At 41.2% G+C, this 72,089-nt stretch overlaps 6 protein-coding genes across 6 annotated transcripts; all 6 read right to left on the reverse strand.

The window, feature by feature from the left end:
• Positions 1 to 11,893: 11,893 nt before the first annotated feature.
• On the reverse strand, positions 11,894 to 12,944 carry LOC111634907. Its single transcript, XM_023379741.1, has 2 exons — positions 12,023 to 12,944; positions 11,894 to 11,958 (listed from the first exon to the last, which is right to left on the reverse strand). Exons 1-2 carry the CDS (start codon positions 12,942 to 12,944, stop codon positions 11,894 to 11,896), a joined length of 987 nt encoding a protein of 328 aa, XP_023235509.1.
• A 1,202-nt stretch (positions 12,945 to 14,146) lies between these two features.
• Positions 14,147 to 15,247, reverse strand: LOC111634908. Its single transcript, XM_023379742.1, has one exon. The coding sequence runs from the start codon at positions 15,245 to 15,247 to the stop codon at positions 14,147 to 14,149; it is 1,101 nt and encodes a 366-aa protein (XP_023235510.1).
• Positions 15,248 to 29,494: 14,247 nt separating this feature from the next.
• LOC111634910 lies at positions 29,495 to 30,739 on the reverse strand. Its single transcript, XM_023379743.1, has one exon. It carries the CDS (start codon positions 30,737 to 30,739, stop codon positions 29,495 to 29,497), a length of 1,245 nt encoding a protein of 414 aa, XP_023235511.1.
• Positions 30,740 to 43,927: 13,188 nt separating this feature from the next.
• On the reverse strand, positions 43,928 to 45,172 carry LOC111634911. Its single transcript, XM_023379745.1, has one exon. It carries the CDS (start codon positions 45,170 to 45,172, stop codon positions 43,928 to 43,930), a length of 1,245 nt encoding a protein of 414 aa, XP_023235513.1.
• Positions 45,173 to 54,061: 8,889 nt separating this feature from the next.
• LOC111634912 lies at positions 54,062 to 55,222 on the reverse strand. Its single transcript, XM_023379746.1, has one exon. It carries the CDS (start codon positions 55,220 to 55,222, stop codon positions 54,062 to 54,064), a length of 1,161 nt encoding a protein of 386 aa, XP_023235514.1.
• A 9,348-nt stretch (positions 55,223 to 64,570) lies between these two features.
• Positions 64,571 to 65,752, reverse strand: LOC111634914. Its single transcript, XM_023379749.1, has one exon. It carries the CDS (start codon positions 65,750 to 65,752, stop codon positions 64,571 to 64,573), a length of 1,182 nt encoding a protein of 393 aa, XP_023235517.1.
• Positions 65,753 to 72,089: the final 6,337 nt, after the last annotated feature.

A 72,089-nucleotide genomic window follows, 5' to 3' on the forward strand; every position in this document is an offset into this window, starting at 1 on the left:
GACGTTTGATGAGCCATTACTGCTCTCGAACGTGGGGAGATTCCCCGGCTCATTCAGAATGTATAGATCTTTCTCAGTGATGAAGGCATACAAGGTGTCGCCTCTATCATCGGGTTCCTCGTCATACCAGACGTATGAGTGGGCATTGAAATCGCCCCCAATGAGGATGTGGTGGGAATGGTTGTATTTATCAATAATCGCTTCAATATTTTTTAAAGCATCGTCAATGTCGTCATCCATTGGCACGTATATACTGCCAATAATCCAGCACTGGTCAGTGGTTTTGAGTTCTATGTAAGTCTGATAGGCGTTACTATATTTGGTGATCATCATACAGCTCAGGTTCTTATCAGGGATGCCAATCATAGCCCATGGGGCTTCCCCTTTGCTATGGTAGAGCTGTTTTACACTCAGCGGCCAGCCATGTGGCTTGCCGTTTCTTTGATATGGCTCTTGTATAATGAGGATAGCAGCATTCCTCGTGGAGGTGGCGGCCAATTGCGAGATCGCTGCCACCCCTCTGCCCAAGTTGACCTGCCTGATGTTAATGTTAATGCTATTGGGTTGTTGTTGGCTGTCATTGATAGCATTGTCATGATTATCCATAATTTGTTCTGTTTTGGATATTTTTTATAACTTTTATACGTTCAGTGCAGGTATTATGATTAGCTTGATGGGCAAAATTAGGGGCTTTGGATCTTATACAATTTATACAACTGGGTGATGTATTCTTATTCTTACATTCAGAGTATCTGTGGTCACCTCCACAGTGATTACAATATGCCCTTTCGCTGGAGCACTCCTTGGCAAAGTGCCCATATTTACAACATTTGTAACATTGTATTATGTTGTAATATTCTTCTACATTACATCTCGCCCAGTCTATGTATACTTTCTTATGTTTGGTTATTAATCTTTTGAGTTGTGGGGTGACCTCACACACCCAATGATTTACGTCTGGTCGCTTGCCCCATTTAAATTTCGTTTTAATTTGCTTTTTAAAATCCTCATACTCATTAAATTGCTCTGCTATCTTGCTATTCTGTTGGTAGATAGCTTCCACCAAATTCTCCTTGCTTATATTAGCAGGGACGTTGTAGATGGCTACTTTTGGTAATTGTTTTTTCGGCTCTCTGGCCGTTAGATTGTCTATTTTATGTATTTCTTCTATAATTTCTTTCTCGCTACCTTGTTTTTCCAGCTCAATCAGGAGAGTATTATTTTTAACTTTTCTAACTTTTGTAATGCCTATTTTTAGCCGTGTCGGATTTAGGTGTTGTTTTATTCGTTGTTTGATAGTCTCAGCGTTCTCATCGTTATCTTTGCTTTCTATTAGGATAACGGGACCACTGCCACCGGCCCTCGTGGCCGGAGGGCCTGCCTTCGCTACTGTTGCGTAGGTAGGCATGGTTGGCATGGATTTGTTTTTCTCTATCAGTAGGTCTAATTTTGAGGAAATTTCGGTCAGTTCAGTATTTCCAGGTTTATTAGTGTTTTTATATATATTAATCACTTTGTCGAAAAACTCCAGAATACTTCTGGAGTGAGTTTTCGTTCCAAATTTGGAATTAGGATTATCTTCCATGTAGAGCTCAAGCTCATCACGGATGGCGAATATTTCCACCAGCCCAGCATCTGGTGAGACATGAGAATGTCCGCTGGGTTTCTCTTCGGTGCACATAGCAAAGCTAGGTGAAGTAGAAGGGGAAGAATAAAGAGAAATGGCACTGAAAAGTGCCTTTTGTACTGCTGTTAGTACCCCCAAAGACGGGGAAACAGGGCCACCACGGGAAGGTCAGCAGTAAGAGACTGTGCAGGCAGTGTATTGCGATAAGGAACTAGCGTCTAGAAGACACTTGAGTGAAAAGCACTTGATAGTTTCGAAGAATCACTATGAAAGCTCGGAAGATCGCACACACAAAACGCATAGGGTCTCGGCCCCGGTAGATAGGGACATTAGAAGGTCATCACTTCCCTTTACAGGGATCAGTATCCTCCTTGTCCCACTACTGTATAACAAGGATTTGGGTCATTTATTAATACATACATTACAGCAGACAAACATTTTCCATACGGTATTAAACAATGAAAACAGAACGTTGTGTAACTATTTACATACTTCCGACGATTTGTCGGGAGGGAGGCTTGGGAGGAACTTACTCCCAGCCTTACATAAGAAGTTTCTTCACGTAGTTGCCGAGTTCTTGCTTTATTTCCCGGTTTCTAATAAGTGTATACAACTCTGGCTCTGCCGCAGAGTGCTGGTGGTGAAGTGTGAACAGTTGTTGTCTGTCAATTGCAAACTTGTTGCATTCCATTATTAGGTGGTCCAGTGTGTGGCTTCCCATGCCGCACTCGCAATGGGTCGTAGTGGTCCTTCCGATCTTGTTAAGGTACACCTTTGTGTTGTTGTGGCCAGTGTACATCTGGCTGGTGTAGTAAGTTACAGGTATCCATTTGAGATCCGTTAATCTTTCATTAATATTTGGTAGAAGCCAAAAGGTATGTCTACCCTTCCCAGAGGCTGACCATCGCTCCTGCCAGCAATCGATTGATACCTGTCTCAATTTGCTTTTAATTCCCGAGATTGGGATTTTATCGTAAGAGATTTCATCTAGTAGTGTTGCCTGCTTAGCCAGCTGATCTACTTGCTCATTTCTTACGTTTCCAGCATGGGCCTTAACCCATTTGAATTGAATGTCTATCTTGTAATCTTTGATTTTCTTTTTGATATACATGGAGATAGTGTTCGTGTCTCTGTGTTGTGCCAACGTGCACAACGCCGCCCTGCTGTCCGTGCACAAGCAGACGGGGGCCTTTATGTCTGAGTCTATTACCCAGTCAAGGGCACATTTAATGGCATACAGCTCGGCCTGGAAGACCGAGCACTCATTGCCGAGACGGTATTCTTCATGTGCCGTCACTTCATTGTCTCTTTCAGCCAGAAAGGCCGCTCCAACTTTGCCTTCCAGCTTTGATCCATCGGTGTAAATGTTAACAACACCACTGTATGTATCGTTGCAAAGTAAAATAGCCCTCCTATCATATGGTGCCGGGAGCATTTCCGGTGTCGGTCTCAGTTCATAATTGGCTCTTGTTATGACCTTGTTTTCAATCCTGATGTCCATACCTCTCCTACAGCGATACGACATTGCCCGCTCCACCAGGACCAGGTCCAGTGGTGGGATCCCCGCCACAACCAACAGTGCATCCGTAGATGTAGTCCTGTATGCATGGGTGATTCTTAAGAGTGCGCACCTTTGTGCACTGTATAATTTCTTTTGTATGGGGGCTTTGCTGGCCGCCTGATACCAAGCCGCCGCCCCGTAAGTCATTCTTGGTAGGAGAGCACCATTGTAGATGATGCCAAGGGCCTCTCTTCCTAGGCCCCATGAAGCCTTGGCTACCCTCGCAAGGGCGTTGAACATCCGCATGCAGCTGTCTTTTAGGGATGTTACGTGTGGCATCCATGTCATCCTATTGTCTAGGGTGATTCCGAGATACTTCAGTTGACTCACCACCTGAATACTCACTCCGTTCATCTTGATAACTGGTTTCCGTTTATTAAGAGTGGGGACTGTACCCCTAGTGAAGACGATAGCCTTAGTCTTCCCCGGATTGAAGGACAACTTAAATTGCCTGCCCAATTTGCTAAACATACTGAGCACCTGCTCTCCTTTCGTTTCGATGTATTTCCGTGAGTTGGCCCCAAACATGACCAAAGTGTCGTCTGCGTACGCTATTTCAAAGACATCCTGTCCCTTATCTGCTTTCAATATGTTGTTATATATCAAATTCCAGAGCAGTGGGCCCGAGTTAGAGCCCTGCGGGCATCCTCTCTCTATGGTCCTTTCTATTGTCGTCATGTCTGCCCTGTAAATTACTTTTCTTTCATGCAGAAAGTCTCTCACCAGGTAATAAAGATTGGCGGGAACAGAGGCTTCTCTGAGGGAGTGGAGCACCAGGGGCCACCACGCATGGTCGAAAGCGCCCCTGATGTCCAGGCTGATGCCGCAACAATACTTAAAGTTCGCTAATATCTCATCGACCCTATTGACTACCTTTGTTATAGCGTCTTCTGTGCTTTTCCCTGGCATAAAACCAAATTGCTTGTCACTTATATAGTTAGATTGAACCACCATTGCCATTATACGTTGACTGACCAAGAAGTCTAACACCTTCCCCATAATGGGCAACAGGCAGATGGGCCTGTAGCTCTTTGCGAGCGAGCTGTCATAGCCGTCCCCTTTGGGGAGGATCACCAGCTTAGCGACTTTCCATGCTGCCGGGAAGATACCATAGCGTAGACAAGTGTTGTAAAGTACTATTATAAACTTTGAGTTGATCATCCACAGCCTTTGTATAATCTCTGCCACCAGCCCGTCAGGGCCCGGCGCCTTGCCCGGCCTTAACCGGAAGATGGCGTCCCGCACTTCTTCACTTGTAAATTCAGGTGCATTGGTTTGGGTGTACTCCTGCACGCCCAATCTCCTCATTTCTCGCTGTTGTATAGTGTCCAGTTCTTTCTCATCCTGGGGAAAGAAAGAGTCAAGCAGTGTTTCTAATGTCTGTTCAACTCCAGATGTAAAGCTGTTACCTTCCTGTACCGCCATCAAGAAGGTTTGCTTCTTTAATTTACCCACGCATGCCTTGTACACAAAGCCCCAGGGCTTGCCATTGTTCTCAGTACAAAAGTCCTTCCAGGACTGGATTTTACTTGCCTTAATTTGTTCTTTATACCTTCTGCTCTTATCTAGGTATTCCTTCCTCTTTTCCCTTCTATCTTTCTCATCTTTGGCCCTCTGAAATCTCCTTCGTAGCCTGTTGTTCTCCTTCCTCATCTCCGTGAGCCCTTGATGGGTAGATAGGGACAAGCGTCCCAGATAGTCTCCAAACAAACAACTACCGCACATGTCATCGACTTCTCGGTAGGTAAAAGCTAAACTAACCTAATTTTAATTCTAATTAAAATACAATATAAATAACTTAAAATATAAACATAAATCAAGACAATAAAAGAAGATTAAATACCAACCCTATATACTATATCTCATTTTAACTCTACATAAAAACATTTCCTTTAAAACTTTAAAAACCTGTAAATATATACTTTCATCACTCACCAAACTACCTATATCACAAATAGTTTGAAGATACCTACTTTGCTCTCGAACCATTGCCAAGAGTGGACAGTCAAAAACAAAATGCATACATGTGTCTATAGCACCACATTCACAAAACTCATTTTCACATAATTTAAAACTATATAATTTTAATCTAAAATCCCCATGCCCCGTTAAAATTTGGGATACATGATAATCAGGAACAACCCACGGTACTCGCATCCTTGCTTCCACAGAAGAAAAAATCCCAAAGGTATGCCGACCCTTATTCGATTCTATCCATCGACTATTCCATTTCTGAAATAATTCCTTCTTGACCAATCTGACAATCTGGGCATTAGTAAGTCCACAACATCCATCAGGGAACATTAACGACCCAACAACAAAATGAATTTTTGATTTTAATAAATATTTATAATATGCTAACTCTACCTCTAAATCCAAAGGCATTTCGCCTACAATTAATTGCAAAGCTAACGTTAAAGCAGTCCGATATGACCTAGATAACAGTAACAAGGCAACACGTTGTGCTTTTATAAGCGTGTTCCTTTGAGAGGGCCCCAACGCGTCGCCCCACACACCAGCGGCGTAAGTTATTACAGGAACAAACAGGAGTCTGTAAAGGGTCCTCAGGGCAGGAAGCCTCAACCCCCACCCCGAGCCCCACAGCCCCTGCAGTTTACTAAACTGAGCAACAGCCCTATTAGTTACCTCATCAATATGACCCTTAATACTTAATCTTGTTCCAATTCGAACACCAAGATACCTCACAGAAGTAACTGTTTTAATAGCGACTGCACCCGTTCGCACGCTGGGGGGACGATCCGGGCTGAGAAACCCCCTCAACAGCATTGCCATCGACTTAGATGGTGCAAGCTGTAATTTATACTCTTCCAACCAATTCATCAATTCACGAACTGCCTCACTCGCCAAACTTTCAATTTGTATCCTACTATCCCCTTCTATCAGAATTACCAAATCATCTGCATATGCTAAGAACTTATACCCAAGACGTCTAAGATTGATCAAGATATTATTAAATACTATATTCCACAGCTCTGGGCCCAATACCGACCCCTGTGGGCAACCCTTGGTTAATTTCTTTTCAACATATTCTGACCCATGCTGATACCGAACAATACGGTTATCAAAATAATCAAACAAAACTCTATATAAATCCATAGGACATCCTCTCAGACGCAAGGCCTGGAACACCGCGGGCCACCAAATATTATCAAATGCCCCATTTATATCAACAAATATTCCCAAAACATATTTCCTAGTTGAAATCTCTGTCCATCTCTACAATAGCCGGATTGCATCACTAGTACAACGACCATGTCTAAAGCCAAATTGCCACTCATCCATATAATCTATAAACAATTTACGTAACCTTAACTTAATTAACCTCTCAAAAATCTTTCCCATAGTAGAAAGCAAACAGATGGGCCTATATGACTTAGCCATACTCCTATCTCTATTTTTATCCTTAAGTAATATTATCAATTTTGCTATTTTCCAACAATTTGGAAATACACCCATCATCATACAATAATTATATATTCTTAATAAATCATATTTAATTATCGGAAAAGCTTGTTTAATCATAATGTAAGAAACATTATCGAAACCCGGAGCCTTTCTACCTTTTAAATTATTTACAACCTGTTGTAACTCAGCCATTGAAAATAACTCTGAAATATTTTCATTATAATATTTATCATTGTCTAACCTAATTTTACTTTGCCACAGTGTATCCTCCTCCTTAATATCCTCGGGGAACAACTTCTTTAACAAATTCATAACTGAATCCTTCCAATTAATAGGAAAATTTATATCCTTAATAGAACACAAAATATTATCCATATTTATCTTTTCCCTTATAATTTTATAAGGTGTCCCCCAAATATCCCTATTAGACATTGATTCAACAAAATTTCGCCAGCAACTTTGTTTAGCATAAACAATTTGCTGTCTATACCTACAATAAGTAACTCTATACTCTTCTTTCTTCAAATCTCGAAGTATAATATCTCTTTCACATTGATATTCTTTCCGTAACTTATTAACTCTATTTCTTAATTTATCTAATGTTAATGACCACCATCTTGTCTTATAATAACAAACTCTCTTTCCTTTTGATACAATATTTGCTGCTCTACTCATAGCCGTATGAACTACACCACAACACATTACTAAATTGGTTTTATTCTCAATTAAAGTAACTCTATTTTTATCCATATATCTATTAATTATATTTCTATACTTTATCCAATTTATCCCATGTTTATCTAAATAAATACCAAAATTATCTTTATCTCTGTTACTAACAATTCCAAAACTAATATCATACGTAATAAGAGCATGATCCGAAGAAGTGTATTCATGTGAAACCCTACAATTATCTATATTTAAATCTAAGGAAGAGGCATACGCAACAACATCAACAAATGATGAACCCCTAGATGATTTAAAAGTAGGTACTATATCCTGCTTATTTAAGACACGATACCCAAATCTATCTAACACTGACATAAGTAATTCTCCTTTATCATCCAGCTTCTTGCTACCCCAAAGAGGTGATTTAGAATTCGAGTCCATCCCAATCAACACATAACACCCACTCAAGGCTAACATAATTCTTTCTAACTCTACCAATAACGCATTAATATCATCCCCTGGTGGAAAGTACATACTAATTACATATAAACTAATTCCCTCTCTTACTAACTGTGTAACAACACAGTAACTAGAGGAAAATTGACTTAACTCCATTATTGACCATCTATCATTAAATACCACTAGAGCTGCCCACGGTGTTTGTAACAAACACTGGGGTAGATAGGGACATTTCATTTCATTTCATTTTGTTGGAACATCGTCGTTCGAGGTCGGCTCAATTGTGGCCGCCTCGTTCGACTGTTCCTATTTAATGTTCTCTACACCGCTAGGCTTCGTAGAGATTGTATACAGAGTAAGATATGGTAAAGTACAAAATATATGAATTCAGTAGTGCGCGACAATGTTACTTCCGCATTTTGCGGAGTTTGTTATGTACAATATATACATGTGTACTAGAGCTAGTACATGGATCACCTGATGCCATTTTTCTTCTGTCTCGTGTTCGTTTTTATAATTTCCTGGACACCTTTATACAGCACCGTGTTGATCACCGCAGAGGATGGAGAGATGGGCCATTGGAATCCTTCGGAGACGCTGGTTAGTCTTAGTTCGTTTCGCTGCTTTTCTAGGCGGATGCAGTCGTATAGGAGATGGTGTGGATCTTCGGGGACCCCACAGGTAGCACAGTTGGGCGAGTCAGCATGTCCGTGCCTGAAGAGATATCCGTTGAAGTCGCCGTGGTTCGTCAGGAAGGCCGTGCCGTCGTGGTCAATTACGATGTGGTCACTATGTATTCTCTGGTTTACATCGGGTAGGAAGGAGTAGAGGTCTCTTCCCTTGTCTGAGGCGTCCCAGCGATGTTGCCATTGGGCGCGATAGTATAGTTTCATCTTGTGTTTAATGCTGGTTTTGGAGATGTAGTTATATGCATTTTTGGTGTCTTGGTTACTTGCAGCCTTTGCCAAATTATCCGCCCGTTCGTTCCCTTCGTGGCCGATATGGGCCTTAACCCAGCTAAAGTAGAAGATGTTCTTTTTGGAGTTGCTATTCCTTAGTATGTTCCAGACATCCTGGATCAGCTTCCCCTTGTTGTTGACGTCTTGTAGCGCGTCGATTGCTGATTTGCTATCCGTACAGATGTATATTCCAGTCTGGTAGAAGTGTTTCTTCGCCCACTTCAGAGCCTTGAGAATCGCTAGTAGTTCGGCTTGGTAATTGCTGCAGTCTTTATGTAACTTCCAAGATTGATTGTAGGTTGCTCGATGTTTGCTGTAGTAGACGAAAGCTGCACCGACACCGTTCTCGCTGCGGGAACCGTCCGTGTAGATGCGTTTGGTGTTCTTCTGGTTGTAGGGAGCCAGGTTGATGTCCGGTATGTCTCTGATGTTAATTCTGTTGTTTGCCGCAGCTGATGGTTCGACGTGGCCGTCCTTGATGGTGATGTAGCTGGGAGCGGTGTCTTCTGTACGTGGTTGGTAGTTGTCCTTCCTCAGTTTGACCTCGAGATCCAGTGGTAGGACTCCGGCGAGCACGTGCAGGGCGTCGTTTGAGACCGTGCGGTACGCTCTTGTAGTCCGTAGCAGGATTCTTCGTTGAATGGCTAGTAACTTCCTGCGAATGTGGGTATGTGATGAGCTATCACCCCACGCACAGGCACCGTACACGGCCATAGGGACAATGGCACCTTGATATATCTTCTTTAGCGCCATCCCAGAAAGTCCCCAGTCTCTTCTTGCGACTTTTGTGAACCATGCGAAGAGGTTGCTCGTCTTCTTCATTACGTTTTCGACGTGTGGAATCCAACTTAGTTTGTCGTCCAGGGTAATTCCCAGGTAATCCAGCGTCGGAGAGATGTTCACCTGCACGTTGTTTAGGTGTAGTTTTGGGTGCCGCTTCTCCACGTTGTATTTCGTCATTATTAGGGCATACGTCTTATTGGGGTTGAAAATCAATTTGTTGTCGGTACCCCAGTTGTGGATCTTCTGCAGCATGTTGTTGGTAACTCTTTCGAGTTTATCTCTGCTGTTAGCTGATGTGATCAGGAGGATATCGTCCGCGTAGGCGGTAACGTGACCCTCACACATGAACCCACGCCGAAGTAAATCGTCTAGGATGATGCTCCAGTAGAGCGGGCCGGAACACGAGCCCTGTGGACAGCCGATGGTTACTTGTTTCGATGCATAGTCTTCTCCGTATTTGAGTGTCGCTGAGCGGCTTCTGAAGTAGTCGCTGATTATGTTGTATAAGTTGTTAGGGCACTGTATTTCTTCTAGTTTGGAGAGCAGAAGTGGCCACCAGGCACTGTCGAATGCGCCTTGTATGTCGAGGCTAACAACGGCAGTCCATGTGGCTGTTGACTTGCACACCTGCATCTGCTTGACGATTCTGTTGATCGCATCTTCGGCACTTGTGCCCTCCCTAAACCCATATTGGTTGGGGTGGAGGGGGTGATGGTTGTACATCCAGTCGGTTAATCTTTTTGTTATCAGGCGATCCAATAGTTTGCCCAATATGGGGATTAGGCAGATCGGTCTGTAGCTTTTCGTTTGGCTGACATCTTTACCCTTGCCTTTGTAGATAGGTACTACCGTGGCCTTCTTCCAATAACTTGGGAAGATGCCATTACGAAGGCAGCAGTTGCATAGCGATTGGAGAAGTGTTGGTATACTGTTATTCAGGTATTGGATTATTTCGATGGTAAGGCCGTCGTGTCCTGGTGCCTTTCCCTTCTTGAATTTTGCTAGGGCCCAGTTGATTTCCTTAGTTGTAAATTCCGGTGTGTCCTGGCCGTTGGTCTTATGCTTTAGGTTGTTCCTGATGGTACTATGTTGGAGATTGTCTCCGGATGGGTCATCATTTTTGAAGAACTCGTCCAGCAGAAATGTTAGACATTCCTTGGTGTTTGATCCTCTCTCACCGTTGCTATTTCTTAAGTCCGTTAGTTGGAATTTCTTCTTTATTTTGTTAGTTCCTAGTTTGTATAGTATGCTCCATGGGTCCACTGAGGATCTTGTACAGAAGTCCTCCCAGCTGGTCTTTTTTGCTTGCCGTATGTGTTCTTTATATTTCTTCTGTTCCTCAAGATATGATTCTTTTAGTTGACTTCTCGTCGTTTGGTTCTTGCATTTTTGGTACTTTCTTCTTTTGGCCTTTAGCTTATTTTTGTGTATCTGAAGGTCTCTGCTCCACCAGCGGACGATCCTTTCCTTGTTGTTGAAGAGAGGGATGTGTCGTTCGATAGTTTTGGTGAGTAGGTTAAGGAAGTTGTTGGTGGCTTCTTCTGCTTCTCTTTCGGTATGGATGTCTTCGAAGGTGTAGCCTGTTGTTTTGATCGTGTTAATGATGTTATTCCAGTTTGCTCTTCGTAGGTTGTATTTCTTGATATTCTGACTTGGCTTGATGAAGTTGGTTATTTTACATGTGATGTACCGGTGGTCGGAGAGAGTGATGTTGTCCAAAACCTTCCACTCGTTGATGTAGTTAAGGGCATGCTTGTTGCAAATGGTTAAGTCTACGTTAGAGGTGCCGTTGCTACTCTCGAATGTGCTCGGATTCCCAGGTTCGTTTAGGAAGTACAGGTCCTTCTCACCGGCGAGTTCCTCAATGGCCGCGCCTCTGTCGTCGGTTTCGTCTTCGAACCAGACGTATGAGTGCGCGTTGAAGTCCCCGCCTATGACGATTCTATGCGTGTTGTTGTATTTATCCAGTACAGCTTCGATATCCTTTAGGGCTGTGTTCATGTCTGAGTCCATTGGCACGTAGACGCTCCCCATAATCCAGTGTTGACCATTGTTGTTAATCTCGATGAACGTTTGGTGGGCATTACAATGTTGCGTTAGGAGAAGGCAGCAGAGATCAGGATCTGTGATACCAATCATCGTCCAGGGTGCTTCATTCTCGCAGTGGTACAGTTTCTTCATCTGTATTGGCCATCCGAGTGGTTCGCCGTCCTTTTGGTATGGCTCTTGCAGCAGCAATACCCCGGCATGGGTAGTATGGTTGGCTACCAACTGGGAGACAGCCGCAACACCACGTCCTAAGTTATTTTGCAGTATATTTAAGGATGGTTGATTTTCGCTGAATGATATACTTTCCTCATTCTGGTAGATGGCTTTATCCATAGTTGGTTTTGGCTTGGATGCTTCTGATTATTCTTGTTCTTTCACTGCAGCAGTTATCGTTGGCTTTGTGGACGAAGTTGTTTGCCTTGTTCCTAATGCAGTTGATGCAGCTAGGTGCCTTGCTCTTATTTTTACATTCCGCGTATTTGTGGTCACCCCCACAGTGGTTACAGAAGGCCCGATCGCTTGAACATTCTTTAGCAAAGTGTCCGTATTTGCAGCATCTGAAACACTGGACTATGTTGTAGTAGTCGTCGACGCTGCATCTAACCCAGTCTATGTTGATTTTCTTTATTCTTGATAGTATTTTCTTAAGTTTGGGCGCCACCTCGCAAACCCAGTGGTTCACCTCGGGTCTTCTGCCCCATTTATACTTGATGTTAATGTCCTTTTCGTAATCTTCCTGGTTCGAGTAGTGTTCTGCTATCTTCATATTTTGTTGGTATATAGCCTCTTTGATTCCTTCCCTCCCGATGTCGGCTGGTACGTTGTAAATCGCTATTTTGGGTAAGATCCTTTTAGGTTCTCTTGCGGTTAGTTTCTCAATTTTGCAGATCTCTTCGATGATGTTGCCTTCACTTCCTTGTTTCTCCAGCTCCACTAGGATGCTTTGATTTCTTATCTTCCTGACTTTGGTTATGCCCACCTTGAGGGCCTTCGGGTTGAGGTGTTGTTTCAGCTTCTTCTTTATGGTTTCTGCGTCCTCCTTTTGGTCAACACTTTCTACGATGATAACTGATGTTTTGTGGTTTGTCTTCGATGCGGGTGTGGGTCCCTTGGCCTTCTCCGCATAGGTTGGTACTGGTTGATGTCTCATTTTACCGTCCTCTATCAGCTGGTCAAGCTTCTTGGAGATTGCTTCTATTTCTGTATTTGCTGGCTTCTTGGTTGTTTTGTATACATTGATCATTCTGTCAAAGAACTCAAGTATACTACGGGAGTGAGTTTTTGTCCCAAACTTGGAGTTTGGGTTCTCCTCCATGTATTGCTCGAGCTCGTCCCTGATGGTGAATAGCTCCACCATCCCTTGCTCGGCTTGCCCCTCAGTCGGGGTAACGGATTCCTCGTCCCTACGCATAGCCTGGAAGGAAGTGACAGGGGAGAAGAATTAAGAGTAAGATAAAGATAATAAGTAAATGGCACTGAAAAGTGCCGTTAACAGCTGCTGTTAGCACCCCATTAAGAAGGGGAAACAGGGCCACCACGTGTAGGTCAGCAGCTGGAGACAAGAGCGGTGTACTGCGATAGATAGCTTCTAGTAGACACTAGATAAAAGTGAGTAACACTTCGAAAACTTGGTTCGCTTCGAAAAAGAGCTCACAAATCGCACACAAAATCGCTTTAGGGTCTCGGCCCCGGTAGATAGGGACATTTTTTTTTTTTTTTTTTTTTTTGGTAATCATCATTTCCCCAATGGGGATCAGCATCACCCTTGTCCCACTATCCGTATAACAAGGGAGACTTTTCTTTATTCAATTTATCTTGTATATCTTGTACAATTATAACAATAAATAAAATAAAATAACAAATATATACAAAAGGCTCTTGCCTTAAACCTAGTACACTTGATTACAATACCAGGATACAACTCGTATCCCTTTCACGACAATATTCTCCGCGTGAAGTTCTGCAATTCCCGCACTAAGTCCCTGTGTCTGAGGCACATATAAAGGTCTATCTCACTTGTATGAATGACGTCTTTCGCTTGCAGCTGAAATTGCAGACGTTCCTGTTCGTACTTACTGCACTCTTCCAGAAGATGCTCCAGACTATGCATCCCGTTTCCGCACACACATAAGGTATCCTGCACTTTATTGATTCTTTTGAGATAATCTTTCGTATTGCAGTGATTCGTCAGAAGCTGAGTTAAATAGAAGTTTGGTGTTAGCCATCTAAGTTCTCTAGTCCGTTCTTCAACACTGGGAAGCAACCAAAAAGTATGTCTACCATTCCTCCCATTACTCCATTCTTCTTGCCATATTTCTACTGTACTTTGTCTTAATCTCCTTTTTACATATGATATTGGGATTTTACTGTACGTAATCTCTNAACACTGGTATTGACGTATTGTTCACTATAGCCATTGTTCTTGGTCTTACTCCTTCATCTACATTATATAGAGTTCTATATGATGTTCTTAAATAGCCTGGTACACCCCTGTAACAATAGGGCTCCTGCACCAAAGCTATATCAAGTTTTTCCATCGTTTTAGTCAGTGCCAATGTAGCCGCTATCGATCTTTGCACGTTCACTTGAACCATTTTAATCTTTATATTTCTATTATTGACTGCCATAATCGATCTTAGCAATTATGAGTCGACGTACCTTTTGCACTAAAGGGCATTTCTTATCAAAGGCATTATGGCTCACTTCTCTTAATTTCTCTCGTTTACAATTGCAACATTCCACTCTATGTTTATTGGGACAATCCCGATACTTGTGGTTATTACCACATTGACTACATACTATGTCCTTCTCAGGACAATTTTTGGCAATGTGTCCTATTTTGCAACATTTGAAGCATTGTGCCACATTGATATAATCTTCAATGCCACAGCGTGACCAACCTAGATTGATCTTTTTCCTTGGCAACAACATCTGTCTCACTTTTGGAGTGACCTCAATCACCCAATTTACTGTTCTTTTCTCTCTACTTCCAAATTGGAACTTTAACTCAATCTCCTTGGCATACTCCTCCATTGTCATACCTGTGCTCAAAACTTCATTCTGTTCATAAAGACAATCCAGTATTTCTTCTTTCGGAGTGTCCTTAGCCACCCCATAGATGATTAGTCTTGGTCGCTTCTTCGCGGGCTCCCTTGTCCTAAGGCCCGTCTTTTCTTCTATTTCTTTACGAAGTTTATTCTTGTCTTCAACACTATTAAGTTCAATGGCAATCCCTCCCTTACGCAGTTTACGGACTGCCTGTATACCGACTCCTATCTTCTTTGGATCCACTTTCTTCTTTAACTGTTCTTTTGTATATTCAGGATCATCTCCTTCTTTCGACGGTTCCACCAAAATAACCTCTTTAGGTTTACTTGTCTTCTTAGGTGCAGTAACCTGTGCATAACTTTGCGGAAAAGAAGTCTGTTTATTCAAAACTTGATCCAGCTTTTTGCTGATGTTTTCCATTGCGGCTTGCAACGGTACCGCTTCTTCTTTGTGGCGAAATAAGTCTATTAATTTATCGATTTGTTCAACCACGTAGCTCACGTGGCTTTTGGAGTTTATCCGACTTTTGCCACTGTTCAGCATATACTCCTCTATATTATCTCTGATTCCTTCTGCCGTTATAATTCGTTCATCATGCAGGGAAACTTCCATTTCCTGCGACGACACCTCGTCGTCTGTATCAGAGGTTTTCTGTCTCTTTGCCATAGTCCTTAAAAGGACTGTTTTTTAATAGTAAGAAACGCAGTAACTGTTTAGTTTCGCCCACGAGGGGCTACTTGCGGGCAGGACCACTTGGAGGTACAGTTACTACTTCCCCTTGGTTTCGTTATCGCACTTACAAGGAGAGCAAATTTGCAAGGCAAAACTGACGCCAAAGACGCACGAAATAGCTCACTATAAAGCACAACGATACAATTGGGGCACCCTGCCCGGTAGATAGGGACAATTTTTTTTTTTTTTTCAATTTTGTCGGAACCCTACTCTCCCGGGACAGGTTCCCTTGTCCGGCCCGGTCGAGCTGTTCCATTTTAGTGCTTCTCTGCTACGCTTAGCTTTGCAGAGAAAAATTTTATTCTAACTTAACATTATACACCTTAATTAACAATTGTGTGCCTCCTGTTACATCCTCGATACACGATATTTTAAACACAGTATAATCGCGTGTTGAGCATCACTACACGTTATTATTTTTAAATTTATAATAGTTGTTGGTTAATTCTAAAAACAATTTATAAAGACTTCTTGTTTCAAACAGTCCTTGTGGTGTGGCCGGCCAGAGCTGACCATTTTTTATGCAGTCGCAACGAAGAGCGTGCCTGCTCCCCTCTAGGCGGACACAGTGGTAAATTACATGGTTTGCATCTTCCACCGTATCACAAGTCTCACAAAGCTCCGAATCGGCATGCCCATACTTCATTAGATAACTGTTAAATTCTCCATGGTTTGTAAGTATACCCGAAACACTATGTGTTGGAACAAAGTGTTTATTTGCAAGCCTCTTTTGTATATCAGGGAAGAATTCAAATGTCCACCTGCCTCCATCGTCCGTGTTCCATCTCTCTTGCCATTTTCCTATATATTCTTTCTTTACCTTAGATTTCAGTACTTCTATTGAAACCCTTTTATATGATTCTCTAATTCCTATTTGGCAACTCCTCTTTGCTTATTTGTCTGCTTCCTCATTGCCAGATATACCCACGTGCGCCTTCACCCATGCGAACGTAACCTGGATTCGGTTTCTACTGTCGTCCTTAATTTTAATTATAATTTTCCATATTTCTTGTGTGAGATTATGCCTTCCATTTAGATCTTCCAGCGCTGATAGCGCTGATCGGCTATCTGAACATATACAGAATTCACCTGCATACTGGCTCCTAATCAACCATTTCCTTATATTCTCGTACCATCCTTTCTAATCCTAAAATTAATTGTGTAATGTCACTGTCTTTTGGGAAATACACACTGGCGATAATCCATCTCTCAGTCTCCATGTTTAATTCTATCACAGTCTGAACATTTGTGCAGTACCTTGTCAATAATGTGACACTTAGTTCCAGTTTATTTAAACAGATAATCGACCATATTGGATCCTCATTCTCACTATAATATAACTTCCTTGTCCTCATTGGCCATCCCAGGGGAACTCCCTTCTTTTGGTATGGTTCCTGTATTAGCAGTATATCGGCGTTTTCATTTGCCCAGGCCACCATCTGGGACACCGCCGCTATTCCTCTTCCCAGGTTCGCCTGCACAATCCTTATTTTTGTCCTTACTATTTCATTTTGGTTAATCCTCTTAATGTCTCCTTGGCTGTTACTATCCATAATTGATTCTATTTACAATAGCTTTAATCACTTTTTGCCTCTCCACACACGAATGATGATTCGCCGGGTGTGCGAATGTAGTCGCCTTATTTCTGATACAATTGATACAGTTTGGCGCCGTTCCTTGATTTTTGCATTCACTCAGTCTATGATCTCCTCCACAATAGTTACAATAACTTCTTTCACTATGGCATTCCTTCGCAAAGTGCCCGTATCGACAGCACCTGAAGCACTGTATAATATTATAATTTTCTTCTATTCCACAACGCACCCACTCAATATTTACTTTCTTTAACTTTAATAAGATTTTCCGCAGTCTAGGGCTCACCTCACATATCCAATGCTTAACCTCTCTTTTCCTACCAAATTTAGTTCTAATTGTGATATCTTTCAAGAACTCTTCATATTCTGAATATGTGCTTTGAATTCCTTCATTTTGATTATATAAACTCTCAGTTATTTCACTCTTATCCACGCTTGATGGCACGTTGAAGATTGTTACCCTTGGCTGAATCCTTCTTGGTTCTCTTGCCTTTAAGTCTGGGATCTGGTTAATTTCTTTAATAAGATCCTCTCCTTTCTTGCTGCCTTCTATTTCAATAAGCAGGCTTTTGTTCCTTACTTTCCTGACATTTCTAACTCCCATACCCAAGATTTTTGGGTTCAACTTTTCCTTTAATCTTCTTTTTATTCCCTCTGCTTCTTCATCCTTGTTATCACTTTCCACCAACACCACTGTGCCCCCGCTAGAGGAAGAAACAGGACTTACCTTTACTTTATCAGCATACGTAGTCTTCGCCGGACTTACGGCATTCATCTTCAGGAGCTGTTCCACTTTCTCAGTCAATTCTCCTATTGCTGTTCCTTCACTTTGGAATGTCTTTCCGTATATTTCAATCATCTGATCAAAAAAATCCATCACCGTCCTGAAATGGATCTGGGTTCCGAATTTCGAATTTGGATTATCTTTCATGTATTGTTCTAGATTTTCTCTTATCTTCAGAAGTTGACTTCTTCCTTCTTGTGGGTGGACCTTACTTGGTCCTGGCATGTCGTCACCACACATACCTAAAAAATAAAAAGAGTAAACTATTAGGAAAAACAAAGAGTGGCAGTGAAAACTGCCTTTTGTCTGCTGTTAGCACCCCAGAGACAGGGCAACAGGGCCGCCGCGAGTAGGCCAGCAGATACCAAGAGACTAGCTTAGTGACCAACAGAGAAAGTGTACTCGACACGAAATCAACGAACAATCAAAGAATCGATCGGAAAAACAAAACGGTCACACCAAAAGCTGTAGGGTCTCGGCCCCGGTAGATAGGGACAGCTGTCCCTCACCGTCCTAACATCTGCTGTACCTGTCACATGACTTACCAGCAGCAAAAATCCTAAATTAAAATTAATAAGCCCTAAATATTCAACTATACAATAAAATACAATATAATACAATATAACAAAACAATCTGGACAATTCAAAACGTATAATAATAACTAAATCTCAAATATAAACAACCTTAATAAAAACAACAATAATAATAAAAAATTAAAATCAGTACTAAAATATCAATAAAGATAAAAGAAGTAAAATTATTTAAAACGTAAATCAATTCTAACTTTTATCATATCAGTAACCACTGTTTCAAATTTAGTATAAGTTTCCTGTTTATTAACCAAACCATAAACTATTGCCATACTTTTATTTTCAAGTATCGTATTTTTTCTAACCTGCGAAAGCAGCGGACAGTCTAATAAGAAATGGGCCAAAGAGTCCAACATGCCACATTCACAATATTTAGAAGATACCAATTTAAAGGAATATAATTTATCATAAAAATCACCATGACCTGACAGTACTTGGCACAAATAGAAATCCGGCACAACCCAATGCATCAACATCCTTTCTTTAATAGAGGGAAAATAATTAAATGTTAACCTACCCCTTGTTTCAAATTGCCATCTGCAACACCACTTTTCAATAAAATAAACTTTAACCCTATTCAATATCTGTTTATATTCGCAAAGCGAAAGACCCTGCTGAAAATAAATATCATCCAATATAAAAGGAACACCCTTCTTAATTAAATATTTATAATATTCAAAATTCAAAACCAAATCAATAGGCATTTCATTAGCCAACACCTGTAAAGCAGGTGTAGAAATAGTATTATACGCTCGGGTGATCATCAATAATATTTTACGTTGAGAACTTAATAATTTCCCACGGTGAGGGAGCTTAAGTCCTTCGCCCCACACTCCAGCTGCGTAGACCATCACTGGTATATACAGACACCTGTACAAAATTCTAAGGGCAGGAAGCCGAAGCCCCCACCCCGAACCTGCCAGGCGCTGCAATCTATAAAACTGTGATGTTGTCTTGTCTACAATATAATCAATATGTGGCATCGGGTTGAAATCCGGACCCAGCTTAATTCCCAGATAACGGACCACCTTAGCCATCTTCAAAGGCATATTATTTAAAACCAATCTGGGGGGACGATCCGAACTAAGCCGACCCCTCAACAACATCATCATTGACTTAGTTGATGATAATTGTAACTTTAAACCATATAAATGATTCACCAAAGCGTCAATAACTAATTGACCAGTACACTCCAACCCATGACGACTATTTGCCTCGATGAAAACAGCAAGGTCATCCGCATATGCAATATATTTTACACCAAAACTATTAAGTAAATCTAAAGTGGAGTTGAAGACATAATTCCACAATTAGGGTCCTAACACGGATCCCTGTGGGCAACCACGCTGAGCCCATTTAGAAATCATCCTAGTTCCCTCTTTATAATATATTTTACGATAACTTAAATAATCTGATATTATACAATAAATATCATAAGGACAATTCCACATACGTAAAGAATGTAATACACTGGGCCACCAGATATAGTCAAATGCGCCAACAACATCAAAAAATATTCCCAAAACATATTTAGTAGAAGACTCAATGGTCCATTTCTTCAATTGATATATAGCATCAGTGGTAGACAAACAAGGTCTAAAACCAAACTGCCATCTATTAATTCTAAATGAAAACAATTTACTTAGACGCAATTTCAATAATCTTTCAAAAATCTTTCCTATTAGAGACAAAAGACATATCGGACGATAAGATCTAGGATTAGAACGATCTCTAGTTCTATCTTTTAAAAAGATTACCACTCGTGAAACTTTCCACCTAGTGGGAAAAATCCTAAAAACTAAACACAAATTATATAAACAAAGCAAATGTTTACCCAACACTGACAATGATTGATCTAATATATTATATGTAATCTGGTCCATCCCCGGAGCCTTTTTCCCTCTAGAATCTCTAATTACTTTCATCAATTCCTGTTTCGTAAACATATCTACAACCATATTATTAACATAATATTTATTCTGTAATCTAACATCTATTTGATGTACATTTTCATTATGCATATCATCATCAACAAATAAAGTATCCAAGAAAAATTTAACTGATTCATCCCAATCAGACGCATATCCGTCTTTCAACTTGGCAACATCCAAAATCTCCTTCATCTTCAACTTTCCCTGCACTAATTTATATGGCATACCCCATAAATCACGAAGAGAAACAGACGAAACATAATCCTTCCAACTTTGTTTCTTTCTATCCTGAACTAATTTCTTGTAATATTTATTTGTTGTTTTATACTCCTGTAAGATATTATCTTTAACCAAAAAATCCTTTTCACGTTGATACAAACGTTTAAGTCTACAAACTTTAGCTCTTAGCAATTCTAATTCATCATCCCACCATGATGGTTTTAATCTACCCTTAAAGGGGCCAGAAAACATAATTTTCATTGTCTTATATAAACTGTTATGTATATGGTCACAATATGATATTACATCTCTCTTATTTACAATCCATGTTCCTATATTCGAACCTAATAACTTATCCAAAATTCCCCGAAACTTATGCCAATTCACTTTACTATATCTTTGAAAGGAGAAAGAATCTTTATTATAATCATTAGACAACATATTTAATCTGTAACAAATTAGGGCATGATCGCTAGTTGTATATTGATATGTTACTAAACAATTTGAAACTAATTTATACATATTATCAGACATTAAAACAACATCTACAAACGATTCACCCGTAGTCGAAGAAAAGGTTGGAATATCACTCTGGTCATTAACTATCAAACTATTCCATTTAGAAATTACCGTCATTAATTTAATACCTCTATCATCATTACTTGGCGCACCCCATAATACTGATTTAGCATTTGAATCCATACCTATAATATATTTACTACCATGAAAAACTAACAGTAATCGCTCAAGTTCAGCTAAATTGTCATCTATATTACCACTCGGTGGGAAATACATACTAGCTATATAAAATTTTTCGTCTTGACTAGAAACTTGTGCCGCAACACAAGTATCTGAAGACAAATAACCCAATTCCAACAACGACCATGAGTCATCTAAAATCACTATAGCGGACCACGGTGTTCTCTGAGAACTCTGTACCACTCTAGTTTTAACTCCAAAACCTATCACCTTATTCCGCACCGAATACGGCTCCTGTAACAACAATATATTTCCCCAACCTTTTTCAACCAAGCTTAACAATTCACCAGGGACCGACTTCTTACGCTGCATATTAATCTGTATTATTCCTATACCATTATCAACAATAGTCCTATTAGCCATAATCAATTAATTGTTTATACCTAGATATAGCCAATTGATATGAGCAGCAGTCCCCACTACGCGAAAAATGAGAATATGGTTTTTTCAATTGCCTACATGGTATACAAATTCGCTCAACCTGTCCAATACAATCTCTTGATCTATGACCAGATATTCCACATTTATAACACATATCACTATCACTCCGACAGAACTTAGCTACATGGCCAAACAACTGACATTTAAAACATTTAGAAATTTCATAATAATCTTTAACAACACAACTTCTATATTCTATAAATAGTCTTCCTAAATCCAATAATCTATGTCTTAACCATGAAGTTACCTCAATTACCCAATTTGTCAAAAATTCCCTACGTCTACCAGTTCGGTATACCAACCTAAATTGTGATTTAAAATCTTCATAATCAATTTTATTCTGATATAAATAATCTAAATTTAAATTATAAATAACCTGTAAAAGATCTTCAGCCATTATTTCTTTTGGCACTCCTATCAAAATCATCCGAGGTTTCCTTCGAACCGGCACTTGTACATTCAATCCAGCACTATCTAAAGTATCAAGATTCAAAATCTTTTCTTTATCTATATCCGCAGCCAAATTGACTGCTATTCCGTTTGATCTCAATTTTCTTACCCCTACAATCCTTATTTTATCAATACTCGGATTCATAGATGTGAGAAACCGACGCCTAACCTCATCACTAGATAAATCTTCTTTACCCTTGATTAACACTAATTTATTATCCTTTACTTTTTTTGATGATTCCTTAATTTGACTTTTAGCCTTTTCTGCATAAGTATTCATTAGCCTTTCTTGAATACCTATCTTAGTATTTTCTAACTGCTGAATTCTGCCCTTTAAACGTTGATTTTCCAACACTAAAACCTGAACAATATTAGAAACTTCTCCAAAAAGATCCTGTAATTTACTATTAAGTGCCACAGTAATCCTTTTATCTAAACATATTTTATTCAATTCATAATGAACTCCATCTAATTGCCTCAAGCTATCCAAAGAATCCGTATCACCACACTGATCCATCTCCACACTATCACCCATACTTCTACTTCTACTAACTCTCCTAGGTATCTGAGAAGCAGGCACTTCTCCCCCAACCCCCGGTACTTGTATACGTTTATATTTTTCTGTACTTTCCATAATGGGTAGATAGGGACACCCAGGAGAACACCCTCCAGCCGCCCCCGCTGTACCCTGCCCAAGGTATACCAGCGGTCTTGTCCTCTTTTCTTTATGCTACCCTATCTACAATTTTGTTCTCCTTATTCATTTATGATTTCCTCGGGTGTACGTTAGGTCTTCTTATTCTATAACTCTTCTTATTGTACTCCTTTTTCTTAAGATTTTCCGCATCACTCTTCTTGTTTGCTGGAAGTTCCGTTTTGCAATTACTTTTCTTCTATCATCTTCATTCACTTCCGTCCTCAACGATAACTCCATCAGTAGATCCGACTCTCGTCTTTCCTGGTTATAGATGTCACAGTTGAATAGCACGTGCTCCGCACTGTCAAGTTGCCCACACTCACACTCTGGGGTAGGACTCAAAGCGAAGCTATGTAACTTTTGTCTAAAGTCCCCGTGTCCTGTCAGGAACTGTGTTACGTAAAAGTCACTTTTTAGCCATTTCATTTTCCTGCGGTCTTCTATGTTGCTGATGTATCCATAAGTATGACGTCCTTTCTGTATGGTGTTCCATTCATTCTGCCAGATCTCGTGTAAGAAATCCTCTACTTCTTTTCGTCTGTCTCTTCTTTCTTCCACTGTTGATGTTGCACCGAACTCTCTTCCTTTTATTGTAAATCCTTTGCCTTTCCTTATACTATATCGGGCACTTGCCTTGTAGATTTCCAGCTCAATAGGTAGAGCGTTTGCGATTACTTCCAATGCTGCTGCGGAACATGTCTTGTATCCTTTTAGCGTTCGCAGTAAGGCTGTCCTTTGTGCACTTACGAGCTTTCTTTTGCTTACGGCGTTAATCTTATCTGCCCATGCCGCTGCAGCGTATACTATGATCGGCACGAAGAGCCCTTTATATATGGTATGCATTGCCTTATTGTTTAAGCCCCATTCCGCCTTAGCGATACGTCCGAGGCAGTTAAAATAGTTCGTGGCTTTGCTCGTTATTTGTTTAACATGTTCTACTATACTAAAGTTTTTGCCGATGGTAAGGCCTAAGTACTTAACGGTTTTTTGCATCTTTACGTTTGTGCCGTATAATTTTATGATCGGCGGCCTTTCTTCGCTTAACGACCCCTTCATCATCACCATTACCGTTTTTTCCGTTGAGAATCTTAGTTTATGGGCAGTTGCCCATTTCTCTAGGCTTGTCATTAATACTTCCCCTTTGGCCTCTAGTTCTCTTCTGCTGTTGCCCTCTAATACGACAGCTTCGTCATCTGCATAAGCGATTGTTGTAAAGTTTCCTTCTTGTAACATTCTCAGGTTGCTATCGAACACTAGGTTCCACATGTCCGGACCCAGGATAGATCCCTGGGGGCATCCTCGGTGTAGTTGCTTTACTGTGCACATATTCCCATCGATGATGGCAGCACTCCTGTTATGCAAGTAATCTTTTATGAGCCAAAATAAGTTCTCTGGACATCTTCGTTTCGTTAATTCATCTAATATATTCGGCCACCAAAGGTGGTCAAAGGCTCCTACAATGTCAAAGAAGATCCCTACCACATATCTTGCTGTAGATCCTTCGATTACTTTCCTCAGCCTTATGATCGCATCATCAGTGGAGCGACCCACTCTAAATCCGTACTGGTTATTCTCAGTACTGTCCTGCATATCATTCTTAAGACGGATCCTAATTAGTCCCTCCAAAGCCTTTCCCAAGAGTGGGAGAAGGCAAATTGGCCGATAAGATCTAGGGTCACCTCTGTCTCTGTTACCTGGCTTAAGTATGGTTACCAGCCTTCCTCGTTTCCACTCGTCCGGGAAGATGCCAAATTTCAAGCATGCATTGTAACCTGTCAGTAAGTCTCCTTCTATCAGTTCGTAGGCTGCGTCTAAAATTGTCTTATTAATTCCGTCAATGCCTGGGGCCCTACCCTTCTTCATTCTTGCGATAACACACCTCAACTCAGACGTTTCGAAAGGGGCACTTGTCGTCTCACCCCTGTATTTATTCACCTTATTCCTTACTTCTCTTTGTTCTGGCGAATCATCTTCTTGATGATCCTGTTTAAAAAGTGAGTCTAAGATGTTTGAGGCTGCTTGCCAACAGTCTATTGCTTCGTTGGGGCCGAGCCTTATCGGTCCCAAGATGGGTAGATAGGGACACCCAGGAGAACACCCTCCGGCCGCCCCCGCTGTACCCTGCCCAAGGTATACCAGCGGTCTTGTCCTCTTTTCTTTATGCAGCCCTATCTACATTTTTTGTTCTCCATAACTAGGTAAATGATCACGGGTGTACGTTAGGTCTTTAGGAAAGTTGGTTTCTGATCTTCATTCTTTTCCTTAAAATGTTCCTCATTACGATCTTTACTTTCTGGAAGTTTCCTTTGGTCAGAATGGTATTGATGTTCCTGTTTCCTGATGCAGAGCCCAAGGTAAGTTCCATAAGGATGTCCGCAGATCTTCTTTCACTGTCAAAAATTGGACACCTTAGAAGTGTGTGATCCGCACTATCTTCTTCGCCACATTCGCAGTATGGTGAATCCTCCAACGCAAAACTGTATAACTTCTGCCGAAAATCCCCATGTCCGGTCAAGAACTGCGTTGAATAATAGTCACTGCGTAGCCATTTCATTTGCTGTCTCCGTTCAATATCACTGAGTAACTTGAATGTGTGTCTTCCTTTAGTACTACTTGTCCAGTCTGTTTGCCATTTATCCTTTAAGAATGCTTCAACCTCTCTTCTTCTTTCCAGTTTCTCTACTGATGATGTTGTTTCGCCGAACTCTTGGCCATCGATGACAAACTTCTCTCCTCTCTTTATGTAATATCGAGCATAGGCGTTCCATAGATCGTGATGGATGGGTGGTGCGTTTGCAAGAACCTGAAGTGCAACCGCCGAACATGTGTTATATCCTTTTAGTACCCTCAATAGGGCAGACCTTTGGGCACTAATAAGCTTTCTCTTGCCGCGGGCATTGAGTTTGTCTGCCCAGGCCGCGGCAGCGTAGGTAATGATGGGCACAAATAGGCTCTTATATAGAGTGGACATAGCTTGATGGTTAAGGCCCCATTCGGCTTTGGCGATACGGCCTAGGCAATTAAAATGATTTGCTGCTTTGCCTGTGATGTTCTTAATATGTTCCATCACGCCGAAACTCTTGGCAATGGTCAGACCTAGGTATTTAATCGTACTCTCCATTTTGATTGAATTGCCGTATAACTTTATCGTTGGCGGTCTGTTTACGCACATGGTTCCTTTAAGAAGCATTATAATAGTTTTGCTGGGCGAGAATTTTAACTTGTGTGCCTTAGCCCAATCCTCCAGTTCGCTCATAAGGTCAGCACCCTTTTGCTCCAGCTCTCTTCTACTGTTCCCTTTAAGCAGGACCACCTCGTCGTCTGCGTATGCGATGACCGGGTGTCCTAAGCGCTGTACAAGCCTCAAGTTCGAATCGAAGACGAGGTTCCAGAAGTCGGGCCCTAACAGGGAACCCTGCGGGCATCCACGCTGGACTTCCCTGGTGACATGCAAGTTGTTGTCAATGATGGTAACTTTACGGTCGCTTAGATAGTCACTGATTAGCCAATAAAGATTGAGTGGACAGTTTCTGTTAGCCAATTCCTTCAGGATGTTGGGCCACCAGAGATGATCGAATGCGCCGGCGATGTCAAAGAAAATACCAAGAACGTACTTTTCATCACTCTGTTCCACTATGTGTCTCAGTTTCAAAATAGCATCGGTTGTCGAGCGCCCTGTCCTGAACCCGTATTGGCACTCCTCAGTCCTGTCCTCCATTTCAGTTTTCAGTCGCAGTCGTATGAGACCCTCCAAAGCTTTCCCGAGGAGCGGGAGAAGGCATATGGGGCGGTAGGAGCTTGGATCGTTTCTCTGGCGCTCACCGGCTTTTAAAATGGTAATTAATTTCCCCTCTTTCCATTCCTTGGGGAAGATACCGAAATTTAAACAAGCGTTGTACCCTTTCAAGAGGTCATCTTCAACGGTTTCGTATGCCCTATCCAGGATGGTCTTAGTGATACCATCTTTTCCAGGAGCCTTCCCCCGTTTCATTTTATTAAGTACACACCTCAGTTCAGTGTCTGTGAAGGGGACACTGGCCGNTTTCTCTACTGATGATGTTGTTTCGCCGAACTCTTGGCCATCGATGACAAACTTCTCTCCTCTCTTTATGTAATATCGAGCATAGGCGTTCCATAGATCGTGATGGATGGGTGGTGCGTTTGCAAGAACCTGAAGTGCAACCGCCGAACATGTGTTATATCCTTTTAGTACCCTCAATAGGGCAGACCTTTGGGCACTAATAAGCTTTCTCTTGCCGCGGGCATTGAGTTTGTCTGCCCAGGCCGCGGCAGCGTAGGTAATGATGGGCACAAATAGGCTCTTATATAGAGTGGACATAGCTTGATGGTTAAGGCCCCATTCGGCTTTGGCGATACGGCCTAGGCAGTTAAAATGATTTGCTGCTTTGCCTGTGATGTTCTTAATATGTTCCATCACGCCGAAACTCTTGGCAATGGTCAGACCTAGGTATTTAATCGTACTCTCCATTTTGATTGAATTGCCGTATAACTTTATCGTTGGCGGTCTGTTTACGCACATGGTTCCTTTAAGAAGCATTATAATAGTTTTGCTGGGCGAGAATTTTAACTTGTGTGCCTTAGCCCAATCCTCCAGTTCGCTCATAAGGTCAGCACCCTTTTGCTCCAGCTCTCTTCTACTGTTCCCTTTAAGCAGGACCACCACGTCGTCTGCGTATGCGATGACCGGGTGTCCTAAGCGCTGTACAAGCCTCAAGTTCGAATCGAAGACGAGGTTCCAGAAGTCGGGCCCTAACAGGGAACCCTGCGGGCATCCACGCTGGACTTCCCTGGTGACATGCAAGTTGTTGTCAATGATGGTAACTTTACGGTCGCTTAGATAGTCACTGATTAGCCAATAAAGATTGAGTGGACAGTTTCTGTTAGCCAATTCCTTCAGGATGTTGGGCCACCAGAGATGATCGAATGCGCCGGCGATGTCAAAGAAAATACCAAGAACGTACTTTTCATCACTCTGTTCCACTATGTGTCTCAGTTTCAAAATAGCATCGGTTGTCGAGCGCCCTGTCCTGAACCCGTATTGGCACTCCTCAGTCCTGTCATCCATTTCAGTTTTCAGTCGCAGTCGTATGAGACCCTCCAAAGCTTTCCCGAGGAGCGGGAGAAGGCATATGGGGCGGTAGGAGCTTGGATCGTTTCTCTGGCGCTCACCGGCTTTTAAAATGGTAATTAATTTCCCCTCTTTCCATTCCTTGGGGAAGATACCGAAATTTAAACAAGCGTTGTACCCTTTCAAGAGGTCATCTTCAACGGTTTCGTATGCCCTATCCAGGATGGTCTTAGTGATACCATCTTTTCCAGGAGCTTTCCCCCGTTTCATTTTATTAAGTACACACCTCAGTTCCGTGTCTGTGAAGGGGACACTGGCTGTCTTGCCTCTGTAGGACTTGGTTTCTGTTCTAGTTTGTTGTTGATCCTCTGTTTCCTCTTCCTCGTCATCTGGTTTGAATAGTGAATCCAGGAGGTTAGAGGTAGCCTGGCTCCATTCAGTAGGATCCATCGTGCCTTTTCTGATAGGGCCCAGTATTTGGGTCTGTTTGATTTTGCCAGTGTGTATCTTATATGGCAGACCCCATGGGTTCGCTTGACAGGTTTCGGTGACATATTGACGCCAGCCTTTCAGTTTAGCATCCTTGACCGCTTTTTGGAATTGCCTTTTGATGTCATAATAGCTTCTTCTTAGACTCTCTCTGTTCTCTGTGTTACGCTCTCTCTGGTAGGACCTGCGGGCTCTATATGTCCTGACTTTTAGTGACTCAAGTCCACTGTTCCACCAATATTGACTTTGTGTAGTTGATTTGAGTTTTGGGATCGCAACATCAGAAGCCTTGAGTATGGCTTTTTGGATCGCATAACACTGCTTCACTGCATCCGTGCCGTTCTTTATATCGACAATTCGTCGTTTCGTAATTTCCGAATGAAGAATTTTCTTGAAAAGCATCCAATTGGCTTTTTTCGTATTATACTTTCCGATTTCCAGGCATGTATGCCTTTGACTAGTGGATGTAATCTCTAAACTGATTGCATTATGGTCACTGGACGACCAGTCCGTATGCACAGCCCAGTTGCTCACAAAAGGGAGAAGTTCTTGACTAGCCAATGTGATATCAATGTTCGAATCTCCTCGGCTTGAGGAGAAGGTACTTGCTTGTCCCGGAGTGTTGATGACTGTTAGGTTGTGAGCTGCCAACAGGGCCAGCAGTTTTTCCCCATTGCCATCAGTGCGGTCACTGCCCCAAGTGGGGGACTTAGCATTCCCATCCACGCAGACTAAAATCTTCTTATTTGGAAGTCTGCGGAGAGCCGTATCTAGTCTGTCTAGACCTTCTTCTATCGGAGAGCCAAATTGGAAATATGTGCTAATGATATAAAAGTCAAAATCGCCTTGATTAACTTGTGCACAGACACAGTGAGAACAATTCATTTGTGAAAGATCCAATATGGTGAGGCTGCTATTAAGTATTGTTAATCCTGCCCAGGGGGCATCATTCCCTTTGTTTCCTTGTATAAGCCTTGTTTTTATGTTGTATCCAGCAATTCTTCCCCGTATAGCATAGGGTTCTTGTAGAGCTAATATGTCCGCCGGGTATGTTGCCAGAACTTGCCTTATCTCAGATGGGACTATCTGTCCTCTGCCACCATTGACCTGAATGATTCGTATAACATTGCTAGCCATTATTCATATGTGATGGTATTAAGGTATTTCTCTATGGCTACCTTGTACGACGTACACTGTTTGCTATTTCTGCTGTGGTTATGTGGTTTACCTATCATTTTGCAGGCCGCACACTTTGCAGCCTCTTTTTTCCTAGGGCAATCCGAGAATTTGTGCCCTTCTTCTGTGCAATGCGAACAGGTATCCGCCGAGTCCCTGCAGAATTTTGCAACGTGTCCGAAGCTTTGGCACTTGAAGCAACGGCTAACGGCTATATAGTCTTTAACTTTGCAGCTATAGTAATCAATAAATAATCTTTCATGTCCCAGTAGCTTCAATCTGAGTTCCGGCGACACTTCCATTACCCAGTTGACTTGCTCGTCACGTCTTTTCCCAGTCTTAAATAGAGGTTTTAGCTCATGTTTCCTATCCTTACAGACAAAGATTTCTGGATTCATTGATTGAATGACTTCTGGTAATTCCCCGTCATCTATGTTTCGAGGTACGTCATATATTATGACACGTGGATTGCGTTTGTTTAATGGCTCTGTCTTGAGACCAATTTCTTTTAGCTTATTGTTTTGGAGGAGTCTACGTGCGTCCTCATCTGTTTCTACTTGAACCATTAGTCCTTTTGTACGGAGTTTACGTATCTGACGAAATCTTATGCCTTCCTTTCGTGGATCTATGGCATGTATAAACTTTGTTTTAATCTCGTCACTGTCCTTAGCGTCGCCCGGGGCCTCGGGCCGAACAAATAGGATTTTCTGCGGTCTTTTCTTTGGCGTGACCGCCTTACTTCCACTTGTCGGTGTGGCTTTTTTGGCCATTTCCGCATAGCTGTGCGTAAGTTGTGTTGAGTGATTTGAAATCGACAGTTCTGCTTGCTTTTCAAGCTTCCCTTGAAGCTTTTCATGCTCTGTTAAGAGCTCTACAACTAGATCTTGGAGGGCGCCCACATGTTCCAACACCTTTTCAGCAGCCCATTTTGTTATCTTGTTTTCTCGGTCCAGACAGGTGGCCTGAATTTCCGAGATAATGCCTCTAAGAGAAGTCATAACTTTGCTTCTAACACTTGCCGTTTCCGTAGCCTTCGGCTTACGTTTGCTAGCGGGAGGGGAGTTAAACGAACCATTCCCGCTGCTAGCACGTTTTCGACTACACATCTCAATAGTATCCATTTCTGGATCATCTTCGCTCTCAGAAGTGAGGGGCTCACATTGAACTCTTAGCACTTTTAAATCGTGTTTATCATTTTTGGACATTTTTCATATTGTTTTAGGAGTATAAACTCCGAGTCACCTTAGGCAATTTCGTCGATCTTCCATCACCTCTCCGTTTCAGACTGCAACGGCCTCCAGTCCAGCCCCCAGTGGCCTTGGCAAAGCCCCCCGCCGCATGCCGCAGGGCCCTCACCAGTCGCCAGCTGGCACTACGACATGCAGCGAGATTATGCACCCACTGATAGGGCAGCCAGCCCCATATGGCTAGAAGGAGCCGGGCCCCTGTACTATTGGGCGGCCTGGAAGTGCTGACCCAGTTTTTGAGCTGTACCCTCTGGGGGAGGACCTTCGACCCAGCCTGTCTCTTCAAAGCAACTTCCAATGCGGGTCCATTGTCTTCGGGAACCCGAAGCCGCCGCTGCACTGTTTAGTTTCACCCAGAAACGTCCTGGGCTACTCAGCCACCCCGCCACGACTAGGCAAGTGCATTCGACTTGTGGGGGATGAGACCCCACCCTTTGGGGTGGGGGTAGATAGGGACATTTTTCATTTTTTTCATTTTGTCGGAACGTCATCTCCCGAGTTGGGCCATTGAGGCCCGCTCGATCGATTGTTCCCTTTTGTTCGATCTCTACTTCGCTAGGCTTTGTAGAGATTTGTACATTTAAAATAGCAAATACAAATAGTAGTAATAATAATAGAATACATAATATATAGTCGCGACAATGTTATAATTAATATATACAAGCTCCGCGATACCGGAGCAGGATAAGGTCCAGATGGGGAGGGTGTCCCCGGCACTCAATACCGGTTCTCGTTGCCTACTTCTTTCTTCCTAATGCTGTTGTACCTGTTTATCAGTTTTTGGAGAGCTTCGTTCAGGCTTGCGTTGTTGATGATTGATGGTTTCGATGCTGGCTACTGAAGGCCTTCACAGCTGCACAGGTTCTGTAACTCTAGTCTGTCCTTTTCAGTCTTTATACATTCATAGAGTATGTGGTCCGGGTCTTCTGGCTTTCCACAGTCTTTACATAGGTCCGAGGGGACGTGACCATACTTAAAAAGGTAGGAGTTGAAGTCCCCGTGGTAACTGAGAAAGGTAGACGTTTTGTGGTTGACTTGTAGATGTTGCAATTGCAGCCGCTGATGGACGTCGGGGAGGAACGAGTACAGTCCCCTGCCCGTGGTGGAGGTGCTCCACCGTTCTTGCCACTTAACCAGGTATTGGGTTTGAATGATATGCTTTGCACTGGATCTCGACATGGCATTGTAGGTCGCAGCAATGTTTTGACTGCAGGCCTCTTTGGCGAGGGCGTCCGCCCTTTCGTTGCCTGTGATCCCAATATGTGCTTTGACCCAGCAGAAGGAGATGGAGATGTGAATGGGCACATTCCTCAGTTCCCTCCAAATACGCTGGATCAGTGGGCTTTTGTTATCGTAATCCTGAAGGGCCAGGAGAGCCGACTTGCTGTCGGTGCAAATCTGATACTGTGTTGGGAATAGCGTCTGCCTGACCCAGCGGACTGCTTTCCCAATGGCGATAAGTTCAGCCTGGTAATTACTACATACGCTATGGAGCCTCCATTGCTGACAGTAGATTTCGTGACATTTGTGGAAATACACGAATGCCGCCCCAGTACCTTGGGGTCCCTTCGACCCGTCAGTGTAGATACGCCTATCGGCCGTATCGTTGTGATCTTTGATATGGACCTTGGGGATGTCCCTGATGTGTAGGCGTTCGTCTGCTTTGACGAGCCTTTCAATATTGGTGTTATTGGTGTCGGCGTCCGCCGGCACCAAGTGCGGGTTGGTGTTGCTTGCTCTGAGAAGGGAGAGCTCCCTTCTCTGGTGTACTTCGAGGTCCATGGGTAGGACGCCTGATAGCACATGAAGAGCGTCGTTTGAAGTTGTCCTGTAGGCTTTTGTAAGCCTAAGGAGCATTTTGCGTTGCAAGGAGAGGAGCTTTCTCTGAATATGAGCATGGGAGGCGGCGTGCCCCCACGCCGCAGCTCCATAGGTCACCATGGGGACTACTGCCCCCAGGTAGATGGATCTGAGGGTCTCTCCCGAGATTCCCCAGTCCCGTTTGGCCACCTTGGCCCACCATGCGAAGAGATTGCCCACCTTGTCCCTCAGGTACTCGACATGTTGAGTCCAGCCGAGTTTGTTATCAATGATAATGCCTAAGTAACGAATGTTGTCTTCTATGTTGATCGGTGTGTTATTCATTTTAATGGTGGGTTCCCTTCTGTCTATCTTGTATTTGGTGAGGATGATTGCCGTTGTTTTTGCTGGGTTAAATTTTAGCTTATTATCTTTGCCCCATTCATTGATCTTGTCCAGGATACGATTCGTCTTTTCTTCCATTTTACTTCTACTATTTTCCTTTATGATTATGATAAGGTCGTCGGCATACGCCGTAACATGGGTCCCTTTTAGGAAGGTTTGCTTGAGAAGATCATCAATGATTATGCTCCAGTACAGGGGCCCTGAACAGGAACCCTGCGGGCAGCCCATAGTAACATCCTTACTGACGTTAGTCGTCCCATGACTAAGGACAGCACGTCTGTTGGTAAAGTAGTCGCAGATTAAGGCATAGAGGTTGGCTGGACATTTATTCTTTTCGAGCTTAGATAGTAGCAAAGGCCACCAGGCACTGTCAAAGGCCCCCTGGATGTCGAGGCTGATCGCCACGGTCCAGGAGGCGGTGTTACGGCTTTGGGTTAGGGCGCTGACCACCCTTTGGATTGCGTCTTCAGCGCTGTATCCCTCCCGGAATCCAAATTGCTTGTCATCCAGCGGGCATTTTTCCATCAGCCAGTCCGTCAACCTCCTTGTTATTAGTCTGTCAAGTAGTTTGCCCAGCAGGGGCAGCAGGCAAATCGGCCTGTAGCTTTTGGCCTGATCCCTGGGCTTGTCTTTGCCTTTATGAATTGGGATGACATTGGCTACTTTCCAGTTTCCTGGGAAGATGCCATGCCTGAGGCAGCAGTTACAAATGGAGTGCAGGAGCGTCGGGAGCCGCTGGTGTATGTTGTCTACCATTTCTTTGGTAACCCCGTCCAGTCCCGGCGCCTTGCCTCCTTTAAACTTCTTTAGGGCCCAGTTCACCTCTTCTATGGTGAATTCTGGCTGGTCTCTGCCCTCAGAGATGTACTTTAGGCTTCGTCTTATTAGGGCCTGTGTTGGGGTATCGTCTTGCTGTCTGTCGTTTTTGAAAAAGTCATCCAGGAGCACTTGCAGACAGTCTTTTAAGTTCTTAGAGTGCCAGCCCTGGTTATTTTTTATATCAACAAGTTGGGTCTTTTTCCTGAGCTTTCCCGTACCTATTTTGTACAGGATGCTCCAAGGATTTTGGGAACAGTTCGTGCAGAATTTCTGCCAGCTACTGATCTTGGCCTCTTTGATGTGGGCCTTGTACCTCTGTTGTTCATTCAGGTAATCTTCCCTTCTTATCTTGCGTGTGTGTTGGGTCTCTGCTTTGCTGATAACGTCTGCGCTTGGCGTTCAGTTTGCTCTTGTGGGTTTGCAAACTGTTGTTCCACCATTTGACAATTCTGTCTTTCTTTCCGTATTTTGGAATATGTTTGTTGATGGAGTTTACTAGGGTGTTGTGAAACTCGAAGAGGATGTTCGTTGCTTGCTGTGAATTGGAGATTTCACTGAAGTCGTACACTTTTAGATTGTTGCAGATCCTGTTCCAGTCTGCCAGACGAAGGTTGAATTTATCAATGTTAACATCTCTCTGGACACCAGATATTTTGTACCTGATATACCTGTGATCCGAGAGAGTGACCGTGTCTGCCACCTCCCAGTCGGTAATGTCCCTGAGGGCTAAGTGGTTACAAATACTGATGTCCACGTTTGAAGTGCCGTTAGTGCTTTCGAACGTTGGCAGGTTGCCTGGTTCGTTGAGGACATATAATTCTTTTTCGTTTAGGAAGGCCTCTATGAGGTCCCCCCGATCATCCGTCTCGTCCTCATACCAGAGGTATGCATGGGCGTTCACATCACCACCGATGATTATACGGTGGGTGTCCCTGTAGGCGTCCACCACCGGCTCGACCATGGCGAGTGCATCAGCCATGTCGGCATCCATAGGGATGTAAAGACTACCCACGATCCAATGGTGGGCACCACCAGTGATCTCCACAAAAGTTTGGTGTTTACCGCTGTACTTGGTGAGTAACAGACAGCTGATGTTCTCATTTAGCAAGCCTATCATAGTCCAAGGGACTTCGCCCGGACAGTAAAAGGCTTGCCGCATATTCCTAGGCCAACCAAATGGGATGTTCTCCCTTTGATATGGCTCTTGGATTAGCAGTAAGTCAACACCACTGGTAGAGTTGGCTACCAGCTGCGAGACCGCCGCAATCCCCCTACCGAGATTCACCTGCAGGATGTTCAGGCAGAGGTTTGTAAATTGCTGGCTGCAGTTTTTAGTATTGGGCGTGTTATCCATAGTTTGTTCTGGATATTATATTTTTAACAACTTTTATTCGTTCGGTACAGGAACTGTGATTTGCTTTATGCGCAAAGTTGGGAGCTTTGGTGCGAATGCAATTAATGCAACTGGGGGCGGTGCTTTTGTTTTTGCATTCTGAGTACCTATGGTCTCCCCCACAGTGATTGCAGAATGCCCGTTCGCTTTTGCACTCACGGGCAAAATGTCCGTATCTGCAACAGCGATAACACTGTATGATGCTAAAATGTTCCTCGACATTACATCGCACCCATTCTATGTTGACTTTTTTCAGTTTTGTCAAGATATGTTTTAGCTTAGGGGCCACCTCACAAACCCAGTGGTTGACTTCCTTCTTTTTTCCCCACTTAAATTTTATGTTTATTTCCTGCTTGAACGTTTCCCGACTACCTTCGTAGTGGTCTGCAATGCTACAGTTTTGCTCGTACAGAGCATCTAGTATTGCTTCTTTGTCTAAAGTGGCTGGAACATTATAGATAGCCACCTTGGGTTGAGTTTTCTTTGGCTCCCTAGCTGTGAGGTTGGTTAGTTTCTGCACCTCAGTTATAAGGTTGCTTTCGGTGCCTTTCCTCTCCAATTCTAGGAGTAGGCCTTTGTTGTGGATCTTCCGCATTTTGGTGATCCCGACTTTTAAGCGTTTCGGATCAATTTGCTCCTTGATCCTCCGCTTTATGGTGTCTGAATCTTCCGTTTTATCTTTACTTTCGACAATTATGACAACTCCCTGTCTGGGAGGTGGGGTCCTACCTACCTTAGCTTTCTCAGCATAGGTAGGTTGAGTTGGGGGCCCCTTGCTAGTAATTTCCATTAGCCTGTCTATTTTGTCCGAGAGGTCGGTAAGCACCTTCTCCCTCGACTGATAGGTGTTTCTAAAGACCGTTATGGCCTCGTCAAAAAGGTCCAGGACGGCTCCTGAATGGGTTTTTGTCCCGAATTTAGAATTATGGTTAGTTTCCATATATTTTTCTAGAGCGCTCCTGATGTTGTGGAGCTTCTCCAGTCCCTCTTCGGGTGCGAAATTGCCCGTGGGGACGTCCTCCTCCCCACACATGGCCATAGGACCAATAAGGGAAGAGAAAGAATTAGTTGAAGTAAGGTAAAGTGGCAGTGAAAACTGCCTTTTATTTATAGAACTGCTCTTAGTACCCCCTAAAGAAGGGGAAACAGGGCCACCACGTGAAGGTGAGCAGTCAGAGACTAGAATGTGCAAGCGACAAAAAACAGAAAGAAGAGTGCCAGATGACACTGAGCACTACAGTATAGCTTAGTAACAGAACGCTAGAGATAGCTTTCGAAAAGTCGCTTCAAATCACATAGGGTCTCAGCCCCGGTAGATAGGGACAATTCAATTCAATTCAATTCAATTATTTAATTAACATGTAAAAACAACTTATTACATATAACCTGGTCCCGCTAGGCATTACCAGGTTACAGATTAGATACAATAAATATTTTTATGTTACAGTATTTAANCTAACCCTTATCTCACATTGATCAGCAGAATCTCTATCAATCTCATCTTTAGGAAACATTTCATTCATTAACCCTTTTAACGAAGATTCCCAATCAATCAATAACCGACCCTGGACCCTTACAGAGTGCAGATGCTCCTTAACCCTAACCTTTTGCATTATCAGCTTATACGGCAGACCCCAAATATTTCGAATCATCTGAGTTTTAACAAAATTTCTCCAACTACATTGTTTTGCAATCTTAACTAATCTTTTATACTTCTTTGATTGTTCACGATAAATAATCAAATATTCTTGCTTTAAAATTAAATCTACAGTACGTTGATACTTTTTCCTAATAACATGAACTTTTTGTTTTAATTCCTCTAATTCATCTGTCCACCAACTTGGGACATTCTTTTTTAAAACTCTATTTAATCTAACTGCCTTATAACCACTAATCAAAATTTTAACAATATCCATACTCAATTGTACTACATCTCTCTTATTATACAACACTCGCAAACAATCAACACTTAAACGTCGTCGTATAATCTGCCTAAATTTATGCCAATTTATTTTCTTATTATATCCTATTAAAAATACTTCAGTATCCCTAAAACATACATCCAAAAGCAGTGTATATGCAATTAACGCATGATCACATGACGTATATTCATATGTTACCTCAAGATCACGTATCCTATCTTTTAAATCAGCCGTAACTAAAACTAAATCAATAAACGAAGAACCTCGAGAGGACGAAAAAGTAGGGACAGAATTGCACGAATTAACAATATGTAAATTCCACAATAATAAAACTGGTATTAATTTTTCTCCACGTTCATCTATTCGATCACTTCCCCATAAGGGCGACTTAGCATTCGAATCAAGACCGATAATGATGCTGTTACCTCTTAAAACAGTTAAAACACGTTCTAATTCCAATAAAGAATCATCAATTAAAATACTAGGTGGAAAATATAAACTACATATATAAAAACTCTTTCCCTCACGAAATACCTGTGCAACCACACAGGTAGTTGAGGAAAGTTCATCAATAATTAAAATATTCCACATACGATTACAAACAACAATTGCTGTTAAGGGCTTGTCAACCAAGCCCTGAACAACACTATAATTAAAACCAAATCCTACCACCTTATCTTTTACCACATAAGGTTCCTGCAACAGCATCACATCGACCCTGAATTTATCCATATAATTCCGCAACTCCGCCGGAACCACCCTCATCCTCTCCATATTTAATTGAACAATTCTAAAATTTTTGTCTTGAAGAAAACTATCCATAATCTACCGTTTGCTGATACCGCAACAACGCCTGCTTATAAGAAATACATTCCCTACTCCTGGATGCATGCTTAAAAGGTCTTCCCATCTTTTTACATGGAACACAAGCCACTACTGTCTCCACTGATACACAATCTCTTGCTCTATGTCCTACCTCAGTACATTTAAAACAAACTTCTTTTTCCTGACGACAAAATCTAGCAAAATGCCCAAATAACTGACACTTATAACACTTTAATACCTCATTATAATCTTTAACAATACAACTCCTATATTCTATATACAACCTACCTAATAAAAGTAGCTTCCTTCGCAATTCCGGAGATACTTCCACGACCCAATTAACTAATATATCTCGCTTTTTTCCTACTTTATATAATAATTTAAATTCTGACTTAAACATATCTAAATCTGAATCCAATTGATAAAAAAGATCTCTATTTAAATCATATATTAAAGAAACTAAGTCGTCAGATTCCAGTATCTTAGGAACATCTATAAGTATCAGCCGCGGTTTTCGCTTCCTAGGAACTCTAACATCCAAACCAGCCTGTTTTAACTTCTCACTTGCACATACTCTATCCCTATCACTATTCGTTGCTAAAGCAACCAACAAGGAATTATTACGTGTCTTTCGTACACTTTTCAACCTAATTTTTTCTTGTACAGGGTCAATAGAAGACAAAAATTTTTTCTTTATAATATCAACATTTTCTGTAGCTAATCCTTTCACTATCACTACTTTATCTTCTTCCTGCATAGATTGTCGAACATTAATTCTACTTACTATTTCCGAATATGACTTTGCTACTACAGGTTTAGATTTCACAGATTCTAAAATTTCTATTCTACCTTTTAATTGCTCATTTTCTATTACTAGAGTATGTACCACATTCGTAACTTCACTAAAAAGTTCCACTAATTTTTGGGTCAAATTAACCGTAATCTTCTTATCTGAACATAATTTTTGCAATTCAGCTGAAGCTCTCTCTACACTCTGCAAGTGGTCCAAGGTACTAATACTAGTAGAGCTTACCTCTCCTAATAACGTCTCACTCTTACTATACCTACGAATAGGTATCTGGGAGCCAGGAACCTCCCCCCTTCCCTCCGGCACTTGTAAACTTTTCTTTAATTTTTTACTTTCCATTTAATTAAATTAGAAATTTACCCCAAACCCCCCTAACCCTGAGAACGGAATGATTCAAACTATTTAACTTTAATATCCTCTTTATGAAATTTAAAGCAATTTAGTACTTATTCAATTGTTCCTAACTATACCATATAACACAAAAAACCAATAACCTAAAACTAGTAAACCTAACACACATTAGCGGGGACGGGGCCCAATCCATCCCCCCCCATATGAAACTGTCAAACAAAATTTACGTAAAAATATAAACCCATTAAACCTATTAGACCTATTTGACCCCCGCCCAGACCAGGGGCGGGAGCCGCCCGCGCCAGGACCCTCACCGGTTCCCCGAAGAAGGCCCCGACGCGGGCGACCCCGTCCCCGATCTAGCTGGAAAATTCTATCCACTATCATAATAAACACCACCAAGAAGGGGAGGGGAAGGATCCCCCGCGAGAGCCCCAGAACAAATTCCGGGACCCCCGCAAGAGACCCAACCCGCCCCCATCCCAGCGGGAATGCAACGAAACCAACAGCCTAAAAGAAAACCCTATCTCACCTAACCAGGTACACTCTATTAATACTATTACCTATATTTTAACCTCAATAAAATAGGGTGTTCCTACTTCACTAATCCTTATACAGGACACTTTTTAACCAAGGGAAGTTAATAAATTTTTATCTTATCATCTCCTAGCCAGAGATTTAGGACGACGGGGTTTCCACCACGACACGTCCATACTAATATTCAACCCTCAACTCCCTAACATTCCAAGCACATGATAACATTTAAAGTCCGTAGACTAACCAAGCACATGTAGAAATTTTATAGTCCATTAGACTAAATGTATTTGCTACCATTTACACCTTCCAGTGCATAAAGCCCATAGGCATCATAGGGTATTTGCTACTTCCATATTTTCCAAGGCAAAACAATCCAACACATCTCCTAACTTTTTCACCTCTTAAGAAAAACTTACCCGCCTATAAATTAATTTCTAAACAATTAAGGAACAAAAACAATTTATCCCTGCATTATTAGCCAAAACCAACCGTTACTCGTCGTCCCGGGGAGAGGGGCCACGGCCCGAGGGAGCCCGCAGTGAACTGAGGGCCCCACCGAGCCGCCATCCCTGCCCCCGGCACAACCTGAGGGCCTAAAGCTGACCACGTGGCCTCGGGAAAGGTCCCCAAACCAGGCCACAGGGTCCTGCCCCGGTCGCCAATCGGCATTATGACCTGGCTCAAGATTATACAATAGTTGATCAGGGCGGCCAACGAATGCTGGCTAGGCCTCGCCGGGCCCTTAACTACCTATCGCCCCAGGTGCGCCAACCCCAGTTTTTGACCTGTACCCTCGGGACCAGCCTTCTGTCCTCAAAGTCCCTTGTTAGCTCACCAATAAGTCAGGAGATATCTTGAATCATTCCGCCACAGGGTTCCCCGTCGCACCTTTGGCTTCCCCCGTGCTTAGCACATTGCTGCACTCGGGTACTAAGCCCCCTCGCCACGACAAGGCAGGTACGTCCGAGTTATGGCCGGCACAAAGTGTCGAACCACATTCGAGGAGGAGTAGATAGGGACATGTAGGAGAACACCCTCCAGCCACCCCCGCTGTACCCTGCCCTAGGTATACCAGCAGTCTGTCCTCTTTTCTTTCTGCTTTCCCTACCTACATTTTTTTTTTTTTATGTCCTCAGTTTTTGATGTTAGTTCATTGGGTGTACGTTAGGTCTGTTGTTTCCGGATTACCATTCTCTTTTTGAGGATTGCCCTCATTGTCTTCTTAACTTCTCTGAAGTTTCTCTTAGCTATTAGTCTTCTCAATTCTTCATCTGTTAGTTCTTGTCTCAATGCCAGTTCCATAAGGATATCCGATTGACGGCGCTCGGTGTCGTAGATCGGACAGTATAATAGTACATGTAACGCCGTGTCCTCTCTTCCGCATTCGCACGTTGGGTCACTGACGGTCGAGAATCCATGAAGCTTGCTGTTAAAGTCACCATGTCCAGTCAGAAACTGTGTAACAAAGTAGTCACTTCTGATCCATTTCCACCTTTGTCTGTCACTTAGGGCGTTGAAAAATCGGTAAGTATGTCTTCCTTTGTCACTAGCATTCCACTCTTGTTCCCAGCGTTGCAATAAGTAGGTATCCACTTCTTGTCTTCTATCCCGTTTTTCTTCACTCGTGCTGGCACTTTCAAATTGTCTATCGTTTATCTTGAAGTTCACTCCTCTTCTAATGTTGTATCGGGCTGCCGCCCTCCAAATTTCATGTTCTATAGGCGGTGTATTGGCCAGCACTTGCAATGCCGCAGTGGAGCAAGTTTTATATGCCCTTAGAACTCTTAGAAGCGCTGTTCTTTGTGCGCTTTGCAGTTTCCTTTTTCCATGGGCCTTGATTTTGTCTGCCCATGCAGCCGCTGCATAACTCACTATCGGGACAAAAAGACCTTTGTAAATTGTAATCATTGCGCTGTGGTCTAGTCCCCACTCTGCCTTTGCCACTCTGCCCAGGCAGTTGAAGTGTTTTGCTGCTTTGTTGCTTATTTTCTTTAGATGTTCTGTCACATCAAAGTTCTTTCCTGTTGTGATACCCAGATATTTTACTGTGTCCTGCAATTTGATAGTTTTATTGTAGAGTCTGATAGTTGGAGGTCTTAACACACTCATATTCCCTTTTAATAGCATCATTACCGTCTTCTCTGTTGAGAATTGTAATTTGTGGGCCCTTGCCCACTCCTCTTGAACCTGCATAAGGCGTTGACCTTCAGTTTCTAGCTCTCTTCTGCTGTTAGCATTTAGGATGACAACCTCGTCGTCCGCATAGGCTATTGTACAGAAGCCTTGGTCTTTTAAGCTCCGTAGGTTTGAGTCGAAAACAAGATTCCACAGATCCGGGCCCAGGATAGAGCCCTGGGGACATCCTCTATGAATTCGCTTTGTATTCATTACCGTGTTATCGATTATGGTGACCTTCCTATCATTCAGATAGTCCTTTAGTAGCCAATATAGATTTTGCGGGCACTGCCTTTTTCCCAGTTCCTCCAGGATGTCTGGCCACCATAAGTTATCGAAAGCGCCAACAATATCGAAAAAGACGCCTAATACATATTTCGAGTCCGAGGCCTCGACCACCTGTCTTAATCTTAGGATTGCATCTGTCGTTGATCGACCAGTCCTAAAACCATACTGACTCTCTTCTGTCCTGTCCCTCATGTCTATTTTGAGCCGCAGCCTTATTAGGCCCTCAAGCGCCTTTCCAAGAAGAGGGAGAAGGCAGATAGGGCGGTACGATCTCGGATCACCTCTATCCTTATCCTCACTTTTAATGATGGTGACTAACTTTCCTTCTTTCCAAGCGGTCGGAAAAATGCCAAACTTAAGACATGCATTAAATCCTCTTAGAAGATCACCCTCTATGATATCGTATGCCATCGAAAGGATTACTTTGGTTATATTGTCTTTCCCAGGGGCTCTACCCTGTTTCATTTTACCAATTACACACCTTAGTTCTGTGTCAGTGAATGGGCTGCTGTTTACCGCACATCTGTACAGGTTAACTCTTCGGCGAATCTCCTGTTGCACGAAGGTATCCTGCTCAAGATCATCTTGCTTAAAAAGCGAGTTCATTAGGTTGGAGGTGGCTTGCCTCCAGTCCAGTCCTTCCGACACTTCCGTCCTTATTGAGCCAAGGGTGTGGACCCTTTTTATCTTTCCCGTATGCAATTGATAAGGCAAGCTCCATGGATTAGCGTTACCCCTTTCTGTGACGTAATCTTGCCAACTTGTTCGTTTGGCTTCCCTAACAGCTCGTTGGAAAACCTTCCTTTGTCTGATGTACTCTATCCTTAATTCTTGTCTTCTCTCTAAGTTATGCTCTCTTTGGTAGTTCCGTCTTGCTTTATAAGATTTTGCTTTAAGTGCTTCCAACCCATCATTCCACCACCTCTGAATAGGGCTCTTTACAGTTTTCGTAGGAATGGCAACCTCTGCTGCTTTGAGGATCGCCTTTTGAATCGAGTAGCATTGCGAGACTGCATCAGTTCCATTTCTTATGTTCATGACTTGTCTCTTTACCACTTCCTTCCTTAATATCCTTCTAAATACCTTCCAGTTTGCTCGCCCCGTATCAAATCTACCCAGATCCACGGTTGGCGGTCTTTGGGCCACTATATCAAGTTCGAAGGTAATTGCGTTATGGTCGCTCGAGGTCCAGTCGGTGTGCACAGTCCAGCCCTTAATGTGTGGGATAATTCTGCTACCTACGATCGTAATGTCAATATTCGATTCTCCCCGGCTCGAGGAGAATGTACTAGCCTGTCCTGGCTCATTGATAACAATTAGACCATGAGTTGCGATAAGTGCAAGTAGCTTCTCACCATTATCATCAGTCCTGTCGCTACCCCACGTTTGGGATTTTGCATTCCCATCCACACAGACAATAATGTTAGGGCTTGAGATCCTTCTTAGCACAGTATCTAGAGTTTCTAGACCAACCTCGATGGGGGCCCCAAACTGAAAATACACACTCACAATGTAGAAGCTATACTGATCATAGGTAATTTGAGCGCAAACACAATGCGACGAGTTTAGATGTGATAGTTCCAACAGAGTCAGGTTACTGTTAGTCACTATGAGTCCTGCCCACGGTGTCTCATCATGCTTACTACCCTGTAGTATCCGATGCCTTATACTGTATCCTGCTATTTTCCCAAAGGTGGTGTAGGGTTCCTGGATTGCCACTATATCAATCTTATTTTTATCAATTTCTTGACGGAGTTCAGAGGGTACTATTTGTCCCCTCCCAGCATTTACTTGGACCAGTTTGATGGTGAAGTCACCAGCCATTAGCTATAGGCAATAGAGTTGCGGTACCTTTCACTGGCCATTTTAAACGCTGCACACTGTTTACTTGTTCGATTATGGTTATGTGGTTTGCCCACGCGCTTACACGCCGCACATTGTGCCGGCTCTTTCCGCTTTGGGCACTCACTATATTTATGTCCTCTATCGGTACAGTGAGAACAAGTATCCTCTTCGTCTTTACAGTATTTGGCAACATGGCCATAGCTTTGGCATCTAAAACATCGGCTGATGGCCAAAAAGTCCTTCACCTTACAGCTTGTATAATCCACGTAAAGCCTTTGTTGATTGATTAGTCTATCTCTCATTTGCGGTGACACTTCCGCCACCCAATTCACCATGTCCACTCTACGTTTACCGGTTTTAAAGATGAGTTTGAACTCGTCTGGATTAGACTGCTTAAACAGTTCTTCGTTCATTGTTGTTATTACTCCCAGTAGCTCACTCTTTTCTACATACTTTGGTACATCATATATGATCACTCTAGGGTTACGCTTATCCATCAATTGCGCTTTAAGACCACGTTCCTTCAGTTGACTATTTCCGATCAACTTCTTCACATCCTCTTGTCTTTCAACCTCGAGCAGAAGACCCTTGTTTTTAAGTTTCCGCATTTGGCGAAATTTTATTAATGTCTTTCGAGGGTCTACTATCTTCGTGAAGGTCTGTTGCACTTCCTCACTGTCTTTCATAGCGCTCGGATCCTCAGGTCTTATGAACAATATCTGCAGTGGTCTTTTGTGCACAGGACCTGCTCTAGTCACAGCTCTACTTCCAGTCACTGCCGTTTTCGCCACGGACGCATAGGTTACTGGGCTTGCGGAGATTTGCTGGCTTGTTGCCAGTATTTCAGTCTGCTTGTCTAACTTTCCTTGCAATTTTTTGTAGTCTGTTAGTAATTCGACCACGAGATCTTGTAGTGCACCAGCATGTTCAAGCACTTTCTCCGCAGCAAACTTAGTAATTTTATTATCCCGGTCAAGGCATGTAGCTTGCAGTTCGGATATAATTCCTCTTAGTGTGCCCATGACCTTTTCCCGAACCGTCATCTCATCATTTTTAGGACGGCGTTTTCTTGCCGGTGGGGTGAGTGTTGGGCTACTCCCCCTGTTAGTTCTTTTCCTCTGCGAGGAATGTAAGCTAGTGTCCATTTGTGGATCACTATCTTCGTCAGAAGTGAGGGTATCACATCTCAACACTTTTAAAAACGGAGATTCATTATTAGCCATTTCATATAAAGTAAGATAAGATTACTCTGGGTCTTTCCATACAGTTTCCTTGCCCATTCACTGCTTCGTCCGATCCAAGTCGTTGCGGTCTCCAACCCATCCCCCAGTGGCCTCGGCAGAGCCCCCCGCCGCATGCCGCAGGGCCCTCTCCAGTCGCCAGCTGGCACTACGACACACGGCGAGATTATTCGCCCGCTGATAAGGCAGCCAGCCCCATTTGGCTAGAAGGGGCCGGGCCTCTGTACTATCGGGCGGCCCAGGAGTGTGCGAACCTGGTTTTTAAGCTGTACCCTCTGGGGGAGAGCCTTTGACCTAACTCATCACTTCCTCTACAGCGTCCGTGGCAAGTCCCCTGACTTTAAGAGCCCGGAGCCGCCGCCGCACTATTTAGTTTCACCTAGGGACGTCCTAGGCTACTAGGCCACCCCGCCACAACCAGGCAAGTGCGTACGACTTGTGGGGGATAAGACCCCACCCTTTGGGGTGGAGGTAGATAGGGACAAGCGTCCCAAAGTCCTATACAATAAGATGCCGCACCTGTCAAAAGACTTCTTGGCAAAATATAATCTAAATAACACATTAAAATCCTAAATACAATTTAAATAACTAATATAATAAACTATAAAAGAAACTCGGACATAAAAATAGTAAATAAATTCCAACCCTTAAATAAATAATTAAAACTGACGTAATAAAGACCGCTCTAAAAACATAAGTTTTAAAACTTTAAAAACATTATTATAAATAACATCGGTTAAGACTAGACGAGACAAGTCCCGTACACCTTGATTCCGATCCAAATAGATGCAAGTAGACCGCAGAGATGCAAGAAGCGGACAGTCAAATATAAAATGCTCTAAAGTATCTATCATCCCACATTCACATAAATCAGAAGACACTAAATTAAAATAATACAACTTTGCTTTAAAATCACCATGTCCTGTAAGTACTTGGCTTACATAAAAATCAGGCTGTATCCACTTCATGCGGACCCTCGCTAATACGGAAGGAAAATATATAGCTGTTTGCCGTCCCTTATCAAGAGATTGCCATTGTAAATCCCATTCTTTAAAAATTTGGCTCCTGACCAGTCGCCGAATCCGAACATCAGTCATTCCCAAACACCCTTCAGGATATTTAACAGAACCAAATGTAAAGGGGATGCCTTTACTTATTAAATATTTATAATACATAAATTTTACCTCTAAATCCAAAGGTAACTCACCAGAGATGACCTGAAGTGCGGCGGTTGAGGATGTACGATAAGCTCTGGTCATAATAAGCAATACAATACGTTGTGCTTTCCAAAGCTTCCTTTTAAGAGGGGGCCCCAGTACGTCGCCCCACACACCAGCGGCATAAGTAATCATAGATAAAAAAAGAAGTTGATACATGACCCTCAAGGCGGAAAGCCGCAGCCCCCACCCTGAGCCCATGAGCTTCTGTAAACGACCAAACTGTGCCACTGCTTTTGCGGTCACATCCTCAATATGATCAAGTATTGTCATCCTATTCCCTAGTTTAATACCTAGGTACTTTTGATGCCTTACCATCCTAATCGGGACATTGTCCACTCGCACACTGGGGGGGCGATCCGGACTGAGGACACCCCTCAATAACAGCATCCCCGACTTTAAAGGGGCAAGCTGCATCTTAATATCTTTAAGCCAGTTACTTATCAGTCCCAACGCTCTACAACCCACCGACTCCAGGCCAGCCCTGTTATTCTGCTCAATAACTATGACTAAATCATCTGCGTATGCAACAAAACAAAAACCATGGGACCGAAGACTAGTCAGGACACCATTAAAAGTGTAGTTCCAAAACTCAGGGCCCAATACTGACCCCTGAGGACAACCTTTACTAACAGTTTTCTCCCAATAACTATTACCATGATAATAACGCACAACCCTTTGATGAAAATAATTATCTACAACTTTATACAATTCCAAAGGACAATTCCGCAAGCGAAGGGCCCTCATGACAGCGGGCCACCAAATATTATCAAAAGCACCACTGATATCTAAAAATATCCCTAATACATATTTATACTCAGACTCCTGCGCCAACCTCTGCAGTCTCCTAAAAGCATCCATCGTGGATTTCCCTTTACAAAAACCATATTGATCACAATCTAAATAACCCTTAAAAACCACCTGTAATCTTTCTTTAAGTAATTTTTCAAACACCTTACCTATTATTGATAAAAGACAAATTGGACGATAGGACTTCGGGTGACACCTTTCCCGATCCCTATCCTTTAAAAGAATTACTACCTTAGCGAGTTTCCAACAATCAGGAAAAATACCAAAAAACAAACAACCATTATATAATTTAAGTAAATCAAATCGTAATATCGGATACGCCTGTCGTAACATCAAATAAGTAATTTCATCATAACCTGGGGCTTTCCTACCCTTTAAACGAAATATCACCTTGTCAAGCTCCTGTACAGAGAAAGGCACAGTTCGCTTGGTAGTATTATATTTATCATTTTCATCTCTAACCTTTTTCTGATCTATAGTATCATTATTCCTAATATCATCGGGAAAAAGAACCCGAAAAATATTCTTAACTGATTCTTCCCAATCTGTAGGATAAATATCATCGAATCCAACAGAACACAATAATTCACCTGAATTAATTTTCTCACGTACTATTCGGTATGGTACGCCCCATATATCCCTATTAGAATTAGCTTCAACAAAATTTTTCCAACTATTCTTCTTAGCATAATATATACATTTTCTATACTCCTTATAGAGCATCCTATATTCTTCACCTTTAACGGCTCTTAACATCAAGTCCTGCTCACTTTGATATCTTTTCCGTAATCTAAAAACCTTTTTCCGCAATGCATCTAAAGAAGCATTCCACCATCTGTTCCTAAAACGAATAACATTCTTTCTACGAAGCACATCATAAATAGCCCGATTAAACGACTGATGAATAATATTACAATGATTCAATAAATCCCGTTTATTCTCTATAATAGGCACCCTATGATTATCCAAGTAAGATCGAATAATAGCCCTAAACCTTTCCCAATTAGTCCCAGACCTAGTAAAATAATATTGAGTAAAATCTAACCGAATAGAAGATCTAAAATTTATGATAAATGATAACAATGCATGATCTGAGGAAGTGAATTCATGTGATACAAAGCACTCGGATATAAAAGAACCCAAATTATCAGAATAAGCAACTATATCTACAAATGAATAACCTCTCGCTGATTGAAAAGTTGGCACTATAGACTGATCATTTAATACTTTAAAATTCCACCTACTTAAAACTGCCATCAAAACTTCCCCTCTTTCATCAATACAATTACTTCCCCATAAAGGAGATTTAGAATTAGAATCAATTCCTAATACTATTTTATTACCTGATAACGCAGCTAGAACCTCTTCAAGTTCTTGTACTGAAAAATTAATATCGCCACTTGGGGGAAAATATAAACTAAGAACATATAAATTAACACCCTTACTAGTCAACTGTGCAGTTACGCAAGTGCTAGAAGAGAATTGTATCAAATTCATAGGAGTCCAAATCTTACTAGGAATAACGAGGGCAGCCCAAGGAGTTTCTGTGAAACTCTGTACTATCCTCATATTAGTACCAAACCCCCTTACTTTACCATCATATATATAAGGTTCTTGAACCAGCAAAATATCAGGTCTAAAGTTTTCAATATAAACCAATAATTCAGTAGGGACAATCTTGTTCCTTTGCATGTTAATTTGCGCAATCTTAACTTCTAATTCTGAAAACCTAACCATAATCAATCGTTTGCTTGTACCTACTGATCGCAACCTGAAACGAATAGCAATTTTTATCTCTTGATATATGATCACTTTTCCTACCCAATGTTCTACAAGGAACACACACCCGAACAACTTTCTCTACCACACAATCTCGCGAGCGATGGCCCTCTTCACCACACCTAAAACACGTTTCTTTTTCCTTCTTACAATACTTGGCAATATGGCCAAACCACTGACATCTGAAGCATTTCGAAACTTCCCAATAATCTTTTATTGCACAACACCTATATTCTATATATAACCTAGAAAGGCCTATGCAGAGACAATAGTCCCCCCACTGTCCTAAATACATCCGTTCCTGTCTTTCGACATACCGGTACTCATTATCTAAAATAACATATAAAACCAATTCTAACTTAACAACCCTAAAATATTTTTCTTACTGGACATAAAAATTAAAATACTCCTAAAATTCCAAACTATATTAAATCTAAAATATATATGAATCTAAAATTTTGTAAAACGACAAAAAAATATATTAATAAAAACCTCTATTATACATTCCGAATACTCATTCTAAAAATTAACATATCTTTTAAAATATTATATANTTCACCCAATGCTTCATGATTCATTAACCGTTCCCTATCTTCTTTTGTAGCTAAGGTAATGACAACACCACCACTCCTCATTCGACGCACTGCTTGCATACGAATCATATCTTTTCCTGGATTAATATTCCTCAATAACTTACGTCTTATATCCTCACTACTCTCACCATCTATTCCCTTTACAAGTACAACCGCATCACTATCTACACTACGTACTTCCTTTTTCGCAACTACTTCCGAGAATAAAGGAGCAGAAGGCGTTTGTATAACTGATTTCCCTTGTTGCTCATAAACACTTAATTTTCCTATTAACCTTTCATTATCTAAGGTTAAACTTTTAACTAAACCAACAACCTGTTTAAACATATCATTAACAGCATCCTTCCTAATTTGAGAAAGCCTACAATCTTTGTGAAAAAGATTACTCTTCTAAATTCAAAAGCCAACCTTCCTGCTTCACGTAAATAATCCATGCCAGGTCTAAATTCCTGACTCAACTCGTCCATCTCAACACTACTGCTTAATCCGCCAGCTGGCGACTCTAAATGAGGATCAGGCTCTCCTCCCCCACCCCCCTGCACGTATAAACCTTTCTTCTTTTTTTGACTATCCATATTTAATTAAGGAAAAATCCCCAAACCCCCCAAGACCCGGGAAAGAACTGGTTCCTTCCGTCCTCACCATGCACCCAGACCGCCACAGAGATTTGAGAGAACCAGAGGCAACCCCCGTGGCCTCGGCTAAGGCCCCCGCACCCTGCCAGAGGGACCTGTCCGGGGCGCCACCCCGCACTCTGACAGGGCGCGAGATTATTCACCAGCTGACCAGGGCTGCCAGGAAAGACTGGCTAATCCCCCCGGGCCCCTCCCTATCTGGCGCCCCAGGTGCGCAAACCCCAGTTTTTTAGCTGTACCCTCGGAGGCTGCCTCCAATCCTCTCCTCCAAGGAACAGCCCAAGCACATGAGAAGAGTTCCAGGACCAGGACTTGCCCGGATCCCCCCGCCGCACCATTAGCTTCCCCAGGTACACGCCCATACAGAAACTGCAAATAGGCAAAGTGCACCTGGGTACTGAGCCCCTCCGCCACGACAAGGCTGGTACGTACGAGTTGAGGTGGCGCAAACAAGCACCAAACCCCCATTTGGAGAGGGGTAGATAGGGACAGCCGTCCCTAATTGTCCTAAATTCTGCTGTTCCTGTCTGTAATGACCCACCAGCAGCAAATTCCAAGAATGTATATATTATAACCAAAATATTTAATATTATAAAAATATCAAAGTAAAACTATATAATATAACCGGACTATTAAAATCTTATATAAGTTACCAAATCTCTATATATCTAAAGAAAACATTAACAAAAGTAAAACCAACCAATAAAATTTATAAAATCAATCAAACTGTAGAAGTAAAATTACAATAAGCGCATATTAATTCTTTGTTTCAGCATAATAGTTATTATAGTTTGAAATTTAATAAAAGTATCTTGATTATTAACTAAAGTATAAACAGTTGCCATGTCTCTACCATCAAGAATCGAATCTTTTCTTTCATGCAATAATAATGGACATTCCAAAAGAAAATGAGCAACAGAATCGACCGCACCGCATTCACAAAATGAATTTGAAACCAAATTAAAAGAATGTAATTTATCATAAAAGTCTCCATGACCCGACAAAACTTGACATAAAAAATAATCCGGAACGACCCAATGCATTAACAGCCTCTCCGCTACACACGGAAAATAATTATAAGTTATTCGACCCTTTGTTTCTTCACACCATCGACAATTCCACCTATCAATAAAATAGTTCTTAACATCATTTAATATCTGTTTACATTCATAAAATGACATACCTTGTTGAAAATTTATATTATCTAAAGTAAAAGGAATTCCTGATTTAACTAAATATTTATAATATTCAAAATTCAATACTAAGTCAATGGGCAATTCACCAGCTAAAATTTGTAATGCAGATGTCGAAATAGTATTGTATGCACGGGTGACCATTAACAGTACCTTACGTTGGGAGCTTAACAGCTTCCCACGTTGAGGGAGCCTAAGTTTGTCGCCCCACACACCAGCTGCATAAACCACTATAGGAATATATAAACACTTGTACAGAATTCTGAGCGCAGGGAGCCTTAGCCCCCACCCCGAACCTGCCAGGCGCTGCAATTTATAAAATTGCAACATAATTTTATCTGTAATGTATTCTATATGTGGCATTGGGTTAAAGTCCGGACCTAGCTTGATCCCCAGGTAGCGGACCACCTTAGCCATTTTTAAAGATACATTATTCAAAACCAAACTGGGGGGACGATCCAAACTAAGCTTACCCCTCAAAAGCATCATCATAGATTTGCTAGGCGAAAATTGTAACTTTAAACTATTTAAATGATTCACCAGAGCATTAATAATCAATTGACCATTAAATTCCAACGCCCTACGACTATTCCCTTCAATTAAGACAACAAGGTCATCAGCATATGCAATGTATTTAACTTGAAAACTATCTAATAAATTCAAGGCGGAATTGAAGACATAATTCCATAATTCTGGACCCAATACGGATCCTTGAGGACAACCACGTTCTGCCCATTTTGAAACCATTTTAGTACCCTCAACATAATAAACTTTGCGATAACTCAAATAATCTGCTATTATACTATAAATATCATATGGACAGTCCCACAAGCGCAGAGTATGCAATACACTGGGCCACCAAATGTGATCGAACGCGCCTATAACATCAAAAAAAATTCCCAACACATACTTAGCGGTCGACTCCATTGTCCATCTTTTCACTTGATATATTGCATCGGTAGTAGATAAGCCAGGTCTAAATCCAAATTGCCATCTATTAAGTTTACTAGAAAACAAAGAGGCCAAACGCAATTTCAATAATCTCTCAAAAATTTTACCTATCAACGACAGAAGGCAAATTGGTCGATAAGACTTAGGATTAGAGCGATCTCTTAGTTTATCCTTCAGAAAAATAATAACACGTGAAACTTTCCATCTACTTGGAAAGACCCTAAAAACTAAACATAAATTATACATATACAACAAATGTTTACCTAATACTGGTATAGTTTCACTTAATATATGATATGTAATCTGATCTAAACCCGGAGCTTTTTTACCCTTAGAATCTTTAATGACCTTAATCAATTCTTGTTGCGTAAATAAATCCACTACCTTATCATTATTATAAGTTGTATTATTTATTCTAATATTTTTTTGATAATTACTTTCACTATCCGCATTATCACTAACAAATAAAGTATCCAAGAAAAACTTCACCGATACATCCCAATCAGAAGCATATCCATCCTCTAATTTGGCTGCATGTAAGATCTCCCTCATTTTAGTTTTCCCTTGTACCAACTTATAGGGCAAGCCCCACAGATTACGAAGGGAAACAGACGAGACATAATCCCTCCAACTTTGCTTCTTTTTATCTTGCACTAATTTTTTATAATATCTATTTATTAATTTATATTCCTGCAATATATTATCCTTGATCAATAAATCTTTCTCACGTTGATATTTGCGTCTAAGTCTACAAATCTTATGTTTTAACATCTCTAATTCATCATTCCACCATAAAGGCTTCAACCTACCCTTACCAGATCCTGAGAACATTATTTTCATTGTTTTATATAAACTTCTGTGTACATGATCACAATATGAAATGACATCACTTTTATTTACGACCCAAGTACCGACATTTTGACCTAATAATTTATATAAAATTGTACGAAATCTATTCCAATTTACTTTCTTATACCTCTGATAACAAAAAACATCTTCCTGATAAACACTCAGTAAATTCCCTAATTTTAAATATATAAGTGCATGATCACTAGTTGTATAATCATAGGTTACCAAGCAATCCAATACCAATTTTCTCATAGTATCTGACACCAAGACAACATTTACAAAAGACTCACCCCTACTTGAAGAAAAAGTAGGAGTTAAATTTTGATCATTAACTACTATACAATTCCATTTCGAAATTACTGTCATTAATTTTGTTCCTCTTTCATCATTACTAGATGCACCCCATAATATTGATTTTGCATTCGAGTCCATTCCTATAACAAATTTACTATTATGAAAAACCAACAACAGTCGCTCAAGTTCTATTAAATTATCGTCTACATTGCCACTCGGAGGAAAATACATACTCGCGATATAAATTTTTTCATCATTTCTAGAAACTTGCGCAGCAACACAAGTCTCTGAAGACAAATAGCTCAATTCTAATAAAGACCATAAATCGTCCAAAACCACTATAGCGGACCACGGTGTTCCAAAGGAACTCTGTACCACTCTAGTTTTAGTGCCAAATCCCATTACCTGATTCCTCACCACATAAGGTTCCTGTAATAACAGAATACCTCCCCAACCTCGTTCCAATAAAACCAATAATTCACCAGGGACTGATTTTTTACGCTGCATATTCAATTGTATAATACCTATATTATTATTTATTAAAACTTTTTTAACCATAATCTATTAATTGTTTGTACCTAGATATAGCTATTTGATAAGAAAAACAGTCTCCACTACGAGATATATGAGAACACGATTTTTTCATCTGTCTACACGGTATGCAAATCTTTTGAATCTGCTTAGTGCAATCTCTAGATCTATGACCCACTACACCACATTTAAAGCAAACATCTTTATCATTTCGACAAAATTTAGCTACGTGACCAAATAATTGGCATTTAAAACACTTGGGAATTTCATAATAATCCTTAATATAACAACTCCTATATTCAATAAACAACCTATTTATTTCTAATAATTTATATCGCAAAGAAGGAGCAACTTCCACCACCCAATTTGTTAAAAATTCTCTACGTCTACCTGTTTGATATAATAATTTAAATTGTAATTTAAACTCTTCATAATCAGTTTTATCGTTAAATAAATAATCCGAATTTAAACTATAAATAACTTGTATTAAATCTTCAGCTGTTATTTCCTTTGGAACTCCTAATAATATCATACGAGGCTTTTTTCGAATTGGAACTTGCACATCCAAACCAGCATCATCTAAAACCTTAAGATTCAAAATCTTATCTCTATCTTTATCCGCCGCCAAATTTACCATTAAACCATTTGTTCGTAACTTTCTCACACCAACTATTCTAATCTTATCATTTCTCGGATCCATCGATGTAAAAAACCGACGTTTAACCTCATCACTAGAAAGTTCATTTTTTCCTCTAATAATTATTGATTTGTTATCCTTAATTCTTCCTGTAGTTTCATTTACCTTAGATTTAACTTTTTCTGCAAAAGTATCCATTAATTTATATTCACTTACATTATTAGTTTCCAACTCCTCTAATTTACCTTTTAACCGATAGTTTTCCAAAACTAACATCTGAACTAAACTAGAAACTTCACCAAAAAGATCCTGCAACTTATTATTTATCGCTATAGTAATCCTTTTATCTGAATAAAGCTTACCTAATTCATATTGTATTTTATCTAAATGTTTCAAACTATCCAATGAATCCTGCTCACCACATCGATCCAAATCTCCACTATCTCCCAAACTTCTACTTATTCTCCTTGGTATATGAGAAGCAGGTACTTCTCCCCCATCCCCCGATGCTTGTAAACGTTTATACTTATTCTTAACTTCCATGTTATAATTAGAGATTTCCCCGTAAACCCCCCAGACCCAGGTGCAGACCCACACCCCCACACCTACCATGAACCAGGTCACCCCCCAGAGCCTATGAGAAGGCCAGAGGCAAGCCCCGTGGCCTCGGAAGAGGCCCCCGCGCCCTGCCGAAGGGACCTGAACAGGGCGCCACCCCGCACTCCGACAGAGCGCGGGATTATTCGCCCCTTGAACGGGGCAGCCCGCGGATGCTGGCTAGGCCCCGCCGGGCCCCTAACTACGAGGCGCCCCAGGTGCATCCCCCCCAGTTTTTCATCTGTACCCTCGGGGATTGCCTCCAGCCCTCTCTCCCCAGGGCGGCGAAACTAACACACAGCACAGCTACGAAAAGTAAGCCTACACCTGAATCCCCCGCCGCACCATTGGCTTCCCCAGGAGACATACCACCATAGCCACTACAGCTACCATAGCATGCCCCCTGGGTACTGAGCCCCTCTGCCACGACAAGGCTGGTACGTACGAGTTGGGGCCATTGCCTGGTTTGGGCACAAGCAATGGACCCCCATTTAGAGAGGGGGTAGATAGGGACATCCCGTCCCAAAGGTCCCGCCACCACCCCTACTGTACCTGCGTGAGCGTACCAGTAGGCCCTGAGACTTAATAAAACACCAATCCACTATCTACTAGACCTATGCACCATACCCATAAGGTCAACCAGTAGAATATTTATTGGCATGGTATGGTCATGCCAACACCATGTAAGCACCATACACCCAGTGCCTTCCCCGAGCAGGAGGGGAAACCAAATACCTATATTCAAAAAAAAAAATAAAAATAACATAAGTAAAAGTAATATATAATAAATATACCCAAAGAATAAAAACAAATAATATAAAACATAAAAACAATATAAAATAAAACAATAAAACAATATAACCTATACCATAACCGGTGCGCCCAGATAACCAGAAATACTAATTACCAATAGTAAAACTAAATATACAACCATATATATATATATACAACCCATATATGTAAACCATATATACATAAATAAATACCATATAAACAAAATAAATACCATATATATTAAAAACCATATATGTAATAAATACATAACCAAATACCATAAAAACCAAAATATAAAAAACCTTATAAAATCAATATCATATACAATAGTAAAACTAAATATATAACCATATATATATATATACAACCCATATATGTAAACCATATATACATAAATAAATACCATATAAAAAAAAATGCACCATACCCAACAATAAAATATAAATAAATAAATATACCCCCCAAAAACTAAAATAGGCCTAGCAGAACCCTTAATACCATTAAACACAAGTTTAATAATACAAGGGACCAAACAGCTAAAAATATACAATACATCCATAAAACCAAATATAAAAATATAATACACCATAAAAATATAAATATACCAATATATATAAAACCAATCTAAACACCAACCCTTAAAACCATACGCTTCTTAAACATATTAACTAAAATATTATATGCACCATTATAATTATACTTATTCTTCACTAAATTGGTGCAGACCACATTAAAATTAATATCATCAGAGGAGTTAATATTCAATAAACCCATAAGCTCCCCAATATCATAATAAAAAATCCTGCAATCAACCATAAAATGGCGAAGGGTGTCGACAGCACCGCATTCACAACAGTCATCATTGACCAGGTGGAACGACCTTAACTTACTCCTAAAATCACCATGTCCACTTAGGAACTGAGTCGACCAATAATTTGGCTCAACCCATTTAGCCAATAACCTCTTACCAATATTAGGGAAATACCCGTAGGTTATTCTCCCTTTCTCAGACCTGTTCCACCGGTCTTGCCAAATATCATAACATACCTGTAACACCTTATTTTTAACCAAAGTAATACCAGATGCAGTGCCGTCGTACACCACATCACCAAAATTAAAAACCATGCGCTTATTAATTAGGGTACAATAATATCTATACTCTATCTCTAAATCAATAGGTAAAACACAACCAATAACCTGAAGTGCCATAGTAGACACAGTATTATACCCTTTAGTTAAAACCAATAAGACACTCCTTTGGGCCCTTTCTAACTTAACCTTATGATACCCTTTAAGGAGGTCCGGCCATGCTAAAATACCATAAAGTAAAGAACCTAAAAATAAACCTTTATATAAAACCATAAGAGTCGAGTAGCTGGAGCCCCATTTTTTCCTAATACTGTGCTTTAAAATACCAAATACATTCATACACTTATCAGTGATAGACGTGACGTTTGGCGTAATACTCATGTTTGCCCCAACATGAATACCTAGATACTTTACCGAGTTGGCAATCTTAATTATATAATTCCAAGCCTGACCCTAGGCGGCCGATCCTTGCTCATAATGCCTTTCAGTAAAATCGCCACCGTCTTATCAACCGACAGCTGAAGCTTATTTGCCACTAGCCAATTATTAAGCAATACAACCCATTTATCACCATGGGACTCCAGCTCTCTCCTCGAATTACCAGATATTATTAAAACCAAATCATCAGCATAAGCAATATAATTGACACCATAACTATTAAAAATCCTTAGGACACCATCAAAAACCAAGTTCCAGAGGACAGGTCCCAAGACCGACCCCTGAGGACATCCCCTATTTACCTTCTTTACCACCTTTAGGTTGGCTTCCTCGTAAACCACCTCTCTTCTTGACAGATAGTCCTTTAATAACCTATATAAATCATTAGGACACTGCCTATACCTTAATTCACTCATAATCGAGGGCCACCATAGGTGATCAAAAGCACCTTTAATATCAAAAAATATACCTAATACGTACTTGCTACAAGACTTATCAACCAGCTCTCTAAGGCGCATCAGCGCATCATCAGTTGAATAACCCTTTTTAAAACCATACTGATAATCATTATTATAACCCTTGATAACAGACTCAAGTCTGTACTTAATAATACGTTCCATCACCTTACCCAATAAAGGGATTAAACAAATAGGCCTATATGACCTTGGATTAGTCTTATCTCTATTACCACCTTTATAAATAATAACAACCTTCCCCTGTTTCCAACAATTAGGGAAGACACCATACACCAAGCATGCCTGATACAGGCGTCTCAAGTGAGGCTTTAAAATACTATAACCTTCTTTGAGAACCTCGTAAGTAATACCGTCGGCCCCAGGAGCTTTCCTTCCCTTGGAGGCCTTTGTGGCTATGTCAACATCATTATTACCAATATCATCGACATGCCCACTACCATTATACTCATCCATCATCTCTCTAAGTACACTATGTGTACTATCATCCTCCTGCTCATTATCATTGGGAAACAGGGAACCCAAAAAGAAATTAACCACATCCAACCAGTCATATAACTCACCATCACCACTTTTCATATTAACCAATACCTGATTAGTCTTGAGCTTATTCATTAAAACCTTATAGGGGGTGCCCCAGGGGTCACCTTTAGTTTTAGCACACACATACCTTTTCCAACTTTCCTCTCTAATGGCTTTTAGCCTGACCTTATATGCCTTTCTCTTATTTATATATACCTCTTTTAAAGAATTACGTATATCAATATCAGAACACCTTTGAAATGCCCTCCTACTTTTATTAACCTGCCTTCTTAGGCTATCCAACTCATTACACCACCACCTAGGAGCCCTGTGCTTCCGAATTACCTTGGGGATAGCACAAGCCATAGCATTCTTAATGCTGCACTGAATATGGGTGCAGTACCTTATCACCTCATACTTGTCCTCTATAATCTCAAAGTTTTTAGATAATAAATTTTGCCCCAGTTTTTGCCGAAACTTGTGCCAATTCGCACTCATAAAGCCAAAAGTACTAAAGAACACCACTGAGGATCAAGTACCTTACCTACATTGTACTCATAAATAATTAAACCATGCTCGCTAGTAGTGTCATGCAACATATACCAATTGTTAATGACAACATCCTTAGTAATGAGGGTCAAATCAATATAAGAACTACCCCTACTAGAGATAAACGTGGGACCCGCCTCTGGATCATTAATACAAACCAAGTCCCATTTAAGGATCGTCTCTAATAAAAGAGTACCCCTATCATCGGTAGTCTCACTGCCCCAAAGAGTAGCCTTAGCATTACCATCCATACTTATAATAATATTCTCACCACGCAGCTTCCCCAGGATACACTCCAACTCTCTTATACTATTATTTATATCACCACTAGGTGGACAATATAGACTTACCATATACACCTTCATACCATCTCCCATAACCTGTGCTATAGCACACGTTGGGGATGAGAGGCTCTGAATATCCAACACTGCCCACTTTTTGTTATAAATAATAACAGCCGCCCAGGGCTGAGTCTGGGCGCACCGGAAGTGGACAGTCTTCACCTTATTACCAAACCCAAGTATCTTACCTGGAGCTGCATATGGTTCCTGAACCAGGGCAATATCTACCCCATAGTGAGTCACCACCTTACTAAGCTCTCCCGGGACAGATCGACTCCGATCCATATTAATTTGAGCTAATTTTATAATATTATTAGGACTACTGTCCATAATCAATTTTAGATAAATACCTTTCTAAGGCCATCTTATAAGAGAGACAATCCTTGTCCCTTAAATTATGTTTATGGGGTTTTCCCATTTGTTTGCTTGTTATACAAGCTTTTTCAGACACCTCTGTTTTACACTCAGGGCCTTTATGCCCAGACTTACCACATTTACTGCAGATTAAATCTGCTGCACCACAGTGCTTTGCCACATGCCCAAATTTTTGGCATTTGTAACATAGGGTTACCTCATGGTAATCCCTAACCACACAACTTCTATAACCTATATAAATTCTACCTCCTTGTAATAATCTTACTCTAAGACTGGGCGCTACTTCCGCTACCCAATCAGTAAGGCCTTCTCTTTTTCGGCCAGTACGGTACACCAATCGAAAATCAGATTTAAAATTATCAATTGACACCTCCTCACCGTAGAGCGTATCACTATTGAGATCAACAATATGATCTATAATCTCATCCATAGACAAACCCTTAGGAATGTCTTTAATTACTAACCTTGGCCGACGCTTAGTCGGTTGCTCAACAATTAACTCACCTTCCATAATATTTTTATTACTTAATACCTTATCAAGGTCACACTTATTAGCTAGTGTAACCACAATACCATTAGTACGCATCTTTCTTATACTACCAATACGTACCTTATCTTTCCTTGGATTTATATTTTTCAAAAAGTTTTCTTTTATAACTTCACTACTCATATCGTTTTTCTTACCTTTCACCAGAAGCACTGCTTCTTCTTTACCTCTATAACTGGTTTTAATTTGTTCCTGAACCTTACCTGTTAAAGGAATATTAGCCTTAGTAACTTGAGAATAACTAGGCTTATCTTTATACTCTTTTTCAAGCTCACATTTAACCTCTTTAACCGTTCTTACCTGTGCTTTAAGCACCTCTCTCTCAGTAACAAGTACCTGCACAATTTGTTGTGCTTCAGACATAAATTCCATAATTTTACTAGCCAATATTTGACTAATCCTCGTACCTTTTTCATAACACATTTTATTAACTTCAAGCATCATTTGATGCAATTTTTCATTATAATCAAATATTTTACCAGATAATCTCTTACCATCAATATCTATACCCTCTATGACCGAGTCCGAAGATCTGCGGCCTGACAACCTTCCTCCTTCTCCTCCTGACACCACCCTGGGAATTTTAGTTTTAATTGAATCCATGCTTAAGGATGTACTGGGGGGTGATAACCGGTCACCCATGGCGTAGCCCCCCTGCACCATGGGAAGGCCAACGTACAACGGGGATTCGCCAGGTCACCCGAGGGGATCGTTAGTGACACCAAGATTTATCCGTCGCCTAGGTGCCATCCAGCCCTCAGCACGATACCTCCCACCTTAGCTTAAGCGACCGCCGCTGTACCCTTAGCTTCCCATGATATCTCAGGAGGCATGAGCTTTGGCCATACCCCCTGTGATACCAAGGTACTAAGCCCCCCCGCCACGACTAGGCAGGTACAGTCGACGATTATATTGGGGGGGGGTAGATAGGGACAAGTGTCCCGTAAATCCCACGAACATACTGCCGCACCTGATAAAACATCTCGGCAGATAAAACCTAATTAAATAACTAAATAACAACCCATAAGAAAACTATAACCTACCCATTAAAGTATAATAAAATACAGGATATAAAATGATAAAATAGAATCACCTATGTGAACGCAAAGTTGCCCTTAGTATTAACATATCCTTTAAAACGTTAAAAACATGTAAATATATTTCCTTTGAGAAGACAAAGCGTCGTAGATCAGTAAAATCACTATCATCACCTAATAAATAAACACTATTCAACCGTAATGTTGCCAAGAAAGGACACTGGAAAATAAAATGACATAGAGTGTCAGGTGACCCACATTCACAATACGGAGAATCCACCAAATTAAAACCAAAAAGTTTCTCTCGAAAATCGCCATGCCCAGTTAAAAGTTGGCTAATAAAATAATCTGGCGTAACCCAAGATGCTCCAGTTCTTGCTTTAATCGTAGGGAAATACAAAGCAGTAACCCTACCTTTCTCAGAACTAACCCAACGCTCATTCCAGCTATCAACTAACATAGCCCTAATCGACCTTCTTTTCTGACCCTCGGTCATACCAATACAGTCCCTCGGATATATAAAAGACCCAATAATAAAAGATTCCCCTATCCTCATTTTATATCTATAGCAAGCCAATGCTACTTCTAAATCCAAAGGGAGCTCATTCAACAACACTTGAAGTGCCATCGTAGAGGCTGTTCTATAAGCCCGGGTACAAATAAGCAGCACAATACGCTGAGCACTTAAAAGAGATTTCCTCTGAGAGGGACTCAGTGCGTCGCCCCACACACCAGCGGCATAGGTGATAATCGGGACAAACAGGAGTCTATATAATGTTCTCAGGGCGGGAAGCCGCAACCCCCACCCTGATCCCATCAGCCCCTGAAGTCGACAAAACTGGGTCACAGCTCTTTGTGTAATATCTTTTATATGATTGGTAATTCCAAAACGTGTACTAAGGATAATCCCTAAGTACCGCACAGACTCAACAGTCCGTATAGAAACTGCGCCCATTCGCACACTGGGGGGGCGATCCGGACTGAGAACCCCCTTCAACAGCATAGCCACTGTCTTTTGTGGTGCTATCTGTAACTTCAGTGCCAACAATTTCTCATCCAGGTATCGAAGAGCCTCACTGGCCACACTCTCAATCTTTGCTCTACTATCACCCTCTATTAAAATCACGAGATCATCTGCATATGCAACATACCGAAATCCCAGATTCCGAAGGCCGATCAGGACAATATTAAAAACTAAATTCCACATCTCGGGGCCCAAAACTGACCCCTGTGGACACCCCTTACTAACCTCTTTGTCTATAAAATCCATACCATGAGAATAACGAACAATACGTTTCCGAAAATAATCCACTAACACTTTGTACAAATCCATAGGACATCCATGTAAGCGAAGAGTCTGAAGCACGGCAGGCCACCAGATATTATCAAAAGCTCCGGCAATATCTATAAAAAGGCCCAATACATATTTCTTACTAGAATCCTCGGTCCACTTTCTTAAGCAACATATAGCATCAGTCGTACACCTCTCCTTACAGAACCCATATTGAAATTCGTCTAAATAATTCTTAAATAAATCTTGCAAACGTAACTTTAATAAACGCTCATAAATTTTTCCCATAGTAGATAACAAGCATATAGGCCTATAAGATTTAGCATTAACACGATCTCTATTTTTCTCTTTTAATAAAATTATAACTTTTCCTAATTTCCAACGATTCGGAAAAATACCCATATATAAACTCATATTAAAAACCTTCAACATATGATTACCTATCACAGGAAAAGCCTGCTTAATCATATTGTAAGTGACCCCATCATACCCAGGGGCTTTACGCCCTTTCATTTTAGTTACAACCAATTGTAACTCCCTCATACTAAATGAAGCAGATTGTTTACTATTAAAATACAATTGATTATCTAACCGCACTCTTTTTTGATCCTCACTGTCTTCATCTATATCATCATCGGGGAATAATACATTAAATAAGTTTTTTACTGATTCTTGCCATTCAATAGGATCCTTTATCCCCTTTATCGAGCACAATATACTACCAACAGTAACCTTCTCCCGCACAATTTTATAAGGAGTTCCCCATACATCTCTATTAGATGATGACTCCACAAAATTCCTCCAACTTTCAGTTTTAGCAGCTAAGATTTCCTTCTTATATTTATAATATAAACCCTGATATTCGGTTAATTTAATTTCTCTTTCCATAAGATCTTTTTCATGTTGATACCTTCTTCTAAGTCTAAAAACCTGCTTACGCATATCATCTAGTTTCTTTGACCACCACTTATTTCGATATCTATGAAATAAATTACCCTTATTAACCTTATAAACTGCCGTCATTATAGCTGAATGAATAATATTTATATACTGAACTAATTCTTTAACATTACATATATCGCAAACCTTATTCCTATCTAAAAAATTAGCAATAACATTTCGAAACTTAGACCAATTAACATTTCTCTTTCCAAGAAATGTTTTAAAACTCCTATCCTTAGTAAATACCCCTGATGTTATTATATAGGAGATCACTGCATGATCAGCAGACGTATGCTCGTGGGAAATTACACAATCCCCAATACTATTAATTAAGACCCGAGAATATGCAACGACGTCCACAAACGATTCTCCTTGAGATGACTTAAAAGTAGGAATATCACTCTGATCATTCAATATGCTATAACCCCAACGGCCTAAAACAGCCATCAGTTCCTCACCACGTTTATCTTCTACATTACTTCCCCATAAAGGGGATTTCGCATTCGTATCCATTCCAATAATAACCTTTTTCCCTTCTAAAGCCACTAAAATACTCTCTAATTCAATTAATAAAACATTAATATCTTCACTAGGGGGAAAATATGCACTAACAACATATATACTATAACCCTCTTTGGTCAACTGTACAACAACACAGTTACCAGAGGTAAAAGTACAAAGTTCCATCACAGCCCATCCATCATCCAAAATCAAGATGGCTGCCCAAGGGGTTTCTTTTAAACTCTGGACAACCCTTATACTTTTACCATATCCACATACTTTCCCTTTTACAACATACGGCTCTTGGAGAATAATTATATCAGGAAGATACATATCAATATATAGAACAAACTCTGCGGGGACAATCTTATTCCGCTGTGCATTTAGTTGAGCAACTTTTAATTTAATTTCCGACTTATCCATAATCAATGCTATTTTTGTACCTAGTTATTGCCACCTGATAAGCAAAGCAGAATCTGTCCCCTGAATAATGACCACACTGTTTGCCCATTTTCTTACACGGGATACATAACTTCCTAATTTCCTCTATTTTACAATCTCTTGAGCGATGACCCTCCTCTCCACATTTATAACATATTTCCCGTTCTTCTTTGCAATACCTCGCGATATGACCATATACTTGACATCGATAACATTTCGTAATTTCCCAATAATCTTTTATCTTACAACAACGATACTCCAAATATAACTTATTAAGTTCTAATACTCTTGTACGCATCTTAGGATCCACTTCTACTACCCAATTTACTAAAAGTTCTCTTTTTTTCCCAGTTTTATACAATGGTTGAAAATCTTTAACAAACATATCCTCAGTCATCACTCCATCACCATAAATTAAATCTCCATTTTGCTTATATAATAATTGAACCAAATCCTGAACTTCTAATTCTCGAGGAACATCCATCAATAATATTCTGGGTCTCCGTCTAACCGGTATTGAAATCTCTATATCCTCACTTTTATTTATATCATGCATTAGCAATCTATCTCTATCTTCTTTTGTGGCTAATACCGCTACTATACCGCCATTTCGCAACTTCCGCATAGCTTGAAATCTTATCCTATCATTAATCGGGTTAATACCCCTTAAAAATTTTTGCCTAATAGTATCGCTATCCTCATTTTGAGAACCCTTAATTAAAACCACATTATCTCCTTCTTTCTTTTCAGACCTTGCTACTTTAGATTTTACAGCTTCCGAATATGGCACTGGTGTTGATGTAATCGGAACCTCCAACCTATCCACATTAGAACACATACTAAGTTTTCCTAATAACCTTTCATTTTCCAATGTTAATGATCTTACTAAATCCACTGCTTTTCCAAATATATCTATTAAAGATCCCGATAATGCGCGAGAAAGCCTATTTTCCTTGTTTAATGCAAATCTTCTAAACTCAATTAATAACTTTTCCGCTTCTTTTAAACTAGAACTCCCATCACACTCTTCAACTCTACTTACCGCTCTGTCTTCATCCAAACTTCTACTCAATCTACTATTAACTATGCTTGAGTCAGGATACTCAGCCCCTCCCCCCTGCACTTGTACACGTTTTATCTTAGTTTTATTACTCATATTAAATAAAGATTACCCCTTAACCCCCCAAACCCAGATGCCGACCTATCCCCCCCACCGCGGCATGGACCCGGCCATGCCCAGAGTCTATGAGAGGACCAAAGGCAGGCCCTGTGGCCTCGGCAGTGGCCCCCACCCCCTGCCAGAGGGTCCTGAAACAGGGCGCCACCCTGCACTCTGACAGGGGGCAAGATTATTCACCCCCTGATCAGGGCAGCCAGTAAGGACCGGCTAGTCCCCCCGGGCCCCTAACTATGGGGCGCCCCAGGTGTGCACCCCCGGTTTAAATGCTGTACCCTCAGGGACTGCCTCTGACCCTCTCCCCCCGAGACAATGACCAAAGAGCATACCGCGGCGTTGGTTACAGGCCAACACCTGAGTCCCCCGCCGCACCATTAGCTTCCCCAGGACAAATACCATTACAGCATTTCCCCTGGGTACTGAGCCCCTCTGCCACGACAAGGCTGGTACGTACGAGTTGGGGCCATTGCATGGTTTGGGCACAAGCAATGGACCCCCATTTAGAGGAGGGTAGATAGGGACAAGTTCAAGTTCAAGTTATTTATTTACAAAATATACTACAATGGTACATACCGGTGCCGTTTGACATAACCGGTTAGTTCCAATATCAATTGGATGTACATTCGTACAGATGAGTAATTTAATACAGACATTGGCATTACAAAAGCCATGCTTCTACTTGAAACATGGAATGGTGCAAGTTGCACCAAAACAGATCGCGTATGTACAGGAAATTATAAGATGGGCGCGCAGGCCCCAAGAAAGCGTAAATCATGCAGTAAGCAAGCAGACAAGCTGGATGCTTTAACCTATGTACAAACATTATCAATTGTCCGAAATCCAACACCCGAGAGGTAGTAACCTACTACCTGTGAAAAGGGACGGTGGTCCTTATGAAATACATATTGATCATCCTTTGTAAAGCGTCGTATGAATCTTTGTTTTGAAGGATCTTATCCAGAGTTTGTAGAGGCCAATGTAGTCCTTGAGACTCTGTTATTAATTTGAGTTCCAACCTTTCCCTCTCCAACATTGGACATTCGAGAATATAGTGCATATTATTATCTTCCGTCCCACAGATGTAGCATGTAGAAATCTGGTTCTGCCTGAACCTGGCCAAGTAGGAATAGAAGGTGCCATGGTTAGAGAGGAATTGCGTCAATTTGTGGTTCGGAGTGTACCACTTAATATTTAAAAAGTCTTTTATGTTTGTAATGATCTTGGCGGTAGAGGAAGTATCGTTACTCCAGTCACTTTGCCATGAGCTTAGGACATCCTGCCAAAGTAGGTTTTTTACTGCTTGTTTGTTGATCTTGTCGTAGACAACAGGCAGGTCAGTGTTCTTGGTGGCCTCCTTGGCAAGAGCATCAGCCCTTTCATTGCCAAGGGTTCCAATATGTGCCTTAGTCCAATTAATGTAGAATTGGCAGTCCGAGCAATTAATGTTATCCTGAATGTCCACCACCATTGGGTTTAAAGAGTTAGTTTTTAACAGGGCCAGTGCCGAAGCACTGTCTGTAATGATGTTGATGTTTTCATTTGCGCAATGCGGATTGGCCCAATCTACAGCCTTTTTGATGGCTAGTAGCTCAGCTTGAAAAGCTGTGCAAAATTTTCCCAGCTTATATTGCTCGTTATCTATTTCCTGATCGTTTTTGTAAACCACTAAGCTGCTACCAGCGCCGTTTTCAATTTTTGATCCGTTCGTAAATATTGTGAATTTGGTTTGTGTGGGGTTCGAAAACAATATTTTGTTTTTAGTAGCAGGATGGCGAGAATCGCTGAAGTTGATGTTTTGCTCAATATCCGCAGGTGTGAGCGTGATGTTGCCTATGTTGATGTTATTCCTCCACTTGATTTGCCACATTTTATGGTATATATTGATGATCTTGTCTATAGGGGCCTTTTTAGCAAGAACCTGGTTTGCAGTATTTGGGATGGTGTTGTAGGCTTTAGAAATAGGTATAAGCGCCCTTCTTTGGGCTGCAATATATTTTCTTTTAATGTGGGTTTTATTGATATCCTGCCCCCAACTGCCATTAGCATAGGTGCAGATGGGTAAAAATATTTGATTATATATAGCTTCCTGTGCTTCGGTTGCAAGGCCCCAACGCCTGCGAGCGATGATTGTGAAGGCGTTTAAGATTCTTCCAGTTCTTTCAGTAATATACTTAGTATTTTCATTCCACAAGAGTCGGTGTTCAAGAATCACTTCCAGATATTTGATAGTTTTTTCGATGTTTATAGATTGGCCTTGCATTTTAATAGTTGGGGTCCTTAGGTATAGGTTCTGCTGGCCCGGTTTATTGAAGACGATCCCTTTTGTTTTGGAAGCATTAAATTTGAGCTTGTTATCAGTGCCCCACTTGATGATGTTATTTAGTGTTTCACTTCCCTTTGCTTCCAACTCAGCCCTTGATTTTCCTCCTATAAGGACTAATGCGTCATCGGCATAAGCCACCAATTCATCCTGCCCAAAAGCTTGCCCCAGAAAATCGTCAAACAGGACAGTCCACAACAATGGCCCGCAGACCGAGCCCTGAGGACATCCACGGACCACCTCTCTTTGAACGCAATGTCCGCCACAAATGAGTTCGGCTGTTCTATCTCTCAAATAGTCCTTCAAAATGCGGAATATGTTGGCTGGGCAGTTTCTTTTTCTAAGATTAAGTAAAATCCCTGGCCACAGGCACTGTCGAAGGCCTTTGCAATGTCAATGCTAATGGCCAAGACGTACCTGTGGCTCTCTAGTAAGTTCTTGACAGTTTGAATAACCTTTTCTATAGCGTCGGCTGCAGATCGCTGTGGCCTGAAGCCAAATTGATTATTTTTAAGTTGATTGTTCTTTTCCATATGCCAAATAAGTCTATTAGTAATTAATCTCTCGAGCACTTTGCCCAAAACAGGCAGAAGCGAGATGGGCCTGCAGTCGCTCGAGCTGCCAGGTTTCGGGATTGGTACGACTCTAGCATGTTTCCACTGGCGGGGAAAAATCCCATGAAAAAGGCAGGCATTAAAAGTTTCTATAAAGTGAGAGGGAGCAATATTCCAGAGATTTTTGGCCAACTCGGGTGAAATATCATCATAGCCTGGGGCTTTTTTATTATTTAAGTTTGAAAAAGCTCTTTTAATTTCATGCTCCTGAAACTCTGGAGAATTCAAGGTATGCAGATCTTCCTCTGTTTGATTTCTTACCCAGCGATGTAGGTCCGTGTCTTCTTGGATGTTGTCATGTAGACAGAATTGGTCCATTTTCTTGTTTGCAGCCTGATAAAAATTCTGTCCAATGTCTGTGGAGTACAAAATCTGACGTTTTTTAAGTTTTCCCGTGCAGAAGCGCGTAAGGAACCCCCATGGATTCTCTGCGGCAGTGGCGCAAAACTTCTCCCATGAGTCCTGCTTCGCCTTTTTAATAGCGGTTTTGTAAGTACGTAACTGCGTGAGATATTGCTGTTTTGCTTGGGACCTTTCTGGTTCACTGTGAAGTCTTTGGTACCTTTTCCTAAAGTTAATGACACTAAGACGTTGATTCGTAAGGTCTGGTGTCCACCAAGGGACGGGCTTACGTTTATTTTTATATCTTGGAATAAAAGAGTTGCAGGCAGTATTAATGATATTAATATTTTCCTCAATTCGGTCTCTGGTGATGTGTGGATCCTCATGAAAGCAGTTTACCAGATTCTCTTGTAGAAAAGTGGTGATGCCATTCCAGTCGGCTTGCCTTAGATTATATTTGGACCTAGTTTGCCTATGATCATTGTCTGAGTTGCTGCCAATTGAAAAGGTGATCATGGCATGATCATCCATGGAGTCATTAAGTACTTTCCAATCTGAGATCCGAGGGGCACAGCCTATGGAGCAGGCAGTTAAATCGATCCAACTGTGCCCCTGGCTGGAAATGAATGTAGGAGGAGAAGATGGATCATTTAATACAAGAAGTTCATTCTGTACCAGGAATTCTTCCCATTTTTGCCCACGGCAATCAAGCAGCTCTCCTCCCCACGTCGGGGAGTGGGCATTGGTGTCTCCGGCCAATATAAAATACACGTCGGAAAATTTGTTCATACAGTTCTGGATGCTGTTAAGGATCTCTTCACATTCGGTATTCTTGGGACAATAGAAGTTGATAATTATGTACCTGTTGTTGTCAGAAATGAGCTCAGTACAAGACAGGAATTCCGTGCTAATGTTCTCGTGATGTAAAAGAGAGAGATCGTTGTTGGGCAGAATATTGATTGCCCATGGGTACTCGGAAGTACCAGCCAAAGAGATAGAGGAGGTTGGTAGACATGCCGGTCGATTCTGAATTGTGTAAGGCTCCTGCACAATAGAGAAGTCGTAATTGTTCAATTTAGATGCCAGGATGGAGGTGGCAGCAATACTCCTGCCAGTGTTGTACTGCAAAAAACGGATTTTCTTATTATTATGCTGATTCATATTCAGTGCTGTTAATAATGTTCAATTTTACACGTGCATAGCAATGGCAGGAGTAATCTCTGGCGTTGTGATGATAATTCTTTTCTCTATTTTGCCTGCAATTGTAGCAAACTGCTGGATTATCCCTGTTTACACAATCTTTAAAAGTATGCGAACCTGTACAATGGCTGCAGGTGGGGGTGTCTTGGCTGCAGGATTTAGCCGAGTGTCCAAATCTGCAGCAACGATAGCATTGAAGTACCGGACAAAAGTCCGATACTTTACTCCTTGACCATTCAATGGAGATTTTTTCCATAGTTAAGAGTCTTTTCCTTAATCCTGGCGTTACCTGCACAACCCAGTTCACATAGTTGGTGTTTCTCCTCCCCATGTTGAACTTAACTTTAAATTCCCTGTAGAATTCCTCCTTGGAGTAAATGTCAGAAATGGCATCGTTCTGGCTGTAGATAATATGTGGAAGATCTTCCTTTTGAATATCTCTTGAGATAGAGTATATAGCCACGTGTGGAAGGCGTTTTCTTGGTTTTCTTATCTCCAAGTGTGGGGTTTCCTGCTGGAGATGCCTGTGAAGCACATCAGCATCTTCACAGTTTCTTGTCTCAATCAGTACCCCTCCTCCACTAACATTTCTAATGTTGCTTATTCCAATCTTAAGACTTGATGGATTAACTTTTTCTTGCAGGGTTTTCCTTGTCTTATTACAATTCCTTTCTTTGTTGTAAATGAGTAGAACCCCTGCTTTTTTCTTAGTGGCTTTGTTTGCCTTTGGAGTCCTTTCAGGCTCTGTCTGAAGGGCCTCGCTGTATGTGCGTTGTGTTTTCGAGGGGGGGTATTCCTTTATCTGTTCAATTTGCCTGTCAATGTGTTGTTGAATTTTAAGAATTTCTTCCATTGGTCCCTCTGCAATGAGTCTTCCCAGTTTTTCATTAAGTTCCTCCATCTGGGTCATTTGGATTCCAAGGTCCATCCTGTCTAGGAGATGGTCAACACTGTTTCCTGTTTGCTCCCCGATATTTGCTATTCTATCAAGTTTTGAGTCCATCATCTTTAGTTGTTGATTAATGTCTTGATGTTTTGTGCTATTAATGATCTTGTCTATTTTAGTAGTTATGTCACTTATAATATTTAGGGAGGAAAGTTTGTTGATTTCCTCAGTAACCATGGAAAGCTTTCCTTCCAATATTGTCTCGAGCTTTTCAGAAATTTCATCCAAACTGCTGTGAGGTGTAGTAATGGTTCTAGGAGGATGCAGTATAGGCATTGGTGGTGTGTTACCAGTGCAGAAGATATCACTGTTCTGCAGTTGCGATCCTTTCCATCCCTGTATTGTCCTTGATGAGCCAGGAGTATTAGCTATCGTGTTGGTTTCCTCACTTTCTTTCTCTAGGGAATTGTGATCTCCTTTGATGCTTTTTATTGCAAGATCAATAATTCTATTCATCTGTTCCTCAACAAATCTGATATTTTGTGCAGAGCTCAATCGTCTGTTTGAGCCGTCTGCGCAATAGCCTTTGGTCTCATCCACAATCCTGAAGGCATTTTTCAGAAACAAATCAATAATAGGTTCATCCATGTTCCAGAAATCATATACACACAAAATTACAACCCCTGTGTAAATGTTGTATGCCTAGCCCTTAAGCTGAAGAGTGTCAGTGTAAAGTGGGAACCTAGGTTCCAAAAACCTCTGCACTGATAGGTTATTACCTATCAGTTCAGAGAGAAGAGAGATAGAAATAAAACTAATTAATCTACTTAAATCTATTTAACCTACTTACAAACTAATATATAACACACACAATACAAAGTTATTCTGAATAACAAGTTAATTGTCACAAAACAGATCCATCGTTGATGTTGATGCAAATTTCCTAGTTGATAG

Source organism: Centruroides sculpturatus, unplaced genomic scaffold, assembly GCF_000671375.1.
Source record: "Centruroides sculpturatus isolate CEXI.00-Female unplaced genomic scaffold, Cexi_2.0 scaffold885, whole genome shotgun sequence".
Classification (NCBI taxonomy): Eukaryota; Metazoa; Arthropoda; class Arachnida; order Scorpiones; family Buthidae; genus Centruroides; species Centruroides sculpturatus.

What these genes read in the sequence shown, in the direction of transcription:
- LOC111634914 (XM_023379749.1), bottom strand. Translation starts at nt 65,752, where the DNA reads ATGAGTAATAAAACTAAGATAAAACGTGTACAAGTGCAGGGGGGAGGG.
- LOC111634907 (XM_023379741.1), bottom strand. Translation starts at nt 12,944, where the DNA reads ATGCGTAGGGACGAGGAATCCGTTACCCCGACTGAGGGGCAAGCCGAG. An exon ending in CTTCTGTAACCACTGTGGGG is followed by an intron (nt 11,959 to 12,022) that starts GTGACCACAAAT and finishes CAACTGCATTAG; the next exon opens with GAACAAGGCAAACAACTTCG.
- LOC111634912 (XM_023379746.1), bottom strand. Translation starts at nt 55,222, where the DNA reads ATGGAAGTTAAGAATAAGTATAAACGTTTACAAGCATCGGGGGATGGG.
- LOC111634911 (XM_023379745.1), bottom strand. Translation starts at nt 45,172, where the DNA reads ATGGCTAATAATGAATCTCCGTTTTTAAAAGTGTTGAGATGTGATACC.
- LOC111634908 (XM_023379742.1), bottom strand. Translation starts at nt 15,247, where the DNA reads ATGGCAAAGAGACAGAAAACCTCTGATACAGACGACGAGGTGTCGTCG.
- LOC111634910 (XM_023379743.1), bottom strand. Translation starts at nt 30,739, where the DNA reads ATGTCCAAAAATGATAAACACGATTTAAAAGTGCTAAGAGTTCAATGT.